General features: G+C 44.4%; 1 protein-coding gene across 3 annotated transcripts; it reads left to right on the top strand.

The window, feature by feature from the left end:
• The first annotated feature begins 5,441 nt into the window (after positions 1-5,441).
• On the top strand, positions 5,442-54,828 carry LOC126035492 (AN1-type zinc finger protein 5-like). 3 transcript variants are annotated; one of them, XR_007504948.1, is made up of 7 exons: positions 5,442-9,649; positions 10,448-10,611; positions 11,011-11,122; positions 11,939-12,036; positions 46,521-46,646; positions 46,923-48,794; positions 53,863-54,828. XR_007504948.1 is itself a non-coding variant. In XM_049794136.1 (6 exons), the coding sequence occupies exons 1-6, from the start codon at positions 9,447-9,449 to the stop codon at positions 47,069-47,071; spliced, it is 852 nt and encodes a 283-aa protein (XP_049650093.1). In that variant the 5' UTR covers positions 5,442-9,446; the 3' UTR covers positions 47,072-49,790. The 3 variants fall into 3 exon arrangements, 2 of the variants coding, with proteins under 2 accessions (XP_049650093.1, XP_049650094.1); XM_049794136.1 differs by lacking the exon at positions 53,863-54,828 and having other exon boundaries at positions 46,923-49,790; XM_049794137.1 differs by lacking the exon at positions 53,863-54,828 and having other exon boundaries at positions 10,448-10,605; positions 46,923-49,790.
• The last annotated feature ends 16,906 nt before the right edge of the window (positions 54,829-71,734 follow it).

Below are 71,734 nucleotides of genomic sequence, written 5' to 3' on the forward strand. Positions count from 1 at the left end.
GATCCACTACCCTTGTGCCTGAGTATCTTGAGGTGAACTTACCCACAGGCCAGCAGGGCAGATCGTCAGTGTCCGGGCAGTAGTGAGATGTTGGATCAGGCAAGTAGGCTAAGTCCCACCTGGGTTGCCAAACTGTCATGAAAATTTCACAACTGGCCCATGCCAATGGAGGAGAGAGGCTAGAACGCAAAGTATAGAATTGCAAGAGTAATTCCTTATTCATGCGCATGAGGTGTCCCATTCAAATTGGGGCACCCTGAATGCAGTTTTACACATGGTTCTTATACCTTTCAAGCATTCAGGTACAACATGATTTGGCCAATCACTACTTAACACACACACACTGCTATTTTGAAAAGCAACTATAAGTCTATGGTGTCATCATCCATCTGCTTCTTTCTTGATCTAGGTATCCCTGGAGTTGGTCTTGCTACAGTTACTTCTCTATGATGCCACATAATGGGAGGGTTTCACGGAAGTGTTTGGAGGGGCTAGGATGCTGGCATTATCTTGGTAGTCCAGGGATATCCTTTCTTCTTTGTGGATGGCTTTAAGATTCCGAGAAACAAAAGGTCCTTATCTTCAAGGTGTGGGCTGTCCTCTTTGCAGTGAGCTGGGGCCCTTCAGTTATGCTGACTTAACCATGTTTATACAGTATACAATGTAAAATATATATCTCTTAAAAAGCTAATACAATTTCATACTATTAGGAAAGTTCATACAATTTCATACTATAAAGACTAATTGGTACAATGGTTAGGGAATGCGATTTTCCTAACAAAGCTCTTCCTGTTGCTCTTGACATTCCTTGCAAGTCTCAACTCCAACTGAGCTTTAACTTTCTTGATACCATCCCTATATGCCTGGGCAATGTTTCTTGATTCCTCCTCTGTAGCCTGTCTCTGCTTTTATCCTCTGCATGCTGCCTTTATGTGTTGGAGCTCCATTATTAGTGCCCTATACTTCTGCAGAGCTTGCTTTCCTTCAGCACAGTATAATTCCATTTACCTGAAAGTTTTATCTATACCTGATAGAAGCTTTTGGGTCTTAGGAGACATCAGTCTGGCAAACAAGGAAAGAGATCAGCTCTAGAAGGCATATCAGGCAAAAAGAGTTTTTTCTAATGATTTCAGTGCTATACTTCCCATAAAGCCATACCTTCCAATTCTAGCTGTTTTCTTCAGATTAAATGGTTTAAAGAGGCCCATAAATATATGCCTCAATACACTGTAGCCTCCGAAAATCAATAGAATATGGTAGAAACTGCATTTAAGCAAAGTTGAATTATGTAGACCATTTATCTAAAGCAGCTTTGAATTTTACAGAAGATCTTCTATTCCTAAGATACATGTATTCATGTAAGCATGGTATGTTTATCTTCCATTTCCTAGAAATACTACCTTACAAATATTTTAATTGCCTTTAATTTGCTATGACGAAATAATCATTCTCCTATACCTACTAAACAGTGTTTTGAAACTATAAGCTACCCTGTGCTGCTCCCCCAGTGAGCAAGAAGTCTGAAATAACAAGCTTTATTCCTTCCTTTGATTTCTTTTTCCTCTTGCCATGCTCTCCAGGCTTGCATGCCCTTCTAACTCCCTATCCTGGGTTCAGTTGGGATAGAGTTAATTTTCACAGGAACCTGGGAGGGGGCACAGCTGGGACAGCTGACCTGAACCAGCCAAGGAGCTATTCCATACCATGTGACATCATGCTCAGTATATAAATGGGGAGCGGGCTGGGAGGAACGCTCTGCTCTCGGTATTGGAAGTGGTGGAGCGTCGGGTTCTGGGTGGTGAGCAGTTGCACTGTGCATCACTCGTTTTGTATATTATTTTATTAGTACCGTTGTAACTTCTGGTTTTGTGTTGTCCCAGTAAACTGTCCTTATCTCAACCCACGAGGTTGGGTTTTTTTTTTCTTCTCTCTCCTCTCCTTTCTGATTCTCCTCCCCCTCCCACCGGGGGGGGGGGGGGGGGGGCGGGAGGAGTGAGCGAGCGGCTGCGTGGTCCTTTGTTACCGGCTGGGCTGAAACCATGACGCTCCCTCTCTCCACAGCGATGTAGCCTTTCTGTCTCTCTTAACTGTTGTCTTAAATGTCAAATAAACCCTTTGTAATTGTCCTGGTTTTGGCTGGGCTAGAGTTAATTTTCTTCCTAGTAGCTGGTACAGTGTGTTTTGGATTTAGTGTGAGAATAACGTTGATAACACACTGATGTTTTAGTTGTTGCTAAGTAGCCCTTATCCTAACTTAAGGATTTTTCAGTTCCCCATGCTCTGCCAGCAAGCAGGCGTACAAGAAGCTGGGAGAGAGCATAGTCAGGACAGCTGACCTGAACTAGCCAAAGATAGAATGTCATGCTCAGTATATAAGCTGAGGGGAGTTGGCTGGGAGGGGTGGATTGCTGCTTGGGCATTGGTCAGCAGGTGGTGAGCACTGTGCATCACTTACCTTTTCTTGGGTTTTATTACTTTTTTTTTTACAATTATTATTATATTTTATGATTATTATCATTAGTGTTTTATTTTAGTTATTGAACTGTTCTTATCTCAACCCATGAGTTTTACTACCTTTTTTTTTATTCTCTCTCCTATCCCACTGGGTGGGGGGGAAGTGAGTGGTTGTGTGGTGCTCTAGTTGCTGGCTGGGGTTAAACAACGACACCTATCTAAGTCAGTGTTACATCCTCTGAACATGTAGTTTTATCAACATCTAATAGACAGAAAGTCTGATCTAAAGTTTGGACATGTAAAAATATATAAATATTTAATCTTGAGGTTCAGTGACCCACAAATTTGCAAAACTGAATGCAAGTCAAAGTTTGGATTTCAAGTTCACCCTATGTTTATAGGTGGTCACAACCAATAAAGTCTGTGAGAAAGACAGCAAACCTTCAGGTAGACCATAGAACAAAGATATCCCATATACAACAAATCCCTTCATGTCTCAATTATCTGGAAAACATGTTTCAATCTGATATCTTTGTATACTATAGAGATTCCTCTGCTTCTAGTAAATACAGTTCATAAATACCCAAAATTTAAGATTTTTAAATCAATGAAACTCACAAGAAATAGTTTATTTACACTGTAATCTCACAGAAAAAAATCCACCATCAAGCACAGAATTATCCCATTTTTTAAAAAACTGACTTATCACTGCAGACGATTCATTAAGTCAGATAACCTATTGAAACAAAAAGTTGCCAACTAGTGTCTTAATAGTTGTTTAGGTATAAAAGTGTAGGTAGACAATAGCCAATGAATCCAGAAGAGAGCTAAAAAGTGAGTGTGAGATTAAAAAACCCAAATGGCTGCTTGTGATGGATGCACCCCACTGAGTGAGTGAACAGTACTTTGGTTCAGGCATCACCGATAAGTAGGCCTGACTGAAATCAGCCTTTCTGTGCAAACCTTGAGACTTGTGCTAGGGCATACCTTCTCAGGAACTAAGGAGTCTAGGCCATGTCTTATCAGGAGCTAGCAGTGCCAGCCTGAGCTGGGACTAGACAAAACTAAAACTGCTACAGCTGTACTCCTGCACATACACCAAAGGGGGGGCTTGACTACAAGTCAATCATTTTATGCTATAAATATCTGTAGTTCCCCCCCCCCCCCCCCCCCCAGCCCTTTGAGCTTTCCTGTCTGGCAGCAGGCTGCATGGCAGTGATCTCCCCCTTGAGCAGGGACCCCTCTTAAGGTTACTCCTTGAGGTTGGGAGACCCTTTACCCAGCATCTGATATCTATTGATATAGAGAACTAACTACTAATTGCTCAATGATTGTCTCTCTATAACTTTACATACGAGACAAAGACTGGTGTTTGTAAGAAGGAACCATGAACAATCACAAAATCTTGTCGAGAAGACACAAGTAGAGGCCTTGCTTGAATAGAAAGGGCTGGCAAAGATACGAACTCCTGCCTTTGTTCTCGTAACCATATGATTCTTGTAACACTGCTTACCAAGGACTGGTGTCTGTCAAGGATTAAGCATGTCAGGGACCGGTACTCGTCAAGGACGGATGCGTTAACCAAGGAAGTGATAACAAGAACTGAAATATAGGTCTAAGATAAGGTGTATGAGAAGCAACCATAAAACTGTTATAATTGCCTAGTAAGAAGAGAGCATGCGTGAATGACTAAAGTTCATCTAAAGGACAGAAGAGGAAGATAGAACCCCTGAAGAAGTAAACGACTACCAGAGACAAATCTGAGCATGTGCAATGATGACATATACATTTTAGAATTGCTGACACAAGCCTTTTTAATTACTCCGCCTCACTTATGCATACGTATGTTTTTGTATTGAATAACCTTATGAATATGTATATTTACATTGTATAAATTTCTGGTAAATTGTGCAACAGTGTGCACGATAGGTGGAGCGATCCCCTGTGCAACCAGTGCTGTCAATAAAGAATACCTACTTAATAGTTAATCAAACTATTGAGTTAATTTCTTTGAATCACTATAATGAGATAAGCAACATTTTACATTAGGCCTAAAAGTATATTGTATGTTAGCAACATTTACATATCCAGCTACAGCTTAATTATAAGTGTAGTAAGTAGTAAAATGTTTGACCACTAAATTATCGTTTAAATAATCATTTAGATAACTGTCAATCACTTTAATTACCATTCAGTTATTTCTTAATCACCACTTGATTACCATTTAATTTTCATTCCATCGTCAACTATTATTTGATCATTGTTTAATCAGTAATAAACCCCTTTTAGTTAACCCCACAACGATGACTTCTCTTAATAATTCACCTGTGACACTGCTGCACGTGCAAGTTTAAACGGAACCGTTAATTAGGGGAGGAGGTGTCTGTTATTAGGATAAGTGGATGGGGGAAGGCTTTGTTTCCTCTATTTCCTTGCACGTAGCCAGTTGTTACTGCTCTGGATATGGTTCCTTCCGCTTCCCCACCCCCCCTGGAGGGCAAGCGATATTCTCTGACTATGTGTGGAGTCTCTGTCCATTCCTGTATAGTTCCCCCGTCTCGGGGAGGGGGAGGTTGGTGACTCTGCAGACAATCGCGGTGGTACCGTGAGCCACCTTGTGCGTGCTTCGTCCTCTCTTTCCCCTCCCTAGCCGTCTCCGCATAGGAGCGCGCAGGCCTCGGCAGCAGCCAGGAGGAGGCGGAGCTGATGCGAGCGGAGCGGCGGGTTCGGGTTCCTCCTTCCTCCACCTTTCTTCCCCAGTTCTTTCTCTTTCTTGCGCCTTCCTTTCGTCCTTCTGCGCTTCTCGTTCCGCGCGTCTCGTTCCGCGCTGCTGCCGCAGAAAGGAAGCGGTGGTAGTGCTGCCAGCTTTGTGCCTCACACCTTCTTGCCTTTCGCTCTTCCAGAAACAGTCCAGAGCCACCTGCAGCGCCTCCGACATCGGCCGCGGGGTTTCTCGCTCCCCGCCCCCAAGAGCAGGTACGCGGGCGCTGCAGGGCGGCTGAGGGGGATGCGGGCTCGGTTTCTGAGAGCTGTTAGCGCGGTGGCTGTGTGCGCTGAGGAGCGGCGCGGGGGGGCGCTTGGGCCTCCTCGCGGCGTTTCTGCCGCCTTCCGCGAGGCGAGGGGTGGTAGGGCGTCTCTCGTCTCCCCTGGCGATCTCCTTTCGCTCTCTGATGCGGTGGGTGCTGCGGAGGGAGGCCGTGGGCCGGGCTGGCGCACACCCCACTCCCCCCTTAGTGTGGTAGACAAAGGGAGCGAGATAGTGAGGCTTCCTCAGTTCTCGCTGAGAGAAGGGCGGTGAGGGGAGCCGCGCGGCAACCGGTGCCGAACAAGATTCAGGGGTTTGTGAGAGGCCCTGGAGCGGCAGGGAGTGCCCCCGGGCTCCACATTTCCGGCTTGGCACCATCTCCTGATTTTGTTTGTTTTTGTTTGGTTTTTTGGGGTGTGTGTGTTTTGTTTTCCTCCTTAGCCCGGCAGCCTCCGGGTCTTTTGTGTTCCGGTGTCCTCGGTGCTGGGGGGGGAGGGGGAGGGAGAAGGCAACTGAAACGTATCATGCTTTGAGCACTTGGTGCTGCCTTCCCTTTTGTCTGACTCATTGAGCTGGATTGTCATTGGGAAATGCCCGGTTTTGATCCGTGTTCTTCGCATTTACTACGTCTTTTTGCTTCACCTAGAACGCTGTTAGAGAGGCGTATACCTGAAACATACTTGTTTGTGTGGTTTTTTTTTTTGTGGTCCATATTCTAGCTGAGGATATTCAGATAAACAAGTATTAATTTAACCAGCCAGTTTAGCCCCATTGCTGACTCAATTCCAAGGTTTTATTATTGGTTTAAAATTAGCTTGCATTTGTATTCCCTTTATATTAAGTATTAGAATAACTTTAAGTGCATTTATTATGCACTTCACTCAGTGCATAAGTGTTAGGATTTGCTTGTAGTTTATTGGAAGTGCATTTGGTGTGCAAGAAAGAGCTTAGTTATATTGATCATTCAAATAATCTGAGTATCTGCCGTTATTAAAGTTGACTATGCTTCAGCTTAGTTGCGATTTGGAACTAAAAATGTCTTAGTTATGAGACTTTAATAATAAAGTATTTATGTTCCCCTTTAGTTTAGCTGTGTAAATTTGCTAGTAACTGTGAAGGTCAGTGATGTAAATTACTGTTTGAGTTAACATGCTGAATAAAATAGCTCCTTTTTATATTGGGAGGTCAGGGTTGAACAGGGACATCTCTGAGGGTTAAGACTTTCTCCTTTTGGGGGTAGAAGAGATCTTTATATTTTTTGCAAAGGTTTGGTTGTAACCACCCAACCAAAAGGTTAGGGAATGCATTTGTAAGGCCATGAGAGAGTAATCATCTCTTAGGTCTCTGATCATAGCCAGGTGTTTTCTGTTTTTGCTGTGAAATAGGGATGCAATTGTCTGAGATGACTACTTCATGATGCTGCATTTTCTTTATTGAATTTAAGTATTTGCACTCTTTCTCTAGAGAAGAAGCTCTAGGCGTGTTAATCAAATTTCATATTTTCTTCTTGCAGTGGCTGTATGCTCGGCCACTTCAGTTCTGTGGGATGTTGGAGTTGGCAGCCTTCAGAGATATAAATAGAAACTGATTTCAGAGGCCCCTGTTGATAAGGTTTTGTGTCTGAGCCTTTAGTTTAGCCTGTCACACTGCAACCTTGTGACAGGCAGAAGCTAATGCACTCACCCACGTGGCCCAAGTTTCTGAGAAAAGTTCAGGAAAGCAGATATGTAATGGTATTAGCTAGTTTTTCAGGGAAATAGAACTGAATTTGTAAGGCCTTAGCTAGTTAGTGATCTTAGTAGAAAAGCTCGTAGGGAAGAATTGGAGAAGTCTGTAATCTGTCTCTTCCAAAAACTACTTTCACTGTTGGTTCAAAAGATTAAATGGCATATTTTAGTGTCCTGGTTAGCAGATTAAATTCTGGAAAGTATATTATAACCTAGTCAGGTGATACTTGGACCTTAGAGTGTGAAAAAGCACAATTTCTTAAGCATTGGATAACAACTTGATGTTTCAATCAGGGGCATGTATTTCTAGTAGTGAGACTGCTGACAAAGGAGCCATGAAGACTCTTGTTTGTAATATGTTAATACCTGAAGCTAAACTTATTAAGTGGTGAAGCATGCTAATTTGAAAGTGGAGTGAGTCAATTGAGATTGATGGTGGTAGTGTATGCGATAGCACTTTTGATAGCACTTTGAGTGTACCTGCATAATAATGGCAGAAGTACAGTCTGTATTTGTATTATAATAACATAGAGCTACAATAAAGATGAGAATTTTTTTTAAGTATTGGATTTTCTGTTGTGTCCATTGACTGGTGTGTGGTTATAAAACTGCAATTTGAGAGGTATATGAGAATAAGTGTGAGTTTGCTTTGTAGTACTGAAACAAAGGTATAAATTGTTGAAGTCCCATGACTACCAGCAGGCAAACAGATTAATTTTACTCTTCTCCTGCTATTGATTTACTTTGATCCTAGAAGTTTAGATTAACTAGACAAATGCTGCTGTCAGTTACAGTTGTCATACTGTTGAGATATGTGGTTACAGCTTGTAGTGTAGCTTTTTTAAGTTATAAAAAGCCTTTTCTTTATACACTAGAGTTAATTAGCATTTGATATGTTCGAGTTCTCATGAGCTTCAGCAGACAAATATCCCTTATTGTGTCCGCCCTTAAAGAAGGCGGCAGTAATCTAGAGTTTTCACTAAAATGTCTCCAAGTGCCATAGGCAGTACTTCCACTAAATCTAATTTTTTGAAGGACAAGTGCAATATTCTTATGTGTCCTCAATTTGTAGTAGATTGCTTGATTACTATATTCCAGTTTTATTGCCATTGGGAACTAAGGATTTGGTTACTATATCAGTTCTTCTACTACCTTTGTTTTGCGGAGGTTAACTACCAGTGAAGGTGAAACATTTTTATTCCTAACTTTTGAAGTTGATGGCAGAGATGAAGGTCAGCATTATCTACCTTTAGGAGGTGCAGAAGTCTGCCTATATCTTTAAGACAAAAGGTTTAACTGGCTTTTTGGAAATATGTAGGTTGTGTAAATGAATGCGTTCAACAGTCTAAAATGGGTTTATTTTTCTTGGAAGAGTAAGAACTGGTCTAAGCTTATTTCAGAAATGCTTTTTGATCATCTGTTTTGAGGGCTTGTTGTATGCATGTTGTTGCCAGTTAATATTCAGTATTGGGCTTCATATGCAATTTAAGCAGAGTTAAAGGTCTTGTTACAGAAAATTCTCCTAAATATTAAAAAAAACCCAGAAAACCAGTTTTAAAATGACTGTTTCCCATACTTCAGTGACTTTTGTTCTCTTTAACAAATGTATTGTGAAAGTACAAACTGCTAATAATGGGATTAGCATCAGAATGATGCAAGATCAACATTATTGAAAAAGTGGAGTTCTTCTGGAGTCTGCAAAAATAAGCTATGCTAATTACCAGAGTTGTTTAGTAGACCCGAACTTGGTCTTGCTTATTCTACTCATCTAGCTGTGTGGGTTGTTTTTTTTTTTCTACCCTGTAAGTGCTCAGAGGTTGGTAATAAAGTTTCTGTTGGCAGTTGAATTCGATTTGGTTGTAACCTGCACACACAGCTCAGTCTGACAAGTATATTACTTCAGTATTACTATGTATATTGGGTTTGTGTGGCAAGGTTTTGGTAGCGGGGGGCCGCAGAGGTGGCTTCTGTGAGAATCTGGTAGAAGCTTCCCCTATGTCCAATAGAGCCAATGCCAGCTGGCTCCAAGATGGACCTGCTGCTGGCCAAGGCTGAGCCAATCGGCGACAGTGGTAGCACCTCTGTGATAACATATTTAAGAAAGGGGAAAAAACTGTGCAACAGCAGTTGGAGGAGAGGAGTGAGAATGTGAGAAAACCAACTCTGCAGACACAAAGGTCGGTGAAGAAGGAGGGGGAGGAGGTGCTCTATGTGCTGGAGCAGAGATTTTCCTGCAGCCCATGGTGAAGACCATGGTGAGGCAGGTTATCCTCCTGCAGCCCATGGAGGTTAATGGTGGAGCAGATATCCATCTGCAGCCTGTGGAGGACCCCATGGTGGAGCAGGTGGATGCACCTGAAGGAGGCTGTGACCCCCATGGGAAACCTGTGCTGGAGCAGGTTCCTGGCAGGACCTGTGGAGAGAAGAGCCCATGCTGGAGCAGGTATTCTGGCAGGACTTGTGACCCCATGGGGGACCCATGCTGGAGCAGTGTGCTCCTGAAGGATTGTACCCCATGGAAGGGACCCACACTGGAGCAGTTTGTGAAGAACTGTATAGCCTGTGGGAAGGACCCATGTTGGAGAAGTTCATGGAGGACTGTCTCCCATGGGAGGGACCCCACACTGGAGCAGGGGAAGAGTGTGAGGAGGAAGGAGCAGCAGAGACAGCATGTGATGAACTGACCGCAACTCTAATTCCCTGTGCCACTGGGGGGGGTGTGGGGAGGAGGTAGAGAAAATTGGGAATGAAGTTGTGCCTGGGAAGAAAGGAGGGGTGGGGGGAAGGTGTTTTAAGATTTGGTTTTATTTCTCACTACCCTACTCTGTTTTGATTGGTAATAAATTAGTTTCCTTGAGTAGAGTCTGTTTTGCCTGTGATGGTAATTGCTGTGTGGTCTCTCCCTGTCCTTATCTCCACTCATGAGCCTTTCATTGTATTTGTCTCCCCCTGTCCAGTTGAGGAGGGAGAGTGATAGAGCAGCTTGGTGGGCACCTGATGTCCAGTCAAGGTCAACCCACTACACTGTGATAATGCTTTTTACCTCTCAGAGGTTCATAATGATTTTACTTATCAATACAATTGAAGTATTAAATTATATATTAACATCCATATAGTCATCTTTAAAAATGCTGATACACTTTTTGTGGGCAAGGTAAGCAGACCTGCTTTAATTCTATAGCCCTGTAATTTATTTTGGTGAAATGCCAGTTCCTAATGCAGTTCTTGATTTTATTTACAGCATTGAAATGGCTCAGGAGACAAACCAGACCCCAGGGCCCATGCTGTGTAGTACAGGATGTGGATTTTATGGAAATCCTAGGACAAATGGCATGTGTTCTGTTTGCTACAAAGAGCATCTTCAGCGTCAGCAGAATAGTGGTAGAATCAGCCCAATGGGTAAAGGTTTGAGTCCTTTTTTTTTTTGGTGTGTGTGTGTGTGTCTTGAAAATATAATGTATAGGTGATGAGAGGAATTGCAGAATGTATCTCAGGAGATCTAATAGCTGCATACTAAAACTATGACTGTTGAAGGGAATAATACTTTTAAATCACAGTAAAAATGAAAATGCATTTTTGTGTAATATATTTTGGCCCACTTGGTGTTGAGCCTTAATTTGCATTTCTACTTACTCTCTGCTATGTGTTCTTATACAATCCCTGTATTTTGGTCATTAACAACGTAGTCTGTATTTAAGAAGACCCAGTAGAATGAGGAAATGGTTCATAACTGTATGCAAAACTACTTGACTAACTTGTATTTTATGCTTTGGTTAATTAACTTCTCAAATTTCTGTTATATAGGGACAGCTAGTGGTTCAAACAGTCCTACCTCAGACTCTGCATCTGTACAGAGAGCAGACACTAGCTTAAACAACTGTGAAGGTACTGCTAGTAGCACATCTGAAAAATCAAGGTAAGATTATAGAATCATTTAGGTTGGGAAAAGACCCTTAAGATTGAGTCCAACCATAAACCTAACATTGCCAAGTCCACCACTAAACTATGTCCCTAAGCACTGCATCTACAGTCTTTTAAATATCTCTAGGGATGGTGACTCCACCACTTCCCTGGGCAGCCTGTTCCAATGTTTGACAACCCTTTCAGTGAAGAAATTTTTCCTAATATCCAGTCTAAACTGCCCCTGGTGTAACTTGAGGCCGTTTCCTCTTGTTTTGTCGCTTGTTACTTGGGAGAAGAGACCAACACCTACCTCACTACAACCCCCTTTCAGGTAGTTGTAGAGAGCGATAAGGTCTCCCCTCAGCCTCCTTTTCTCCAGACTAAACAGCCCCAGTTCCCTCAGCTGCTCCTCACAAGACTTGTTCTCTAGACCCTTCACCAGATGAAGGTATTATTTTGAGGTTTGAATGAATGGTGAGTGTATAGCAAGTTAAAATAACATTGCAGTAACCTTGCCCTATTACAATGAGTTTATGCAGAGGAAAAAGGGACAGTATATCTGCCAGTACTTTATGAATCTTTATAAATGAGAGCTAATTAGTGTTTGGTGTTGGACTACTGCATTTACAAGGACATTTCTGGTTTATCTGGGGAAATGTTTGCTACAGATTGCCTAGTTTCTTCTAGGGAAGAGAGACAGAAAAAGTACACGTCAGTAATGTGTATTGGTAATAACTGATCAGGTAGTCTATTGATGGATTTTAACAGTTTAAGCTCTTATTATGAGCTCAAAACTAATGTAATTACCTATTTCACTGTACGTAAACAGAAATGTGCCTGTTGCCGCTTTGCCTGTAATGCAGCAAATGACAGAAATGAGCATTTCGAGAGAGGAAAAAGTATCACCGAAAACAGAGATGGAGCCAGGTATGTTTGCAGAGTAACACTGGGTACAACTGACTTAACAGAAGCTGACAATTTATTTACTTTCTCTTAAGTAGGCATATCCCTTTGTGGTGATAGTCTTGAGGAACTGTTAATTATGGATGCTTCTTGAGTATTGGTACTCTCAGAATTAAGAAAGATGGTTAGTGCTAGAATATAGTTTTCAGACACATGTTCAATTTCAGTATATAACTTGATGCTTGAGGAGCATTTTGGCTATCAAACCTTCATTTTTAAAAGACAAATTGCATCTGGATGCAAGGTGTTCAATTCTGAAGTCGGTGTTGATTTCTGTAAAATCTAGCAGCACAGTTCCTGCTGACTTGTAGCAATCAAAATGGTTTGTTGCATATGAAGAACAGAGTTCTTAATAAATTCTATTCTATAGAAGGATGAGAGTGGGGGCAAAGGGAATACTTGATTTAAAATACTAACAAAGATTGCTAAAGGTTCTTGGACTAATTGAGTAATCGGTAGATATAACAAAAACATTGTTCTGTGGATATAGAATACATATGGCATTAATTGCTTAGTGAGAATGTTCAATTTAAGTTTTACTCCTGTTCAGGAAGGTTGTAGCTGTAGTAGTTAAACTTTGAAGTGTAAAGTATTTCTTTGGTGGGAGGTGGGGAGGGACTGCTTTTCTACCTACTAATGAGTGATTGAATTCATGTTTTATTATGTAGCAGTTAATTCAAATGGGTATCTTAATGTATTTGTTCGATATCTATAGGTATTGATACTTGTTAATTTTAACAGTTCTGAAACAGTCTTAAAACATTAAAAGCTGATGTTTAATAGGAAAATCTCTTCACTACAGCTGAAGATAAAATGATTTTTTTTGTTTTGAAAATCTGAGTTTAAAATTCCAGAAGGTACCACTCAGCATTATATAGATGCATCTTTGTCAATAAGACTGCTGTTACAGCTGATAGTTGCTCAGTGTTTGTACACAGGTTTTTACTATTGTAATTAGGTCATGTTAAGTTAAAATTGTGACTTGAACTAAATTACAATTGCTTTTACTATATTCTTTTTTGATTATGTACAGACTAAGGAGATGTTTACATGTTGCAGTTTCTTGTAACTTATATGAAGAGACTTATTGTATGTAACTTAGAAATTTATACTTTGTTACAATATTTATAAACCCATATTGTCTTGTTATGAATAGCTACCTTAAGTGACAGGCAGGAAAGAAATATATAAAATGGTAGCAGTGGTCAAGTAATAGATGAATTTTGTCTTATTAAAACTGCCAATAGGGATTTGTCATTCTGCCCACTGTAAAGGGGCAATCTTCTGTTTCTGTTGACTCTATTAATTTTCTCACAACAAGGCAACTAAATGGTAGTGTCACACAGCACTCTATTGATTAGAACAGGGGAAAAAAAATCCCTAAAGGCAACTCAAGATAATAATCTTGCAGCTTGAAACTCAGAGTTGAAATGAGTCAAAGCTCTGCTAAAGCTTGTGTAGAGATCATTGGGAAAACTACCATGGATATTAAATATTTGGAAAAAAACTTCTATAACAAAATTGTCTTCCTTAGTACATAACCATAAATTCTTGAAACAGTCTTCAGCTGCTCTAAAACTAGAAGTTCATCAAGTTGGGGGCAGATTTTAGCACAGAATAGTGTCCTTATACATGTCCTTACATACTATTCTTAGATTGCTATTGTGATTTAAGCCTAGCCAGCAACTAGGTACCATGCAGCTGCTCGCTCCCTCCCTCCCGCACTCCCAGTGGGATGGGGAGGAGAATAGGAAAAAAACGGTAAAAATTGTGGGTTGAGATAAGAATGATTTGGTAACTAAAGTAAAATAAAATGCAATACTAACAATAATAAAATATAATAATAGTTGTAATGAAAAGGAATATAATAATTAAAATAAAACCCAAGAGAAGACAAGTGATGCACAATGAAATTGCTCACCACCCGCAGACCGATGTCTGAGTGGCAATCTGTGCCTCCTGTCCAACTCCCCCCAGCTTATATACTGAGCATGATGTTCTATTGTATGGAATATACCTTTGGCTAGTTTGGGTCAGTTGTCCTGGCTGTGTTCCCTCCCAGCTTCGTCTATGCCTGCTTGCTGGCAGAGCATGGGGAACTGAAAAATCCTTAACTTAGGATAAGGACTACTTAGCAATAACTAAAACATCAGCATGTTATCAATGTTATTCTCACACTAAATCCAAAACACACTGTACCAGCTACTAGGAAGAAAATTAATTCTAGCCCAGCTGAAACAAGGACAATATCTGCTCCTTATTCTATACCATTTACATCATGCCCAGATCCCACACTTCCTGATGTATTTCCAATTAATCACCACCACTTTTCCTGTCTTTTGATACATACACACAGATATTCCTGCAGTCTATGGGCCATCTCTATCAAATGTCTATTCAGTTCATTCAGTGCATGACTTTGGGCTACATCTGTCATAAGTCTGTCTGGGCAGGAGGGATGCTGTGAAGTCTATTCAGCTGGCAGAACAGGATCGGGCTTTGGTTTGGTGTGGTGTGGCGAGTGGGTGATGTTGGGTGCAGCAGGAGGATGGTGTGGTGTTGGATTGTTGCATGCTGAAGTCAGTCCTGGTTCCATCAACACTATGCTTTGCTTGGTTTTATCAAACTTCATTCTTGCTTGATCTAAGTGATTATTACTGTAATGCCATTGATATAGCATATAACAATTACAGTAATGATAACATACAGTGGCAGGGTGGTGTCATGGTTTCAGCCCAGCCAGTAACAAAGGACCATGTAGCTGCTTGCTCACTCCTCCTGCCCCCCTCCGCTGGGAGGGGGAGGAGAAGCAGAAAGGAGAAAAACAAAAAATGGAACCTCAAGGGCTGAGATAAGGACAATGTAGTGGGACAACACAAAAACAGAAGTTACAACAACAACGGTACTAATAAAAGAATATACAAAGTGAGTGATGCACAGTGCAACTGCTCACCACCTGGAACCTGATGTTCTGCCACTTCTGATACTGAGAGCAGAGCACTCCCCCCCCCCCCCCAGCCTGCTCCCCATTTATATACCAGGCATGATGTCACATGGTATGGAATAGCTCCTTGGCTATTTCAGGTCAGTTGTCCTGGCTGTGCCCCCCTCCCAGGTTCCTGTGAAAATTAACTCTATCCCAACTGAAGCCAGGCCATTATCCACCCCTTATTCTATACCATCTACATCATGCCCAGATCCTACATTTTCCAATTAATCACCACCACTTTCCTTGCATTATATACATATATGTACATGGACAACACCCCCCCGCCCCCAAATAGCATTCCCTTAGTCTATGGGCCATCCCTCTAATGTGTCCGTTGAGTTTATATAATCCATGACTGTGGGGCTCCATCTGTTGTAACAGTCCTTCAGGGTCAGAGAGATGGTGTGAGATGTTGGGTTGTTGTATGCTGCCTCTGGAGCTTGTGGCTGGTACATTTGGTGCAACCCCACACCCTTGGTCTGCAGGTTGAAGATGTTGATCTTGAGGAAATCGCTGGGTGCCAGTTCAAGTTCCATCACTGTTGCACTTGGCTCGGTTTCAAAGTCCATCCTGCAGTCATTTGGGTAATTCTTACTGTGATACCCTTGATATGGCATATAGACACTATAGATACAATGATATATATGGGCAGATTATTTAGCAGTTAACATCATACAGCCTAATTCACTGGCTAGTCTCTCCCAAAATCAAATCTCCTTGAGGTACACATCAAACTTCCCCATCCCTCTGCATCACCCAGCAAGTGTACCCAGGTCCTTCAGCAAAAGCAATCCTGTGGATGGGTTTGTCTCTGCTTGAGACAGGACTAACCCAGACTGTCTTCCCTAACATACTCTTCATGCGCACTACAGGGACTTTATCTCCTTCTACAGTATGTGGAAGTCTTGGTTGGGTGGGGCCAGCCTGATGGGCAGATCCTCTAGTATTAACCAACCAGGTGGCTCTTTTGCTAAATGTGTATCTCGGTGTTTGAAATTCCCACCCCCCATTGCTTGCAAGGTACTTTTCAGCAGTCCATTGTATCGTTTGATTTTTCCGGATGCCGGTGCATGATAGGGGATGTGATACACCCACTCAATGCCATGCTCTTTGGTCCAGGTGTCTATGAGGTTGTTTCAGAAATGAGTCCCGTTGTCTGACTCGATTCTTTCTGGGGTGCCGTGTTGCCATAAAATTTTCTCTTCAAGGCCCAGGATAGTGTTCTGGGTGGTGGTATGGGGCACGGGATATGTTTCCAGCCACCCAGTGCTTGCTTCCACCATTGTAAGCATATGGCGCTTGCCTTGGTGGGTTCGTGGGAGTGCAATATAGTCAATCTGCCAGGCTTCCCCGTATTTATATTTCGGCCATTGCCCTCCATACCACAGGGGCTTTAACTGCTTGGCTTGCTTAATTACAGTGTGTTTCACATTCACGGATAACTTGTGCAATAGTATCCATGCTCAAGTCCACCCCTTAATCATGAGCCCATCTATATGTTGTATCTCTTCCCTGATGGCCTGAGGTGTCATGGGCCCACAGAGCCATAAATAGCTCACCCTTATGTTGCCAGTCCAGGTCTACCTGAGACAGTTCAATCTTGGCAGCCTGTAGGGTTTAGGGATTATTCTGTGCGGGGCCCGGACGATAGAACACCAATATGATGATTAAAGTCACCACTTTATTGAGCTTAGCTGATCATTTTTATACAATTCTCTAAGTCGTTTAGAAGCTTTGATTGGCTGCTGCATGCAAGCATTTGGTGTCCACGCGCACAAGCATAAGCGGTGATTGGTTACATCGATACTGTCCACGGGTATAAACATAAGATACAGTTAGTTATACTCACTCTGTACACACGCATACACACAGGACATAATTGGCTATGTTAGTTGGAGCATGCAAAACTTGTCTCAGTCCAATTGGTCAAGATAAGCCCCTGAATTGAGGTTGTTTGTGCCCAGTTCCCTTTATCGTGGAATGTGTACCTGTGTTTTTCTAATTGGGATCTTTCTTCTTCTATCTTCTTGTTTAGTCTGTTCAAAGCCTTCTAAAGGTGTCTGGAAGAGTCTTGTAACCATGAGCTACTTTCAGGCCCGATAACCAAGTTCCATGTAATTTGAACCCTACAGCAGCCTGATACATCTGCTGGTTGTTTTGATGTTCTTCAGTGGCCCGACCCTTGGGTACGTGAGCATCTACGTGACGTACTTTTACAACTAATTTCTCTAGCCAAACAGCAATATCTTGCCACAGTGCGGCACCCAAATGGGTTTCCCTCTGCGCTGCCAGTTGCTCTGCTTCCATTGCTGTAGCCACCCGCAAAGGGCATTTGCCACCATCCATGAGTCAGTATAGAGATAGAACGCTGGCTACTTTTCTCTTTCAGCAATGTCTAAAGCTAGCTGGATGGCTTTCGCCTCTGCAAATTGACTCGATTCACCTTCTCCTTCAGCAGTCTCTGCGACTTGTCCTATAGGACTCCATACAGCAGCCTTCCACCTCCAATGTTTTCCCACAATGTGACAGGACCCATCAGTGAACAGGGCATATTGCCTCTCATTTTCTGACAATTTATTATACAGCGGGGCCTCTTCAGCCCGTGTTGCCTCCTCCCCTGGAGACGTTCCAAAATCTTTGCCTTCTGGCCAGTCCGTGATCACTTCTAAAATTCCTGGGCTACTGGGGTTTCCTATGCGAGCCCTCTGTGTGATCAGTGCGGCCCACTTACTCCACGTGGCATCAATTGCATGATGTGTAGAGGAGACCCCACCCCTTTGAACATCCAGCCCAGCACTGGCAGTTGGGGTGCTAAGAGGAGCTGTGTTTCAGTACCAACCACTTCTGAGGCGGCTTGAACTCCTTCATACGCTGCCAGTATCTCTTTTTCAGTTGGAGTATAGTGAGCCTCGGATCCTCGATATCCCCGACTCCAAAACCCCAAGTGTCGGCCTCGGGTCTCCTCAGGTGCTTTCTGCCAGAGGCTGCAGGTAGGGCCATTTTCCCCAGCTGCAGTGTAGAGCACGTTTTTAACATCTTGTCCTGCCTGGACTGGTCCAAGGGCTACTGCATGGACAATCTCCCGTTTAATTTCTTCAAAGGCTTGTTGTTGCTCAGGGCCCCATTTAAAATCGTTCTTCTGGGTCACTTGATAGAGAGGGCTTACAATCAGACTGTAATTTGGAATATGCATTCTCCAAAACCCCACGACACCTAAGAAGGCCTGTGTTTCCTTTTTATTGGTTGGTGGGGACATAGCTGCTGTGTTGTTGATCACATCCATGGGGACCTGACAACGTCCATCTTGCCATTTTATTCCTAAAATCTGGATGTCGTGTGCAGGTCCCTTGACCTTACTTTCTTTTATGGCAAAACCGGCTTTCAGAAGGATTTGGATGATTTTCTTCCCTTTCTCAAAGACTTCTTCTGCCGTGTTGCCCCATGCGATGATGTCATCAATGTATTGCAGGTGTTCCAGAGCTTCACCTTTTTCCAGTGCAGCCTGGTTTAGTCCATGGCAAATGGTGGGGCTGTGTTTCCACCCCTGGGACAGTCGATTCCAGGTGTACTGGATACCCCTCCAAGTAAAAGCCAATTGTGGATGACACTCTGCTGCTAGAGGGATTGAGAAAAACGCTTTAGCAGTGTCACCTGTGGCATATCACTTGGCTGCCTTTGATTCCAGTTCATTTTGAAGTTCTAGCATGCCCGGCATGGTAGTGCTCACCAGCGTTGTGACTTCATTCAGGCCATGATAGTCAACCTTTAGTCTCCACTCCCCATTAGACTTTTGCGCTGACCATATGGGACTATTAAAAGGTCAGTGAGTCCTACTGATCACTCCTTGGCTCTCCAGTTGATGAATCGGTGTACAGATGGGAATCAGGGAGTCTCGGTTGGTGTGATATTGGTGCCGGTGCTCTGTTGTGGTAGCAATTGGCACTTGTTGTTCTTCAACCCTCATCAGCCCCACAACTGAAGGGTCCTCAGACATGCCAGGCAAGGTGGACAGCTGTTCAATTTCCTCTGTATTCAAGGCAGTTATACCAAAGGCCCAACGGTACCCCTTTGGTCCTTAAAATAGCCTTTCCTGAGATAGTCTGTGCCAAGGATCCATGGGGCCTCTTGGCCAGTCACAATGAGTTGTTTCTGCCATTCATTCCCTGTTAGCCTTACTTCAGCCTCCAATACAGTTAACTCTTGTGATCCCCCTATCACTCTGAAAATACAGATAGCTTCTGCCCCTTTATAGCTTGATGGCACTAGCGTACGTTGTGCACCGGTGTCTACTAGAGGCTTATATTCCTTTAGGTCTATTGGACTCTGTGGATTTGACGGCCTGGCACAATAGACCCAGTTATCTCTTTCCTCCACCTGGCTGGAGGCAGTGCTCCTCTAGTCTTGGTCATAGGATTCTCCACTTGCTTTTTTTAAAAATGGATTAGAATTCATTCTCATAGGATCAGGAGTAAGATCAGCCTTTTCATTCTGTCTGGTGCACTGTTTACACTGCGCATTAGATATTGGAGCAGTAATTTTCCTGGAAGAACCCTCATCTGTGATTGTTTTTCCTTGCAACTCATGTACCCAGACATCTAGGACTGATGTAGGTTTTCCATTGTACTTCACTATATCCTTTCTGTGTTTACACCAGTAAGACCACAGGGTACCCTGTGGTGTTTACCTTTTTATCTTCTCTCTTGACCAGAGGGACGCTTATTCCTAATAGCGGAGATATTGGTCTGTACAGGTGGGAGGCAGAACTTGCCATCAAATTGCTGGAACTCTCAGGATAGTTTCTCAGCTAGCATGTCTGGTGGTTTCTCCACAGCTGTGACGAGGGAGGAAGAGACTTTCTTCATATTGCTGGAGTTGGCCAGCCAATTCATCCACTGTTGGTCCCTCTTAACCTTTCCAGTCCTTTACTGCCAATTTGTTGGCATATGATGATGGTGCACTCTGTGTAAACTGCCATGTGGGTTGCGTGCAGTGGAATTTATCTGGATCTGTGGGTAACTGCGCATTATCCAGGTCATAATAATCTCTAGCACAGCTAATTCCCTCAGGTACTGGATACCTTTCTCCATGGTGGTCCAGTTGCTTGGATGACATACAACATCTTCCTTGAAGGGATACCTTTCCCTCATGCCTGATAGAAGTTGTCTCCAGAGGCTGAGGGCTTGTGTCTCTTTTCTAATCGCTTTGTCAATGCCCCCTTCCCTAGACAAGAATATCAGCTGCTTGCCTTCCCTACCCTCTAATTCTAAGCTGCTGGTGCTGTTATCCCAGCATTGGAGCAGCCAGGTGATAATGTGCTCGCCTGGATGACAGCTGAAATCTTTTCACATATCTCACAGCTCACTCTGGGATAGGGATTGGGTGATTAACTCTGGTTCTGGCTCTTCCTCCTGTTTTTGCGATGACCTTGGTTCATCTTCATCTTCATCCCTCACTATGTGAATTGATTTTTTTTATATTTCTTCTGTATAAGGGTGACTGATACTGGCTCTGGTTGATTATCTGGTTCAGCTGCATCATCCATCACTGGGGTCTGAGTAGCTACGGTCAAGGCAGTTGGAGTAGCTGCAGTGCTTGTCCCTGGGGTCTAAGTAGCTGCAGTACCTGTCGACGGGTGTCAATCTCTGGTTGATATTTTTAAATAGTTGTTTAACCCTAAACAAGACCTGAACCACATTCAGGAACATGGTGGTTTCAACATCCCAAGGATATTCACTATTTGCAAAATTCTCAAATGCTATTGTAATTAGCCTGGCAGAGAAGGGGAAGATGTCTCCCCCCATAGGTTGGCTCCCTGAGGAGAAAAGGTAAAAAGTGTAATTATTAATAGTTTCTGCTAGATGGCTCCCGAAGTACAGAGGTGATGGCAATGCTGAGTACGAATACTGGATTAGTCCCATGACCGATAATTTTATTGTACCATAAACCAGTGTTACATAGTACAGAAAAGCAAAAACCTTAATCCACCTCACCTTATGGGTGATAAGCAGCAGCATAGTGGCTACATACTGCAAGTAAGGTGTTACATAACAGAACTCTAAAAACAAGCGCCACAACTCTAGGAGCCAATAAATCAACATTGTGACCAGTGACTATTACACTAATATAATGAATGCTTGTAACAAATTTGTTTTAACATGCTCTGGTCAGATCTATCTTAACCCTTGGAGCCTCACGTTGGGTGCCAAAACAGGACTGTCATGGTTTAAGCCCCGCCAGCAACTAGGCACCGTGCAGCTGCTCGCTCCCTCCCTCCTGCACTCCCAGTGGAATGAGGAGGAAAATAGGAAAAAAAAACCCCACAGTAAAACTCATGGGTTGAGATAAGAATGATTCAATAACTAAAGTAAAATAAAATATAATAATAGTTATAGTGAAAAGGAATATAATAAAATAATAAAAATAAAACCCAAGAGAAGTGATACACAATGCAATTGCTCACCATCTGCTGACTGATGGCCAAGCAGTGATCCGTGCCTCCTGGCCAACTCCCCCTGGCTTATATACTGAGCATGATGTTCTATGGTATGGAATATCCCTTTGGATAGTTCAGGTCAGCTGTCCTGACTATGCTCCGTCCCAGCTTATTCTACGCCTGCTTGCTGGCAGAGCATGGGGAACTGAAAAATCCTTAACTTAGGATAAGGGCTACTTAGCAACAACTAAAACATCAGTGTGTTATTGTCCTAGTTTCAGCTGGGATAGAGCTAACTGTCTTCCTAGTAGCTGGTACAGTGCTATGTTTTGAGTTCAGCATGCGAAGAATGTTGATAACTGATGTTTTCAGTTGTTGCTCAGTATTGTTTAGACTATAGTCAAGGATTTTTCAGCTTCTCATGCCCAGCCAAGGCACAAGAAGTTGGCACGGGACACAACCAAGGCACCTGACCCAAACTGGCCAACGGTGTATTCCATACCATGTGACGTCCCATCTAGTTTAGGAACTGGGAAGTGGGGGGGGGGGGCAGGGAATTGCTGCTCGGGGACTGGCGGGGTGTCGGTCGGCGGGTGGTGAGCTATTGCCCTGTGCATCATTTGTACATTCCAATGCTTTTATTACTACTGTTGTCATTTTATTAGTATTATCATTATAATTTTTTCTTTTCTGCTCTATTAAACCGTTCTTATCTCAACCCAGAAGTTTTACCTTTTCTCCCCGATTTCCTCCCCCATCCCACTGGATGGGGGAAGTGAGTGAGCGGCTGCGTGGTACTGAGTTGCTGGCTGGAGTTAAACCATGACAGTCCATTTTGGCGCCCAACATGGGGCAACCGATACTGGTCCAGGTTGGTTCTCTGGTTCAGTTGCAGTATCGCTCGCCGGGTTCTGGATAACCGCAGTATCTGTCGCCGAGGTTTGGGTAGCAGCAGTGCTCCTTGCTAGGCCTGGAGGGGCCGCAGCACCCATTGTTGAGGTTTGGGTGGCCGTGGTGGTCATCGTTTCGTTGTTAGGTCTAGAGACTTTCTCTTCTCTTTGAGGGTACTGAGTAGTGTCGAACAGGGCTCGATAGGCGTGGGCCAGGCCCCAGCATGTTGCAGTGATTTGTATCTCTCTGGAGCTGCTGGGGTGACAGCATACCTTTTCCAAATATTTTACTAGTTCTTCTGGATCCCGCACTTGTTCAGGGGTGAATTTCCAAAACATTGGAGGTGCCCACTTTTCTAGGTACTTGCCCATACTACCCCACACACCCTGCCACTCATAATTATCTAGCCTTGGGGCACATCTTTGGGTGATCTTCTTAAATAGCTGTTTAACCTTAAACGAGAGCTGAACCACATTCAGAAGTATGCTAATTCCTAGCAGTAGGGCTAGTAGTACTTGGATGGGAGACCGCCTGGGATTTTCTAAATGGACTGTTGTGGTTTAACTCCAGCCAGCAATTAAGTACCACGCAGCCTCTCACTCACTTCCCCCATCCAGTGGGATGGGGGAGGAAATCAGGGAAAAAAGGTAAAACTTCTGGGTTGAGATAAGAACGGTTTAATAGAGCAGAAAAGAAGAAACTATAATGATAATGATAACACTAATAAAATGACAACAGTAGTAATAAAAGGATTGGAATGTACAAACGATGCACAGGGCAATAGCTCACCACCCACCGACCGACACCCCGCCAGTCCCCGAGCAGCGATTCCCTGCCCCCCCCCCCCCCCACTTCCCAGTTCCTAAACTAGATGGGACATCACATGGTATGGAATACACTGTTGGCCAGTTTGGGTCAGGTGCCTTGGTTGTGTCCTGTGCCAACTTCTTGTGCCTTGGCTGGGCATGAGAAGCTGAAAAATCCTTGACTATAGTCTAAACAATACTGAGCAACAACTGAAAACATCAGTTATCAACATTCTTCGCATGCTGAACTCAAAACATAGCACTGTACCAGCTACTAGGAAGACAGTTAGCTCTATCCCAGCTGAAACCAGGACAGTTATCAATGTTATTCTCACACTAAATCCAAAACACACTGTACCAGCTACTAGGAAGAAAATTAACTCTAGCCCAGCTGAAACCAGGACAATTACAAAGGGTTTATCAGACATTTTAAGATATACCAAGTATTCTCTGTATTCACTAGTACATTGATCCTCTAAGCGTCTTGCAGTCAAGAAAAGCTGGCCTCAACTTTTTATAAATCCCTATTGTGTTTGGGATAGTTCCATATTCTTTTTTATTTTCTTTCTCTTTCCAGCAGCATCCAATATGTCTTGGCCTCTGTTGAGGAGGAGCTGAAACAATAGTAGAGTAGATAATTTGTTACCTTGTAACAAGAAAGCTAACACTTTCTATGAGATGTAATTCTCTAAGATAATGCTTGTCATGATGTTGCTAATGAAAAGACTGTTTAGTTTTATCTGTAGTCCCACCCTGGCAATTGAATTTCATAACTGTCTATCAGATGGTAAGTCAGGAACAAACTGTAGCCTTCAAGCAAAGTAGGTTTTTTTATTTTTATTTTAGTTTTTTAAGAATGTCTTCAGCACTATGAAGACTCATTCTCTTCTGTGAGCTGGAAAGTTCTAAATAGCTAGGTCTGGACAATTGTCTTTAATTCTGTGGACTAAAAGTGTACTTTCTTGCTGTTGGGATTTAAGCATCTGATTCTAGAAGGTTCTGAAGTTGACAAAAATGAAGCTTAACAGGCTTGTGTTTTCTTTTGTTTTTCCCAGGTTGAGGTTGTAACCTGGATTCTCATTCAGAACAAATCAGGTCTGAAGGCAATTAATCATATCTTAGCCTTTGAAGGAAGAAAGCCATGACAGATGTAATTGGCCTAGTTGGTTGTAATTTAGATGTCTAACATGCTATATTTTGTAACTTGTAATTTCTTAATTCAACTTTCTTGCTTGTTGTAGTTTTGTAATTGAATTGTGGCATGTGTTCAGTTGCTTATCTGATGAACTGTTCACAAGTCAGTGAAATATAAAGACCTTTATATCAAAACTCCAATTCATAATTGGGCATTAGTTATATCATGCATTTTATAGGCTTTTGATATGCTTCTACACTTTTTAATCAAAGATTGAATTCTAGTCTAGTCTTGACCAAAGTTAGAATATACCTGAAGCATTCTAGAGATATTTTTCATTTTTGTGTTTTTTTTCCATGCTAATTTAAAGGAATTAAATGCAAAAAACCCTTATCTAATGCCTTTATTTTCCTTGTGTTGATTATTACATCAGAGCAATACCATTACCAAGTTGGTGAGGCATAGTAGAGGCCTTTAAGAAACCTGTTTTGTTTTAGCAGGTTTTTAAGTGGCAATAAAAGATCCATACAAGAGAGCTGACTTGCATATCGAGCACTAAAACCAAACTGTTCTGAAAACAAATATGTTTAAATAATCATATTGTATCAAGTCATAGCATATTTCTAGGGTTTTTTTGCTTTTGTGGGTTACTACCTTTCTGAATGAGTCTCCCGTCAGGTCTGTCAATGTTTCCAGACTTAATTAGTATCAGCATGCATATCAAAAACTTTATTTTTCTTAACTCAGTAATAGCTTTGTTTTAGGGAGCAGTGTGTTGAATTATCACTCTGAAGCCACAGCTGTGGAATAGTGCTGCCTGTAAAGGAAATGAACTGGAACTTGAAATGCATATGGTCTTGTGTAAAATAAGTGTTAAAAAATCATTCCCGAATATTGTTAACTTAGTCTTATTCCATCCACATTGTAGGTTACCCTTTCTGTTCCTGAAAGTTGACATTTAATGAAATTCATGAGATGATGGTTAGCTTACTTGTCTTTTGGCTCTGTACTAAGCCGATATGATGAATTATTTTAATGTTAAACGCCACAGCTGTCATACATGCAGGTTGAGACCCTGTTATGGGTTGACCTCACTTATGTTATAGATAAAACTAGTAGCTATGATATATACAGTGTGTGTTGCAGATAATATTCTGAGTAAGATGCTGAACAGACAGCTATCTTATGAGATATTGAAGGTTCAAGATGATAAATAGATTATATTGCTTGGTTCTTGTTTTAATAACTGATTCTGATTTGTTTTCAAACATGGCTATAGTATTTAACTGTGGGTGCTATCTGTAGACAGTTCCTTTGTGGCTGTCGATAAAATCATCAGATACATGAGCTCTGTCTTGTGTTCAAAATGATTTTCCCATTTCCCATGTCTGCTGTAGCTTGAGTAGATGTCCCTGATTGAAACAATTCTGAAATGGAACTAATAATCTCTTCTAAGTCTTGAAGCTGTTTACCTTGAAAAATAAGACTGAGGACCCAACTGCTGGTCCTGTGCTTGTTGCCCATAGGATGCTATTGTATCTTTTTGAGATGTGCAACAGACATCAAGTCTTGATGATAACCAAATTAAACCATATTTCAGTGTGATACTTAAACAGGGGTATCTGTTATATTGATGTAAGAGTAAAAATATTCAGTGTGCCTGTTAGAGTTGGGCATGTGGGAGATTAGTTACATACTGCAGAATAGTTTTATCCCAGTTCTTTGGCATCAAATTAAAAATGCAGTTTATTCTTTAGCCTTTTATCATGGGCACCTAGATCAGCATAGCAATTGCAGTTTCTGAAGAATAAAATATTTATTCTCAAGCTTGATAAAGCATAATAAATACTATCAATCTTATTTTCAGTGATTCAAACTTCATATACAAGTCAGTTGTGTTAATGTGCAGTATGTGGATTATGTAATCTATAGTATAGTTTTCAGTTCTGGTACTGCAGAAGTGCAGTATGTCTTTCGGATGACTTTTGGGTGCTCTTTGTTTATTGCTTTTATTCCTTCTTCTGTTTTAATTTTCCCAGTTCTTCCATGGTGGGAGTTGGGGATTACCTTCATGTAAAAGTAGTTAGAATGTTTAAAACAATTTTTTTTTTTTTATGCTCTCAAGCATTTCACTCTTCACTGGCATGCTTACTGCTTCCTAGTGCTGTGGAAGTCAATGCAGTTTGTTAAACTGCTGGGGTCCAATTTTGGATAACTTGTTTGGGTATAGAGGAAGCTTCTAAAAACCTACTTGGTATTACTTTGGTAGCCCTTTTTGGTTGTTTTAAATATGGGGAGATGTAGTGGGTTGACCGTGGCTGACTGCCAGATGCCTACCCAGCTGTTCTCTCACTCCTCAGCAGGACAGGGGAAGAAAATAAGATGGAAAAGCTTGTGGGTTGAGATAAAGACAGGGAGATCGCTTACCAATTAGTCACAGGCAAAACAGACTCAACTGGGGGAAAATTAATTTATTGCCAATTAAAAAAAGAGTGGGATGGTAAGAAACAAAGACAAAACTAAAAATGCCTTCCCCCCACCCCCTTCTTTCCAGGCTCAACTTCAGTCCTTTATTCCAGACTCTTCTACCTCCTCTCTCTATTCTGAGTGACACAAGGGGAATGGAGGGTTGCAGTCAGTTCATAACAGTTCTCTGCTGTTCCTTCCTCCTCATACTTTTTCCCTGTTCCAGCGTGGGTCCCTCCCACAGGATACAATCCTTCATGAACTGCTCCAGCTGTATTGGTTTATGTAAGGAAAACTACTGCCAGTTCTGAAAGTCTAGTTATTACAGTGGTGGTTACTTTTTCAGAAGTCTCACAGAGTCACTGTGGCTTTAATACTTTGGGGTCAGAGTAGCATTGTTCTTCCTGTTTGTAGGACCTTCCTGTGTATAGGTTGAGCAGCTGTCATGCTGTGGCTTGTGGCTTACTTCCAATCATCAGTGACCTTGCTGTTCCCCCTCTGCTTTAAAGATGCATCTTATTTTCAGACTGAGTGAATTCCCAAATTTATAATGCAACACTTGTATTTGTGATTTTTTTTTTTTCCCAGGCACTTCTCGTACTGGGATAATGTTGGTCCTTGTCCTAGCAGAATTATGATCATATAATAGTTTGGGTTGGAAGGGACCTTTAAAGGTCATCTAGTCCAACCCCCCTGCAATGAGCAGGGACATCTTCAAATAGATCAGTTTGCTCAGAGCCCCATCCAACCCGATCTTGAATGTTTCCAGGGATGGGGCATCTACCACCTCTCTGGGCAGACCTGTTCCAGTGCTTCACCACCCTCATCCTAAAAAATGTCTTCCTTATCTAGTCTAAATCTACCCTCTTTTAGTTTAAAACTGTTGCCCCTTGTCCTGTCACTACAGGCCCTACTAAAAAGTCTGTCCCCATCTTTCTTATAAGCCCCCTTTAAGTACTGAAAGGCAGCAATAAGGTCTCCCAGGAGCCTTCTCTTCTCCAGGCTGAAAAATCCCAACTCTTTCAGCCTTTCTTCATAGGAGAGGTGTTCCAGCCCTCTGATCATTTTTGTGGCACCTCCTCTGGACCTGCTCCAACAGGTCCATGTCTTTCCTGTGCTGAGGCCTCCAGAGCTGGACTCAGTACTCACCAGAGCGGAGTAGAGGGGCAGAATAACTTCCCTCAACCTGCTGGCCACACTTCTTTTTATGCAGCCCAGGGTACAGTTGGCTTTCTGGGCTGCGAGCACATATTGCCAGATCAGGTCCAGCTTTTCATCCACCAGTACCCCCAAGTCCTTTTCCTCAGGGCTGCTCTCAATCCCTTCATCCCCTAGCCTGTATTGATACCTGGGGGTTGCTTTGACCCAGGTGCAGGACCTTGCACTTGGCCTCGTTGAACCTCATGAGGTTCACATGGGCCCACTTCTTGAGCTTGTCCAGGTCCCTCTGAATGGCATCCCCTGTGCCTGTTTTGTTATTCCTGATGGTACTGCATTTTACAATGCCTGTGGTTAACTTATTGTTGTCTTATTAATAAATTAAAAAGTCCTGCCCAGTTCTGAAAATTTCTTTTGCTCTCAAGTTCTTCAACCTTGTAGCAGGAGAACCCGTCTCATAAAATTAAACAAACCTCATCTGGTAACCTGAGCCAATGGTTGGCAAGAGAAATAACCATGGTGATGGAGGGGGCTACATGCCAGCAGGAGCTCTGTTAAGGTGATAAAACATGTTCTGGTGGTAAAAGGCTTTGCTTCAATGAATAGAGTTATTGGTACTGAGGAAGCAGGTCTGCAGGTAACAGTAACAACCACTTTCCTGCCATTGTTTCGGCTTTTGTCTAGTGATTTATTCCATGGCAATCATATGGCAATCGCTTAGAGTACTTTGCCTGATGATTAACAGAGTATGATTTTTGGCATAAAATGAATTTAATATTTTGAGGAATGACATTGTAGTTGCCCAGTTAGATTTGGCTTGTATGCTAGAGGGAGCCTTTTGTGGCAAGCAATTGTCAGGATAGTATCTGATGAATTTGGCTCCTAATGTCATGCCAGAACAACTAAAAGTTTTATATTTCATTTGAGCCACAGTTTGATGAAAAAGGGGTTTTTGTTCTGATGTGTGAGCTTTAGTTAAAGGGTGTTGTCCCTGTTCTAGCTGTTAATCAGAAGCTACGTTGAGGACTTCATTATTAAAACTCATTATTAGATCTAACTCTGCTGGCATAAAAGTGGAAGGATACCTCCTTTCTGCAAGTGTTATCTGCGTAGAGTAATACATTGAACACTTCAATTCTGATTTAGGGCGCCCTGCACCATCTCCTTGTCTTGGGACCTTTTAGTTGCCTGTTTCTGCACATTATCTGCTTTTTCCTTTTTGGAATATATTTTAGTTGTGGGGGAATCCTATAGAATCGTTTACGTTGGAAAAGACCTTTAAGATCATCGAGTCCAACTGTCAACCATGCCCACTACACCATGTCCTGAAGTGCCTTGTCTACGCGCTTTTTGAACACCTCCAGGGATGGTGACTCAACTGCTTCCCTGGGGAGACTGTTCCAATGCCTGACAACCCTCTCAGTAAAGAAATTTTTCCTAATATCCAACCTAAACCTCTCTTGCCGGAACTTGAGGCCATTTCCTTTTGTCCTATCTCCAGCCACCTGACAGAAGAGACCAGCACCTACCTCACTACAACCTCCTTTCAGGTAGTTGTAGAGAGCGATAAGGTCTCCCCTCAGCCTACTTTTCTCCAGACAAAACAGCCCCAGTTCCCTCAGCTGCTCCTCATAAGACTTGTGCTCCAGGCCCCTCACCAGCTTTGTTAACCTTCTCTGGACACGCTCCAGCACCTCAATGTCTTTCCTGTAGTGAGGGGCCCAAAAGTGAACATAGTACTCAAGGTGCGGCCTCACCCTCACCAGTGCCAAATACAGGGGAACAATTGCTTCCCTGCTCCTGCTGGCCACACTATTTCTGATGCAGGCCAGGATGCCGTTGGCCTTCTTGGCCACCTGGGCACACTGCTGGCTCATATTCAGCTGGCTGTCAACCAGCACCCCCAGGTCTTTTTCTGCCGGGCATCTTTCCAGCCACTCTTCCCCAAGCCTGTAGCACTGCATGGGGTTGTTGTGACCAAAGTGCAGGACCTGGCACTTGGTCTTGTTGAACCTCATACAATTGGCCCCGGCCCATCGATCCAGCCTGTCCAGATCCCTCTGTAGACCTTCTTACCCTCGAGCAGATCAACCCTGCCTCTCAACTTGGTGTCATCTGCAAGCTTACTGAAGGTGCACTTGATCCCCTCATCCAGATCATTGATAAAGATATTAAACAGAACTAGCCCCAAAACTGAGCCCTGGGGAACACCACTTGTGACACACTGCCAACTGGATTTCACTCCATTCCCCACAATCCTCTGGGATCGTCCATCCATCCAGTTTTTTACCCAGCGAAGAGTACACCTGCCTAAGCCACAAGATGCCAGCTTCTCAAGGAGTATGCCATGAGAGACAGCGTAAAAGGCCTTACAAAAGTCCAGGTAGACAACATCCACAGCCTTTCCCTCATCCACTAGGCGGGTCACCTGGTCATAGAAGGAGATCAGGTTGGTCAAGCAGGACCTGCCTTTCATGAACCCATGCTAGCTGGGCCTGATCCCCTGGTTGTCCTGCATATGCCTTGTGAGCACACTCAAGACGAACTGTTCCATAATCTTCCCTGGTACTGACGTCAGGCTGATAGGCCTGTAGTTCCCTGGATCCTCCCTCCAACCCTTCTTGTAAATGGGTGTCACATTGGCAAGCCTCCAGTCCTCTGGGACCTCCCCTGTTGACCAGGATTGCTGATAAATGATGGAGAGTGGCTTGGCAAGCTCCTCCGCCAGCTCCCTCAGTACTCTTGGATGGATACCATCTGGTCCCATAGACTTGTGAGTGTCCAGGCGGCGTAGCAGGTCATTAACTGCTTCCTCCTGGGTTATGGGGTGTATATTCTGCTCTCTGTCCCTGTCTTCCAGCTCAGGGGGCAGAGTACCCTGAGGATAACTGGTCTCCCTATTAAAGACTGAGGCAAAGGTGGCATTAAGTACCTCAGCCTTTTCCTCATCTCTGGTGGCAATGGTCCCTTCTCTATCCATTAAAGGACAGACATTCTCTTTTGTTGTTACCATATTTGTAAAAACATTTTTTGTTATCTCCTACAACAGTGGCCAGACTGAGTTCTAGCTAAGCTTTTGCCTTTCTAATTTTCTCTCTGCATGACGTAACAAGATCCCTGTACTCTTCCTGAGTTGCCTTCCCTTTCATCCAAAGATGGTAAACTCTCCTTTTTTTCCTGAGTCCCAGCAAAAGCTCCCCGTTCAGCCAGGCCAGCCATCTTTCCCGGTGGTTCATCTTGCAACACATGGGAACAGCCTGATCCTGAGCCATTAAGATTTCCTTCTTGAAGAATGTCCAGCCTTCCTGGACCCCTTTGCCCTTCAGGTCTGTCTCCCAAGGGACACTCTGAACCAGTGTCCTGAAGAGGCCAAAGTTTGCCCTCTGGAAGTCCATAGTGGTGGTTTTGCTGACCCCCTTCGCTATCTCACCAAGAATCGAGAATTCTATCATTTCATGGTCGCTAAGCCCGAGATGGCCTCCGACCACCACATCTCCCACCAGTCCTTCTCTGTTTGTAAACAGTAGGTCTAGCGAGGCTCCTCCTCTGTTAGGCTCACCTACTGTTATGGATGCATGACTAACCAAATCCAACAGGTGCTAAAACTCAGATTTATTCTTCAGCAAAAGTTAGTTAGAAGTCTGGTAACATTTTATAAAACCACAGGCTCAATGATGTAAAGAGAATTAATACTACATGGCTGACTTAGAATCCCCAAGATTTAAAGTGATGGCTCAAAATGTGCATATCACTTGCCTAAAAGCTGAGGGCTCTCTCCCTCGAGGAGTTACCTCGGGCGGTGCCCCGACCCGAGGGGGAGTCCCCAACTGCAGACCCGCTGCTCCGAGGAGGACTGATTCCAACATGTCCTCCAGCGGGACCCCGTTTATACCCTTGTTGAATCTGATCTGTGGTCATTTAATTCTATTAGCTAGGAGGGTCACCTCGGTGTACCTGGCACATCTTGATTGGCCAGTTCAAATTTCAACCTGCAGCCTCCAGGGTTTCCTTCCCCTTCTTCCTTCCTGGAGAAGTTTTGTTTCCTGCTGGCAGGATGGGGGGTGGGGTGGGGAATGTGCTGCCACACAATCCACCCCGTGACCACAGTCATGATTCGACTGGTTTCTTTGGAGTGTTGGTACAGTCACCTCTTGCCTCCAAAGTTAAAAGGGGGTGCAGTTCGGTGAGTTTGACGCTCATTGTGGGTCATCGTTCCCTTCTGGTCTAGAACTAAAGTTGAATATTGAACACAGGAATATCCAGTGTATGGACAGGTTTTAGGGGAGTATACTTAATCGTTAGTACAGGCTTCGCTACCAAGCGTTTGATAGAACTTATTGCAATATAGATTACAGTAATAATAACTAGAAGCATTATTAAAGATTAGAGAAGGCTGGTCGCCCACCCCATGAAAGAAAATCCAAACATATGAAAACTTTTCCCAACCAGTTGGTCCCTGGTGCAGAAGCAATTGCCTCTGGGTCTCTTGCCTTATTCTCTCATTGATTTAGTCTTGAAGCTACATTGACACATTTGGGTGAACACAGCAGTTGTCCATTGACATGTTCAAAATTTTACATATACCCTTCTCTTTCTTTGGCATCTAATCCGATACAGCCCAATTTTTGATAGTCATTTTACTGATATGTTATAACTGATTGTTTGAGTCCCTAAATTGTTAGATGTAGCATTGGCTAAGGTTGATAGCTGTAAACTCAGTTCTAGAATGCTCTATCGATGTTCCTCCAGTACAATACACAGTTGCCCCCATGGAATTTCAGGGCATAGCGTAGTACCATTCCAACTCTACCCCATGATCCCATGGGTTAGTTAGAGCATATAGTCACATCTGGTGTTTCATACTGAACTAGCATTTACTGCACCTGGTGACCAACTATAAACAACATGAGTATAACCTCCTCCCCCATCCAATCTGAACCTCCAACTATAATTGTTACATTGCTTTCATGCGAGGTCAAGGACTCGCGATATATTCATGTCCATCATTTTTGCCATGACATTATCATCCAGATCTTCACCATCCATGTGTGTCACCATCATCACTGTCAGCAAAAGGACTGGTATGACTCGTTCCTTCATGGTCCTGTAAAAAAGCACAAATTAGGCCTCAGTCTTAAAACCGGGTCACAGGGTTAGAAGTCTGGGATTATCCACCGGGCACTGATGTGGTGAGTCTTTTCACTCCCATGAGGTGGTCTCAGAAGACCAATGTAATCAACCTGCCACGTGCTCCGAAGAGCCTTGCCTTGTCTGATATGCTGGGCCAGAGCTTGGTTTGGGTGATTAGCTTTAAGCCTTATTCGGCATTGTGGTCAAGCTGTAAGAATTGCTTCACAGGTTTTCATAGACAGTGGCCAACCCTGAGATCAGCATTCATAATAGAGATCTGCTTTCCCTGAGCAGCCTCATTTGATATGCAACCATTCTGCTAGTCTATCCCAATCTTCCTTCTCACTGGTGACCATCCTGATTTGGGCCAGGTGGTCCACCTGCTGATTCCATTTCGCAGCTGGGGTTCCATCCCAAGCATGTCCCTTCACCCATCCCACCTTTAAAGGTCAGGATCTCCCTATTGCCAGGAGACATTGCCAGTCCTTTGTCCTCCACACTTTCGCATGACCTACCTCCCACTTATTAGATTCCCACTGACATATCCACTCTGTAGCACCCTTAAAGGTTGCATAAGAGTCAGTATAGACGATGGTAGCACCATTCTCTATGGCCAGTAATAAAGCCCATGGTTCTCCTACTTGTGCACTACCTTCACCCTCTTCCTCGACTGTCTTCCCAGTACCAATTTCCAATGCCACTGCTTTACATTGCCATTTTGATCCCACTCAATGGGCAGATGCATCTGTGAACCACACTCCCGGCACATCTGAGCCTGCCACAAATTCGGGTGCCTCCTCAATTGGAGAAGGTTTATATGGTTGACCCAGCAAGGCTGAGTCAGGGTTTACAGGTTGCTGTAGTTTGAAAACCTTAGTCGGACCCTCCTTTAGTGGGAGCAATTGGCTTATCCCTTCTAGGTATGCATACCATTTCCTAACTGTGGCCTTTTGGGCTACTCCCTCTGGAGGAGGTGAGCTGTCGCGGTAGAGACGGACATGACAAGTATTAGATCATGCAACATGGCTACTTTATTGTTCTAACACACCTTTTTATCCCCTTCTTCAGAGTATGTGTTCATATATGATTGGTTTAGTAACTAACAGTTCATGATTGGCGAGTCGTCAGGACGGTTCTTCTTATCATTATCTTGTTTTTGCACCGCTCTTCTCGGGACTTTCCAGACTTTAAAGGATATACTACAAGCTGCTCAAGGTCACGCTGTTCTCGCATTGTCAGGCATTCTGCAGACCTGTTGCATCCCCCGACAATTCCCCCTTTTTGTATTTGTGCTAAAAATATTGTCCCAGCTGCCGTCTGCTGGGCCCTTTGCAGAAGGCTGAAAAGACAGGGCAACATTAGGAGCATAGTTATCACAGTCAAGATCACTACCCCCACAGTCTTGAGCAGAGATATCAACCATCCAGACAGTCCCCAACCCTCAAACATCTTTGTTAGCCAATCTAATTCATCGCTTTCTGTCAGCTTCTTGACTCCCTTCTTTAATTGTTGACTACTAATGAAAATGGATTCTGAGTGATCAGATAAATTCATACAACACATCCCTTCAAACTCATCACAATCATGTCCTTGTGCTAAAAGCAAGAAATCAATTGCAGCTCTATTTTGTAGCATAGCATGTCTGACACTATCAACGTCTAACAGTAAATCAGATAATACTACACCAGTCTGTATTCAGGGACCCCAGAACTTGTGATTCCTGGGGTGGCAATGAGGGTGAATGCGTGATCCGTGAAAACCAGGCATTCCCATCTATTGAGTCCATGACCTGCTGCACAGGGGTCTCCATCAATAAGTTCTTAAACTTTGTTGATGTCAGTGGAACCCCCTATTTAAACCTGTGAAAAAGGGATTGCTTGGTGTTGCTGTACTGAGGTATAAGCAATCTTGTCCAGTCACATCAGCCAGGGTCATCCAGATGTTTTCTTTGGTTTGCGGCGGTATCCATGACTATGTCCATCCGAGGACTGTGAGGAAGATGAACCATCTGTACATTCTTATGCCGTCTTGCTCCACAAATTCAGCCCAGAAATTGGTAGGTGCCAGCTTTATGTGGGCGTCCCCACGGAGGCAACAATGGCCTTGCCGTACACCAGCCCGATGCTCTTCAGAAAATCCCAGTATTTATACATTTGCAGAGGAACGGATTTCAGCACACGTGGCCAGCAGGTGCCAAAATCCACCTCATTTGCAACCTATGACGCATGCGCTCGCTGGCCAGGCGTGCTGCACGAGTCATAGCCATCCTGTCTATTGGTTCATGGGCTTTGTGATGCGGTTGCGATGCACAGAGAATCTTGACCTGTTACGTTAGCCAAGGTGATCTACACGTTAGTTTTTGGTTGAGGTGGTATTCATATTGCCACACCATCTAGGATGTTCCAGATGATGATGGTCGTACAAATCGAGCGGGAGTCCATTGTGGGCCTGTATCTGTGGAAACACAATCATAACCTTGTTCCCAGGTTATTAATGGAAATGGACCTTCCCATTGCCCTGTTTCTAGATTCTTAACTAAAACCATGACCTTACCCCTAATTTTGGCTTTAGCTAACTTTTCTTGTGGAGAGAGATTCCCTACTCCCCCTTTTTGTTTTTGAAGCTGCCGCTTCAACGTGCCATGTGCACACAGCTCTACTACTTGTGGAGAACCATTTTGATATACTACTTTGCTGTTCCAGTTGTTGTTTTCATACCATACTACTGCTGCTTTACCTGTTTTTCCCGAACCATCTGTGAAGACAGTGGGGCCTTTCACAGGTTCTGGCTGGCTTAAATTTTTCTGACCAAATGGTATTTCTCGAGCAAATTTCAGTAGCAGGTATGATGGTAGATGACACGAGATCTGCCCTTGAAAATCCACCATAGCCGCTTGCAGCTCATAATTGTTTGCCAGACACCATTCAAAATACCAATTTTGAACAGGTAAAAAATCATAGCTGGATCACGTCCTGTTAGTTCTACACATTGTTTTCTGGCTTTTATGATTACATCAGCAATAAGTTCAAACAAGCCAGGAGCAGTCTTTCGTGGCCGGAATGATAAAAACATCCATTCTAAAATATGTAATGGGTCATCCCACTCAGAATTCCACTGCAACAAAGCACCAAATGGCAGAGTTTTGTCAGTTAGTACAAAGAATTGTACCAATTGAGGCATATCTATTCGAGAAACAAATTTCTTGTATATACATTGTTCCACCATGTGAATTACATGTAACGCTTCCTTATTTAATATTCTGGGTTCTGTTGGATCATTGGAATTTTTTAATAATTCCAATAAATGTTGTAACTGCGAATTGGTCAGTCCAAGATAGGGCCTGATCCAGTTCAAGGATCCCATTAATTTCTGTACATCATTGAGTGTCTTAACCACAAGGTTGAGTTTCACAGGTTGGGGCACAACCTGCTTGCTTGTAATTGTCATTCCCAAATATTTCCAGGGTTCTATTTTTTGCACCTTTTCAGGGGCAATAAGTAATCCATATTGTTGTAACGAATTCCTGGCCAAATTTTTCGTGTCATTCAACTGCTCCTTGTTGTCTGATGCTAACAGAATGTCATCCATATAGTGATAACAATAACTAGTAGGGAATTTTTCCCTTACAGGTGACAGAGCTTGTGCTACAAACCATTGACAAATGGTTGGTGAATTTTTCATGCCCTGCAGCAGAACACTCCACTGATATCTTTTTGCTGGTTCTGCATGATTGATAGAAGGCACAGAAAATGCAAATTTTTCTTTGTTTTGGGAAGCTAATGGAATCATAAAAAAACAATCCTTAAGGTCCATGACAATGATTTCCCAATCTTGAGGGGTCATGGCAGGTGAAGGCATGCCTGGTTGCAGAGCCCCCATCGTGGCCATGACAGCATTGACTTGCCACAGGTCATGCAAAAATCACCATTTTCCTGATTTCTTTTTTATCACAACCACTGGAGTGTTCCATGGACTCTGAGACAGTTCAATGTGTCTGGCAGCTAGTTGTTCTGCTACCAATTCTTGCAGGGCCTTTAATTTTTCAATTGGTAGGGGCCACTGATCCACCCACACAGGGTTATTTGTTAACCAAGTTAAAACAAGCATGGGTTGTCTAACACCCTGCAGCACAGTGGCCCCCTGTTAAAAATCCGTGGTAATTCTCACCCCCCATTGCGACAAGCAATCCCTCCCCCATAAATTGAGGGGAGCTGCCATCACATATGGTTTAATGACTGCTTGTTGGCCCTCAGGATTGGTAATCGGAACTGCTGCGGCTGCCGTCCTTGCTCGCGCAGATCCTCCCAGCCCCACTACTCCCATACCAGCCTCCTCTGTTGGCCAGGTGGATGGCCACAGATAATCGGCAATAATAGTCACATCAGCTCCAGTGTCCAGGAGCCCTGCAAGCCTTACTGTAGTCAGCGATCATCAGTGATTCAACAGCGTGCACGTCATATGTGGTCAGGATGATGAAACAGTCTGAGACCAGCAGACTTGAGGGGGTCCCGTAGAGCCGAAGCCTCCATCGCATCGCAGTCGCTGTTCTGCTTTTGAAATAGAACTCGAAAAAAGAATAAGTTGAGCAATGTGAGTACCTTTTGGGATTGTTACTGGTGGGTAGGGGGTTGAAACCATCGCGCAAATTTGACCTGTAAAATCAGTATCAATAACTCCCACATGCACAATTAGTCCATTTAACGTGCTACTTGATCTTCCCAGTAGCACTGCACTCAGTCCTCGTCCTATAGGACCCCTTGCATCAAGAGGGACCTTAACGATGTCTTTTGTGACTATAGTTACTGTGTCGGCGGTGGATACATCCAACCCTGCTGAGCCAGCTGTTGCGGCTGACAATTGTTCGCAGAGGGGAGTTGGCCGGCTGTCGGGAGGGGATTTGTTGTCCTCGTGCGCCCTCTCGCGCTCTTTTTGTGGTTTCCCTGTAGTGGCTGGCCATTAACATGAAATTTGGAACGACAGTGTTTTGCAAAATGTTTTGATATTCTGCATTCGTTGCAATTAATCTCCGGTGGGTTGTTCACCGGGTGTTTACCTGGTGATGTTTTGTGTGGACAAGTTACCTTGATGTGCCCTTCTCTGCCACACCCAAAGCATTTCCCTGAATTTCTCATAGCATTGGCTAGGGTGGCCACGTGCACTGTCGAGAGGACAGCCGCCGTGTGTTCCACTGTCCCATCCTTAGAACATGCAGCCACCATGTCGGGAACAGAAGGATCTCCTGGTAAAGCCTGTATTACCTTTTGACAGTCCTCATTAGCATTATCTTTTGCTAACTGTTTGCACAGCATTTGTCTCAACACCTCATCTTCTACCTGTTTTTCCAGTGCGGCAGATATTTTTTCTACAAACTGTAAAAAGGGTTCTCTGGGGCTTTGGTGGATAGCGATGTATTTTTGCTTCGGAGCTGCCATTTCCATGGTTCGCTTTAATGCCATAAGCCCTAGATTTTGTGCTTGTTCGAGAACAATCGGAGGCCACGTAGCCTGCATCTGAGGGTTACTAAACGGCCCTTCACCAAGCAAAGCATCCTCTCCAAGGCCTTATCTCGGGTCACCCTGTGGCAGTCGTAAATTATTCTGTGCTGCTGTGCGTGCCATCTGCCTCCAAGTAGATTGAAACAGTTGCAATTGTACGGGCTGAAACAGCACTTGTGCGAGATGCATAATGTCATATGGACACAGCAGATCTGTGCTGAGTATTCAAATAAGTTGCATCACCTCAGGAGAATTTATTCCAAATTTTTGTACTTTTTTCTGCAAATTCTGCACTACTTTCCAGCCAATTGGATTGTGCTCATCATGCTGGTTTGTGCCTGCAGCAGCTTTGAAAACAGGAAATGTAGCAGGAGCCTCTGCTGTGTTATCTAGAGGCTTTAGAAATGCTGTTGTTAGAGAGCACGGGCTGAGGCGTTCTACTAGATCCCGGTTGCCAGCTTCGGCAGCATATCTCTTAACTCCCTCCCAAAATTGATCAGGGGATTGTGGGAATACAGTTATTGTGGGTGGGGGGAGAGTCCATGGCAGGGGTTCTTTCATTATGGTTTTATCTGCGAGATGCAGAGATTGCATAGCGTCAATTAGAGCTTCTTCTGTCTCACTTTCATTTCGGCTCTCACTTTCCTTTTGGCCCTCACTTTCCGGCTCGGTGTTATTCACTGGATTTGCCGGATTTTCCTCCTCTGGGGGGGCTGATGGAGTCACCCCTTCCACTGCTGCACCACTAGGTGAGGAGGGCCCCTCATCGCCCAGTAAAGTATTTAATGGCGGAGGAGGAGGAGGTGGATGAGGGTGTGATCTGATTTTTCCCGTGAGGGGTTTCCTGCCTGCTACTGCTGATGCTGCAGCATCGGCTTTAGTTGTTCCTTGGTCAGAATCTTTTTCCTTCCTAACATTTTCTGGTTTCTCATCTTTCTTTTGCTCATCATTCGCATGACATTCTGCTTTCCATTCCTTCAGGGTCTCGCGTAATAGACACCATACAATCGCCAACTTACAGAGCTCTTTCTGTCCTTTAGAGATCTCATCAAACATTTTCCATCCCACTGATTGCCATGCACCCACACTGAATGCAGTAACTGTTGTGGCTGTAAAGCCTTGCATCTCACACTATATCAAAATCCTTTTCAGGCTTTGTTCTGTGGTTGTAACCCCTTTTCTTTTTAATAGGGCTTTCCAGGTAGACAAAATCGTCTCCTTTTCTTTTGTTAATTGCTGCCCCATTCTAACAGTTTAGTCCCCGGTGGCTCACCTTTTTAGGTGTCAAAGTTCAGGTCCGGACCAAGCAGATTCCCACTGCTCTCAGCTTCACCGGGCTCCGTCTCCGCAGCTCTTCTCGACGCTAGTATACTCTTCCGCAGCTCTCGTCGCCGCCGGTATACTTCTTACTAATGCTGGATTTATCGCCTTTAAATGATCTGTTCGCCCAAACGCATCGGGGTCACCATTTGTCGTGGTAGAGACGGACATGACAAGTAATAGATCATGCAAAATGGCTACTTTATTGTTCTAACACACCTTTTTATCCCCTTCTTCAGAGTATGTGTTCATATATGATTGGTTTAGTTAGTAACTAACAGTTAATGATTGGTGAGTCGTCAGGATGGTTCTTCTTATCATTATCTTGTTTTTGCACCGCTCTTCTCGGGACTTTCCAGATTTTAAAGGATACACTACAAGCTGCTCAAGGTCACGCTGTTCTCGCATTGTCAGGCATTCTGCAGACCCGTTGCATCCCCCGACAGTGACCCACTGAGGACTGAATTTAAGAGAGGGAAAGGACCCTGTACTATAACATCCCGTGAAGTACACAGCTTTTCAGCCTCTTTAACTGCTCTAGTGAGGGAAAGGACCCCCTTTTCCCAATCTGAATATCGCTGCTCCATCTCTTTAAATGCAGTGGAAGAGAATAATAAAGGCCTGGCTGGTCCCTGTGGCCCCTTTTGAAACACGCCACAGTATGAGGCATGTTCAGCAAATCCCCATTCCACCCTTAAAGGATCTCATGGGTGCAATGGACCTAGTCTCTGATAAGCCTTAAGCTCATCTTTCAGGGTGTTAAGGGCTTCCGTATGTTGCAAAGTCCAATCCCATTTTCTGTTTTTTTGGAGCAAGTCATAGAGAGGGTGGGCAATCACTGACGTAATACTTGGGGTGGCAGAAGTTAATGGTGGGATATTACTGTTCAATCTTTTATAATCAATTGTTAGTCACCACCTTCCACCTGATTTATGGACTGGCCAAACAGGAGAATGTGTGCAACTGATGATCTGATGATCTCTCTTTTCTCCAGATCATTAAGTACTTCCAAAATGCCCCATTTGGCTGCGGCTGGAAGCGGGTATTGAGGGACATGGGTTACCTTAGAGTGCGGTAGTGCAGGAGCAACCTGCAAGGTTCTCACATGAATAGCCTCTGCCTCCCTGCCCCCGAAGCTCCACAACCTACCATTGGGTAGGTCCCATTGTCTGCCTGCCAGTACATCAAATCCCAGTATATTTCCCTCATAGGTGCTTAAACCCACCTCCACAGCTGTCATTCTTTCCCTCCCCCGTAGCCAAAGTTGGGTTCGAGCTATGGGGCATTTTTCTGTCGCCCCTGTTACTCCTCTAATGTTTATGGCCTTTCTTGATGGCCTGATTCCCAGCTCACTAGCTTGTAGATCATTTAAAACACTAATTTGGGTTCCTGTATCGATTAAGAATTCTAAACTTATCTGTTTTGGGCCCACAGGAATGTGTATATAAGGCTCTTTATCAGCAGACCATTGGCAGGTAATCACCATGCGGACTGGGCGGCCTGAACCCCAAACCGCAGCTTCTAGTTTTTTAGCCCATCCAGTTCCTCTCGCAGTGCCGCGAAAGAGCTCCGTTTCTCTTCCCGAGGGGGCGGGGTTGCTGGCGCTTCCCTTTGGTCTCTGGCTTTCCCCTCCAGCAATCCCAGTCCCGGATGCCGCCAGCGGACTGCCCGTGCAGCACGGCTCGGGCTGCCCCCAGTGCTGGGGCTTTCCGCCAGAGAGCGTCCCTTCCGGGATCATAGTTCCGACCCGAGTTCGAGACCTCTCGGGGTGGGGTTTACAACCGGCTGGGCGGACCTTCCTGCTGCCCTCCGTTAACTCCGACAGTCCCTTTTCCCGGATGGTAACAGATTCTCTTCTCTCCTTGGGGTCCACACCCCCAGCCCAGTAGGCTACTTGGGACGTTATCGACTGATGACCTGCCGGCCCAGCACTCAGAAACACTCCCAGTCCCCAGTAGCCTCTCGCTTCATCATCACTCAACAGTATCCGATCCTCCCCCGTTAGAGAAACTCTCCACAAATACTCAAGTTTCGGTTTTGCCCAACTTGCATGAAAACTTAGCTTGCAGCTCGCTGAGCTCAGGTCCTGACCAAGGGGCCGTGCAAACAGCACTCCGGGGGCTCCCACCGTGCAGACCCGTGTGCCCTTCTGTTTCAATAAGGGGCTGCACATCCCTTTCCTCCAATTCCACCTTCAGATAATCTATTTCCCCTTGCCTTTTAGCAGAATCACTGTTTCGGTTCTGTGCTTGAATCAAGCAGGCACACACACTACCTTTGCCGTCTCGACTACTTCCGTGGCATAGTTATACTCTCCACGACTGCTGCTGGGTCAGACCACTTCTCCTTCGCCCATTCCAGACCTGGGGGAGAAGGGCTGCAGCTGTGCCTCCGTAATAATTCCTCCATTAACACCATCTTGCCAACTACACCAATTTAAAATGTTACGGATGCACGACTAACCAAATCCAACAGGTGTTAAAACTCAGATCTATTCTTCAGCAAAAGTTAGTTAGAAGTCCGGTAACATTTTATAAAACCACAGGCTCAATGATGTAAAGAGAATTAATACTACATGGCCGACTTAAGAATCCCCAAGATTTAAAGTGATGGCTCAAAATGCACGTATCACTCACCTAAAAGCTGAGGGCTCTCTCCCTCGAGGAGTTACCTCGGGCGGTGCCCCGACCCGAGGGGGAGTCCCCAACTGCAGACCCGCTGCTCTGAGGAGGACTGCCCAACATGTCCTCTGGCGGGACCCCATTTATACCCCTGTCAAATCTGACCTGTGGTCATTTAATTCTATTGGCCAGGAGGGTCACCTCGGTGTACCTGGCGCATCTCAACTGGCCAGTTCAAATTTCAACCTGCAGCCTCCAGGGTTTCCTTCCCCTTCTCCCTTCCTGGAGAAGTTTTGTTTCCTGCTGGCAGGATGGGGGGTGGGGTGGGGAATTTACTGCCACACCTACCAGCTGTGTCAGGAAGTTATCTTCCACACACTCCAGGAACCTCCTAGACTGCTTACTCTCTGCCGTGTTGTATTGCCAGCAGACATCCGGAAAGTTGAAGTCCCCCACGAGAACAAGGGCACACGATTGAGAGACTACTGCCAGCCGCTTTGTAGAATGTTTCATCTGTCTCTTCAACTTGCTTGGGTGGTCTATAACAGACTCCCAGCACGATATCTTCCTTGTTGGCCTTCCCTCTCATCCTTACCCATAAGCACTCAACCTTATCATCACAATCATCGAGCTCTACAAGGGGGGAAGGATTCTATTCGGCAGCTCTTTTGGGAAATGGGCCTTTGCACTTAAGATTGTTATCACTGCTTTCTAGTTCCTATGTTGCTGGTTGTGACAGTGAACACTTGCCGGTTTATATGGAGGAGAAAGTACATTTGTAGTAGTTGGTAACATTTTCCCTTAGATGGATTTGGTTTTAATCTTTCTTTTGTGATACGGAGTGATCTACTGGACTATCTCTTTGCCTTGATGGTTCATTGAGCTCAGATTGGGTCACTGCTGCACTTGCACTGCTTCTTGTGAGGTTTTTCCTCCATTGGTCTGAGTGGTTCCTGCTATAGTACTTCCTATAACATGCAACTCAAATCCCAGGTTACAACAATTTAAAGGTATATCCATTACAATCTCCACCCTTGGTTCCTCTGTACCAGGCCATAGGGTTTAACATTGCAATGAATTCCTCCCCTTGCCCCTGCTCTGACTTGGATTTATCCATGACCACAGTCCCTTAGGGGTGTACCTGCTCCAAGTGGAGTCTTATCTATGAGCCACAGTCTCTTCAGGGGTATACCTGCTGTGGCATACACTTATCCACAGCCACAGTCGCTTTGAGGTGCACCTGTTCCAGTGTGGCCTTATCCATGGGCCACAGTCCCTTCAGGAGTGTACCTGCTGTGTCGTGAACTTATCCACAGCTACAGACGCTTCGAGGTGTACCTTCTCCAGTGTGGACTTATCCTTGGGCCACAATCCCTTCAGAGGTATACCTGCTGTGGCATGGACATATCCATGGCCACAGATGCTTCAGGGTGTCCTGCTCCCGCGTGGACTTGTCCACAGGTCACAGTCCCTTTGACTTGACTTCACACAGAGTTCCAGCCTGTCCAGTACAGCAGCACAGGAACAGCAGCAATTCCCTGGCCATCTGCCAGCCCATGTGTGTGGCCATTGCTGTTATCAAAATGTTTCCAGGCACAGTAAGTAATATGATAAGCGGTACAGCAAGCAACAAAAGCAAAAAGCAGCCACTAATGAGCACTAGACTCTAATATACAGTGAGGCAAGCAAGCCCCATGGTAAGCACAGGAGCCTGCTGATTAATAGCTAAACAGCAGTAACAGCTATAAACTTGATCTAGCACATTCTAATCAAATCTGCCATCATCTCAAACCCTTTGAGTCCCTCATTGGGCGCCAAAAAGGCCTGTTGTGTTTTAACCCTGGTAGGCAGCTAAGCAGCACACAGCTGCTTGCTCGCTCCCGCAGAGTGGGATGGGGGAGAGATTCGGAAGGGTCCCTTTTTCCATCTGCCGTGGCTTGCAACTAGCATTTCTTTTTAAACAGACTGGCAGTATAACAAATCTAAAAGGAGCTTGACTATGCTTCTTGGTTTAGGAGATGTTTAGTCAAATTCTTAATGCCATAGCTAATGCCTGTCAGCTAAAGTGTGTGGTATCCAACAGGCTTACACCGTGGTGTCAGTGTTTTTTAACCTGATTTTTTTGGTCACAGGCTCTCAACTAGTTTATCTGATACTGAACAGTACTTTCCTTAGCGTTTAAAGACAAGTTTAAAGGATTATATCTATTCATCTAGAAAATATTAATTGTCAAGACAAAGGAATTGTTTTCTTTAATTTAAAAAAAAAAAGCAGCTGTGGCAACTACTCTGAAAAGTATTAATAGCAGTAATGATTGTCATGCCATATCTTTGCTTTTTACCAATAGCATGCTTAAATATGGAAAAAGTATTATATATCCAAGACTGGATGTTATTGTTATCCTCAGACTTGGCAAAATAGTGTTGACACTGAACTCTTCACACTTTCTAGAAAAATCTATAGAATATGTCAAATAAAGATAGTAAAGAGTTTGAGTTGTTCCTTAGAACTGTTACAGTTATAATACTGTATAAGAAAATACTGTTTTCCTGTATAAAACTTTTTGGGTATGAGCACTGAAAGTTCCTTGTTACCTCTGAAAGTTTGTCACTTCTGAATCTTGTTTGCAGTCTGGAATATGAACTACTGACTGGAGGCTCTCTAACGTTTACAATGAATTGTGAAATGGGGTTTGGATTTGTGAGGCTTTGTGTTAGTAGTAATAGGCATATGAACATAATACAAATAAAAATTTAAAAGAGCAAGTATTAATAGTAAAGATAATAAAAAGTTAACTATAAGGGGTTCATGATGTCTGGAAAAATCCACTTCTTACAGAATGCAATGCTTACTGATCCAAAAGGATCTCAACTAATAAAATCCTATTTGTGTGCATAAAGTTGGTTACAAATTAGTCCTTTAAGCCTATGCTCTCAATCATTAATTATAGAGTGTATTTTATAGTTTGCTCATTATCTTTTAAAACAATGGATGTAAACATACAACTGAGTGTCTAGGAAAACTGAACAAGAACAGACTTCTCGGGTTGTATGTGTTAAAGTTTGTATACAAACACTCCTCCCTTGACTTTCTCTGCACTATTTTGAGTATAAAAAGGATTTTAAAAACAACTGATGAAAAATTTAATTTTTCAAAGAAACTTAACAGATCCACAGAAGTTCACAAAATGACCCATTTTTATCCTGCAGAGAAACTTGAGTAAAATGTGACAAATTTGACCAAAAGTGTTCATGACAAAGGCAATTGAAAAATAAGTAATTTTGACTCTACCTGCTTGATCATTAAGGTTGAATATAGTACTAGGATACAGATATCCAATGTAAATATGTACTTTTCTTTCTTCTTTAAATTACTGAAAAAAGTGTCTGAAACAAGGGCTCTTTTGAGCTGTGTGGTTTGTAGTAGTATGCTTGATATATCACAGAACCAGTGGTTTGAAGCTCAAGAATGTTAGCTGTTCTGGTTGACTCTGAGGTTTTAGATCATCTGACTTGGTGAGTATAGTGGCAGGAGTAACTTGGTACTATGACAAAAAAGCATTACTGTATGTCATTTGTTTCTAAAATATGTTTCTATAGACTCTTTTCCACAAGTATCCCCTCTGTTCAACAACTTTAACTGTGACAATATTGTTATTGTTTTGGATTAATTTAAACTAGATCATACAACTTTTAATGTTGTGTGTACATGGAACTTCTGGAGTGCTTTCTAAGCCTTTACACCTATACGGGTATATACAGGTGATAATGCTAGGTATCCTGTATCTTCTAGATGATGGAACAGTGGGGAAAACTTGATTGTTTTCTGTAGAGATAAAAGGGAACTTAAGTAGAATAGGTATTCTATTAGTACTTCAGACCATAAACTTCAGGGTCTTAGTAGAGGAGAATTAACTGTTAATAAATACAAGCATGCTACCGAGTAGTTAAGTGAAGTCAATAAAAGGAAAATTTAACCTTTATTTCTTTTGCTTGCTTTAACAGTTGTTACTCAACCAAGCCCATCAGTTTCTCAACCTAGTACTTCACAGAGTGAAGAGAAAGCTTCTGAACTACCTAAACCAAAGAAGAACAGATGTTTCATGTGCAGAAAGAAGGTTGGCCTTACAGGTATGAGAGCACTTTGTCAATATTGAACAGATCTATATGATTAGTTGTCTCTTACTAGATTAAATTTGTTGAAATATCTGTAGCCATTAAACTTGCTTGCTGTTTCAAAATCCATAATATTAGATCCCTTAATAAAGCTGATATTTGGAAATATTAATTTCACTTATTCTGTTCGTTAAAGGAGATGCACGTGCCCCCTTTGTACTGACTACGCCCTTAATTTATAGATTGCTTAAGTCTGAAGCTTCCTAGTGATGTTGCTTTTCCTTTGTACAGGATTTGATTGCCGATGTGGAAACTTATTTTGTGGACTTCACCGTTATTCTGACAAGCATAACTGCCCATATGATTACAAAGCAGAAGCTGCAGCAAAAATCAGGAAAGAGAATCCAGTTGTGGTGGCTGAAAAAATCCAGAGAATATAAACTAGCTTACTTGTGAAAAGACTGACTTTTATTTGTTTTATTTTAATATACCCTAGGAAAGCATTAAAGAGCAGGTGCATGGCCATTTTCCTTTGTTCTCCAAAGTTTTAATTTTAGCCTTGTCTGTCTTAATGATATTTCAGAATGTTTGGGTGTTTGTTACAGGCAGAATTGGATAGATACAGCCCTTGAAAATGTATATGCTCTCCTCAATTGGATGATCAGAACCTGCACAGGAATACACATGCACAGAGGACAGGCTCTAGTTCACATGTGCCAAACAGATGCATACTATCTGCATGTTTACAGCAGATCTGCCTTTTTTTGATGTTCAAGGTGTATAACGCTAACCAAAGACTATGTGCCTGTTTGGGAGAAGGATATGTCAGAAAGGTTGGCAGTCTACTTCTATCATTTAAAATCTTGTTCTACTTTTAGTTTCCACACTCCATTGTTTCCCAGCAGAATGTAAGCCACGTAGAGGGCTCTCCCTTCCAGTAAGATGAGTGGTGGTGCCATATTTAAAAAAAAGTCATTTAACAAATGCAATGGGAAAAATGGAAAGAATCAGATATGTATGAGAAGAAAACTATTTTGGAACAGATTACATTAACTTTAGAATAATGAAAATAGTTTCCCAAAGGAAATGTCCTGTTAGAAACTTAAGAACTGACCTGAAACAGTTGTCTGCTTTTCCTTGCATAGCTAAAAATGTTGTGTAGCACAATATTGTGCTAAGATTGACTTACAAAACAGAAGCTACATATGTGTGGGTTTTTTGAACATAACACAGCAGCTCTATCAAGTGACATATGCGTCTGTGTAAGTTGCAGAAGTATTTGAGCAGTTTATTATTCATGTACTTCTTAAATGCAGTGTGTTCTGGGTTCAAAAGAATATTAGGAGCTTTTTTTAAATTAAAAAAAAAAAAGTAACAATTGCACATGCAACAATTGTTGGGTATGGAAAACCATACCCAACATGACTCCTGTAGACTTAAGAGGGAGCTGGAACCACTCTTGGAGGGCTGCTTTATCATTTTTTAATTGTACTTTGGTGTAGAACTGTAGTGTTCTTGGGTGTATTGCATGGGCTCCATTATCTACAGCTTTGTATAATAACTAGAAAGGGCAGTATAGTTCACTGATGCTTGTCTGGTAATATCACTTCTATGTTACAATGGAAGGGTTTTTTGTGATGTATGAAACTTGTGGGTATTTTTATATAATTAAGTCTAGTGTAGACTAGTGTTGTAGTAATGCCTCTTCTCATCTGTAAATAGTTGTGTATGTACACAAGATGCTACTTCTGACTTTTATTGCAGTGTTCAGTCTTAGTTTTTTAGTTCACTATTAAAAGCATCAAGCTTTGCTTTAACTTTGTTCTTTCAATTTAGTTATCAGATATGCAAACATGTACAGATAGTTCATACTTAGGTATTGCACATAATTGCACTATCAGGCATCTGTGCTCTATTGTATTATGTAAATAATAAAAATCATGTACAGAAGGAAATACTTTTTGTAATAGTTCATTGGTTTTAGTTATTGCTGTAACTTGAAAGTGGCCCTGTGGAGGTTGGGGTACAAAGTTAATACTAGGGTTGTATAGATGTGTTTTTGCTTAAACATGTCTGTCTAATCTCCTTATTTCTTATTTTGACATACTGACTTGTTGAAGATGGCTTGTTGAGGTCAGAGAAGCATGAACAGCTGGAATACAGGTAACTACTTGATGACCAAAGATGTTGGCAAACAACAATGTGCTTAAAGGGAATGAAGGAAATATTAGCAGTGAACTTTAAATGTTTGTGGTTGGGGTTTTTTTGTGGGTTTTGGTTTGTTGGGGGTTTTTTCCCCTTTTGGCTACAAAAGTTATTTCTAGTGGATCTGTTTTAATACAGCCAGTATACTGACTACATTGTTTTGTTCAAATCTTCGCCAGCAGGCCTGGGCAGAGTTGTCAGGGTCTGTATCCAAATATGGATGGCACATATGCCAGACTTACCCTTCCCAAGGAGAAACAAAAGTACAGAGCACATAGCACATGTTGACTTGGAACAAGCTATCTTCACTGCTGAATAATACATAAAAAATGTTTATATCAGAAATGTATAATGTGCATCTCATCAGTCAGCTAGTACTAACACTCAAGGGATACGTTATTACTGCTGCCACTATATATACTTCTGATAAGGGAACAAAGGCATGTTCTTAGGCCTTCATGTGCCAGGATGAATTTTATTTTTTTAATCGTGGAACTGTTTTAAAGCATCAAAACTATCATTTTTCTACCTTTTTGTATTAAAGTAAAATCAACTCAACTGCATCATAAAAAGCTTGTTTGGTTTGGGGTTGGGGGGGGGGGGGTTGTTGTTTTGTGAATGCACCTTGGAATTGGATATTTGAGGAGAATGTGTCCAGATTTGTGATACTGTCAGGGTGAGAGTATTTTAGGAAGGATAACCATGCTGATACTAGTACTTGGTGATTCTGATGATCTCTCTTGCATTCATTTGCTTTTTTAATCTGGACAAAGGCTTGTTTAAATAATTTATCTCAGTAGATCTGAGGAGGAAAGTATGGAATGAAAAACCCCTCATTGTTCTATAAAATCATGAACTGTATCATGTAAATTGTCCACAGGTGGGATATGAGCCTGTATTCAAAACTAAGCTTTATTCTGTTAATAATTTATATAGGGTCTATAATCATTCAGGAGCACTATTTCCATCGAGGCTCATTAAACATTCAAAGAGGGGGAAGGCTGTTTAGTAAGAGTGGGTACTGACAAAGTGTGATAAATAGATAATAGATAAATAGAAAAATTTTGGTGCAAACAGTGTGGTACATATCCCTTGGCAAAAAGAATATGAATATAGATGCAGAACACTTTGGATTTTGGTCATTTGGTCTTTTAAATTTAAAGTGACAAATGCTTACAAACAATATACCCATCTTCCAAGAAGGCAATGTGATTGCTTAACATGATACTAGTCCTTATTTAACATTTGGCTGTTAAACTGATATGTGTTTAACTTGTACATAAATATGCTGTTATAGGAAGATACACCTTGCCCCTGACAAGTTTACCAAATGATGGCGACTTCTTAGTTAGGGCATAAGAAAGAACATATAAACAAATGAGTAAACAGAAGTAGCTAGGTGACTAAGAATTACTTAACTCTTATCTCTTAAATGTCTAGCTAGGATTATGGCCCCACAATAGTGGGTTCCATCAGATTCTGTGCAAACCTGAAATTTGGAGAACAACAAGCTTCCTGTGGTGTTTTCAACCAGTTGCTCTAAGGTTGATGAACTGTCAGATGATGGGGTTGGTTGTGGTGTATAAGGACGTAATGAAGTTGAGAAGTTCTGACTACATCCTGAGACCTTGCTGGTATTTGACCCTTTGAAAATGTGTTTTTGATAATCATATATTTAAACCTAAATATTACAGCTTCACAGGCATTCTATTTCAGCTATATTATTTTTTTTATTCTAAATTATTCAGAAGCAGGTTTGGCACTTCAGACTGATATATGAAGCATATTTTACTCTGTGTCTATAGGATAATAGATGAGCTTTCTTCCAGTTCAGGTATCTCCCACCAACTGAGAATGGAAGATGTAATGTTAAACCATGTAACTGATTTAAAACTTTACTTTGTTTATGCAACTGCATGACACACAGAATTGCATGATAAAACATATATAAATTGTTATGCTCTTTTACATGCATTTCTTAAGATAAAAATCAAATTAAGATATTTAGTAATTTTAGCTTCTACATGTTGATATTGACTATTTCTATTTTTTATTTAACAGTGTATTTGACCACATACAATTCTTAACATGACTCAGAGTTAACAAGTTGATTGTCATTGATCATCCCCTTGATTATATAAATAATTGGCTCACTTAACAAATGCCATGAGGCTTTCTGTGTGTGGTATATTTAATGTACTTTTATTCATAAATCAGGCAAAAGAATTAGGATAGAGTTTCAATATAAAGTATGTGATGGCAAATACATGGCAAACTTATGGTTGTAAAGTTTTATCTTCAGTTTCATTATTTCCTTTTGCATTAAGATAATGTAACTTTTTTTATATGCTTTACTGTACAGGAAATGCTAAGGAACAGATTTAAATTTCAGGTATTATCTTTAGATTTTCTTATTTGAATTCAGACCTAAAAGCTATATCTGCTTTTTGTTTTTCTTCTTTCCATAATGGAAAAAACCCCAACAAAGTAGATGGAAAATTTTCCATGGCATGCTGTTAATTCTTACAGCCAGAGAAATGGCAGGTGAGGGATCTTGCATTGCTGAAGAAGGCCCTGTAAGGATATTGAGAAGGTGGAAGTCTGCTCCATGAATTAATAACTATTACTTAGGATAAGTATTTCAGCAAGGTGTCTCTCTCTTCCTCCCCATAGATGCCTTAATAAAAGGGTTACTTTTGATGTGGTTACAGATATGAAGTGCCTTTTCCAATGTGTTTCACATATGGAACAGGATCTCCCCATACAGTATAAACATCTTCAGAGAAGTTACCAATTTACAGTAGTACCTCTACATGAAATGCAAAAAGTAGAACTGTGTAGGGTAGAGCTTTCTCCCTTAAAGCACCATGAAGTTGGTCTAGTGTTTGGGTTTTTTTGTTTAGTCCTTTAGGAAAAAAGGACTGTGGTGGGTTAACCTTGGTTGGTTGCCAGGTGCCCACCAAGCTGCTCTCTCACTCTCCCTCCTCAGCAAGACAGGGGTAGAAAAAATGACGAAAAAGCTTGTGGGTTGAGATAAGGACAGGGAGATCACTCACCAATAACCATGGGCAAGATGGACTGGGGGAAGATTAATTAAATTTATTGCCAATTAAAAAGAGAGGATAGTGAGAAACAAACCCAAAACTAAAACCACCTTCCCCCCACCCCTTCTTCCCAGGCTCAACTTCACTCCCAACTCTTCTGCCTCTTCCCCCCTGCTCAGCAGCACTGGGGGGATGGGGAATGGGGGCTTCTGGTCAGTTCATAAAGCATTGTCTCTGCTGCTCCTTCCTCCTCACACTCTTCCCCTGCCCCAGTATGGGGTTCCTCCCATGGGACACAGTCCTTCACAAAATTCTCCAACATGGGTCCTTTCCATGGGCTACAGTTCCTGCTCGGAGCCTGCTCCTGTATGGAGCCCTCCATGGGCGGCAGGGTGGATATCTGCTCCACTGTGGACCTCCATGGGCTGTGGGGGGACAACCTGTGTCACCATGGTCTTTTCCATGGGCTGCATGGGAATCTGCTCTGGCACCTGGAGCACCTCCTCCCCCTCCTTCTTCACTGACCTTGGTGTCTGCATAGTTGCTTCTCTCACACTTTTCTCACTCTTCTCCCTCACAGCTGCTGCATCATGTTTTTTACCCTTTCTTAAATATGTTATCACAGAGGTGCTACCACTATCGCTGCTTGGCTCAGCTTTGGCCTGTGGTGGGTCTGTTTTGGAGCTGGCTGGCACTGGCTCTGTTGAGCATGGGGGCAACCTCTGGCATCTTCTCACAGAAGCCACCCCTGCAGCCCCCCCCCACTACCAAAACCTTGCCATGTAAACTCAATATATTCTACCCTTCACCTATGTGAATCACATATTTAAGAATTATCATTAAAATATACATTCATGACACAATCTTCATGGACATCAACAAAACTTGCTGGATACAGTTTGGAGAAAAGGAGGCTGAGGGGCACATTGCTCTCTACAGATTCCTGAGGAGGGGAAGTGGAGAGGGAGGTGCTGATCTCTTCTCCTTGGTATCTAGTGACAGGACGAGTGGGAATGGTTTAAAGCTGCATCAGAGGAGGTTCAGACTTGACGTTAGGAAACATTTCTTTACTGAGAGGGTGGTCAAACACTGGAACAGGCTTCCTAGAGAGGCGCTTGATGCCCTACGCCTGTCAGTGTTTAAGAGGCATTTGGTCAATGCCCTTAATACTATGCTTTAAGTTTTGGTCAGCCCTGAAGTGGTCAGTCAGTTGGACTAGATGTCTGTTGTAGGTCCCTTCCAACTGAACTATTCTATTCTAAAAAAAATTCCCCATACCAAAGTCAAAATAGCATCACAACACTGAGCAATATCAACAGTTTACACACACTCCACCCCTTGTCACTTTACAACATTACAGCAACAAAAATTCCCTGCAATAATTCTGCTTTCTGGCAATATCTGGTCCAGGTTTTGCCTGTTACCTCTTCCAATTACTGTCCTTATCTCAAATTCTTTAAGAGCCCCGTGTCAGGTGCCAATTTGACAGTCATGCACTTGTTTTCCAAAGCAACCACTATGCTTACTGAGGCCCTGCTTCCCAGGAAGTGGCTCAATATTGCCGGCTGATGGGGAGGTAGAGAATAAATCCCCTTTTTACTTTGCTTCCATGCACAGCCTTTGCTTTTCTCATTAAGCTGCCATTATCTCAACCCATGAGCTTGTCCATCTTATTTTCTCCCCCTGTGTGGTGGTGCATTTCTTCCCCTTCTCTGGGCTAATCTAAGAACTCGGGAAGTCTTGCTAGGCCTTAGCATAAGTGTAATGAGTTGGGCAGTTAAGTGTCCCTTGACTGTACCAGGAACTCTTACATGTCTAAGACAGGGAGTCATGCTGACTGCCTCAAGGACTCCTGCTGCCCAGTGGAGGTGGGGGACAGGAGTAGAGATAACTAGTTCTCTCATAACAACCTTGAGACATCCCAGTCCTCCCTGACAACCTTGGAGCATCCTGTATCTGAATCTTGACTTGTTCCCTGACAGCCTTGGAGCCTTCCTTATCTGTATCGTAACTCATGCATAACAGTACCAGCACAACTGGAATCCCAGTAATTTGCTGATGACTAAAGCCAATCATCTCCCAAACCTATAAACAGCAGTAGTATGTGAGACCCTTTGAGCTCTCCTGGACCACAGCGGGCTGTGACCAGCATCTCCCTCTGCAAGCTCTGAGGCGTCCCACTCAAACTTTTCTGTTTGTGAAGATCAGAGGTCTATCGCCAAAAGCCGACAAGAGTTGGGCTGATACTCTCTGCTCCTTGAGGCTCGACCCTTCGCCTGTCGAGAAAGATGCCGAAGCATTTGACATGAATATTTTCACTGAACTCAAGGGAAATTTTTAACAGGTACACCTCTTACTTGCTCATATGTATATCTCTCAGTGCCTTTATGCATGTGTTTGTGTACTAACCTGAATATTCTATAGCAAGTATATTACAGGTTATTGCTTTTCAAATCTATACTTAAATTACTGTCGTGAACTTTATTCAACTGTGAATGAATCTCAGGCTGTTATAATCCCTTAGATATAAACTGTTGACCAAGTCTGGGACTAGGAGTTGATCCAGCTGCACCTAGACTCCAATGGTAGTTTAGAAATCAAGGGGGTCTTCTCTGAACCTTGTGACTCAACAGGAGGGTCTTCCTTACCCTTTTTACATTCCCGATCTCTGTACAAATCACGAGAAATCAATTCTAACTCGATTTTTCTTTGTATATTTCTCTTTTTCAACCTACTGTGGTTTTGGTCTCTGTATACCTAATTTTAGTCTGATTCTAACTTAATTTTCCTGTGTACGTTTCATCCATGTACTAAGTAATAGAGTGAACCTTGCCACTGAATTCTGTGAAGTTGCACTTTTATATAAATTCCTATTAAATCATTTTTCTTTTACTAATACCATTGGAAGTGATTCTTTAAGCGGTCCAAACCACTCCATTTCGTGACACCCAGTCATGTTAGGAGGGAGAGCGAGAGAGGGACTGGGTGGGGGGTCTGGCAGTCAGCCAAGGTCAACCTACTACAGTCCTTTAAAATCAATTTTTAGTAGTGCTTGTCTGACTGAATTCTATCATATTTGTGCAGGGGATTGCTGAAATAAATTTGTTGTCAAAGTAGTTAGGTCTCATTTCAAGTTGAATGCCACATCAAAACTGAAATGCCTGTTTTTCTTCTCTCCCAAGAAGTAGGATATTTTAATTCCTATGAGAAAACAGAAGCATTTCCAGTGTTTACTGGTGTGATTAGATCACCAGTGATGCAAATTAATCTCTACAGGAAGATTCCCAAACCTACCGATGAGGTTTTACTGAAATGGGCTGCACAGGTTTGTCTGGTATGAGGCTGTATGCCAACCTTTCAGTGTAGTGTCAACATTTTCATCTTTTTAGCTACACATTTTCATTTTTAATGCCACATAATATGGGTAACACAATGTGTCTTACGTTTGACTGCTCATGCTGGACTTAATGTTTATGACTGTTTACTGTCATGGTCGAGACGGACAAACGACAAGTACGCATTCTTATAGTACAAGCAAAGAAAGTTTTTTTATTACTACAAGCCAGCAAATTTATAGCCATTATACTTCTTACCTTGTACATATGTCTGTCCCTTATTGGTCAAAAAATTGTCGGAAGTTGTTTTTCTCACCCCTCGTTGGGTGACTTTTTCAGGTTCCTTATCACAACTGCAAACAGTCAACACATTCCTTAAACTTAGTTTCCCAGGCATGCTTCTCGTTCTTTCTTGTTTTCTCACAGTAACACTGTAATCTTGTCAAGGTCAATATCCTCCCCAGGCCCCTCCGTCCAGCCAAGGTCCTCCACAGTTTACTGGGGCAAGTGATCTGTTGGAGCGGCGGAGGAATGCACATAAGTCGACCCAATATGAGTGATAGAAGTGATTCAACTTTATTTGCACGGATAGCTCATATTTATACAGTTTGCAATAATTATGCCTACTAGTCCTAATATGATTGGTACATTGCTAATGTTTATTCATTACTAAAACACACCCACTTGTGGTTGGCAGCTACGCGTGTTCAGTAACTTTCTCATGAGAACTTCTTCAAAAGTTACTTGTGAAGTTATGCCAAGGTCACACCGTTCCTGTCTTTCTCCTGATAACAGCGAGACCAGCTGTTGTTTTTCTCCCAATATCAGTAAAGCCAGCTATTTTCGGCCAAGGCCTAGTCTTGCTGCTCAAACTGACGTTCTTTCACACAGAACTCTGCTCGCACAACTTTTCCACAGGCCCATGTCCTTTTTCAGCAAGCCACTTCCCAACAATTCCCCCTTTTTCTTTTTGTGCGAGTAGAGCTTGGTGTGTCAGCTTTGAGACTCCTCTCATCATGTACCCATACACAATTCTAACTATTACACAGATTAATTTCAATATACCCAGCCATCGTAAGGCTTCCTTAATCAATGACATTAGCCATGGTGTTATCCCACCGAATATTGACTGTAACACCCCATCAAACCAACTAGTTTCTTGCTGGATCTTTGTGTATGTTTCTCCAGCCAATCTATTTGTTTGTGTATAGACTGAGGTAAAATTTTAACACCTGCTGTATTGCCCTTTGCAAAGATCTGTGAACACAATTAATTAAGCACAGTAAAAACAACATTATACCTAATAAAATACATAAGCACACAAAAAGAGGTTTGATTAATAGCTTTATCTAGTGACACCCAAACATTCTTACTGTCCCATGGCGTTAACCAATGTGGATCAATCACCAGTGTCACTGTCATGCTGCTTACTACAGTCAGTGTGTTCCATATCAATCTCAGCATAAGGTTTCAAATTTATGGGTAAATCAGGAACGTATCTGCCAGACATGGATGATGTGATTTTTTTGTCCAATTGCTGTCAAGGCTTGCCGTCCCGGTGCACTTAGTTGTCTTGTAGAAGTTAAGCTATCGCTGCCCCTCAATAAATCCAGCAGCGGCTGTAAGTCTGTATTTGTAATACCACAACAAGGTCGAATCCACTGTAGGTCTCCGTTTAAATCTTTCTCCCTCTTTTTGTTTTTGAGCAATCCAGGCTTGCTTAATCCAATGTCTTTGCCTTTCTTCTGCAGCAGCTATTACAAGCGACTCCGCATCTATCACGGGTGCGGTTGGTTTCCCCGTCTCTTTTCCGCATTTCCTTTAACAATTCTAACATTGTCTCTTTTTGTTCTATTATTAGAGTAGCCAAGTCCTTGTTTGCATTATTCGAATCAGGGTATATGCTAGGTATAATTTGTTCATGTTGAACGGTGGTATCTGAGGGCTGGTTTTTCGTAGGCAGATTTTTACTCACTCCCTGATTCTGTAGGGTTTCCTTTAATCGTATGGTTAGGGAGGCTTAGGAACTGTCAGATGTCTGATTAATATCGGCAGTCCCAGGGAGTGGAGCAGAAGTCAAGGGCACAAGAGTAGGCGAACAAGCTCCAAAAAGTCTCTCTCGCTGCATTATGTTTTTCTCCCCGCTTTTCCCTTTCGCTTGCGGTTGGAGAGAGAGAGCAGCAAAAGCAGACACAGACGCTTTACGATCTGCTTTCATTTTTTGCAGAGTTGTCTTAATCAATTTCCATAAAGTTGCAAGATCTTTAACTTCTTTAGACCTTTCACTGATTTCATCCCATAGGGAGGTTCCGATAGCATTCCAGGTACTAAGCTCAGAAGCTGTACCCACACTAATTGAAAGGTTTCTGTCCTTGCTTCATTAGTTTTTTAGCTGATTTATCATCGTCAGTTACCATATCCCATAATACGTCTCCTAATCTACGCCATTCACTCTCCTCAAATAATAAATCCGGATTCTTAAAGCATCCCTTAACACAACCTAAAGCAACTAATCCCAAAACTTGCTTAATGCAATTTACCCCCCGCTTTTCTAAAAAGCACTGTAATAATTTTAGGGCTACCTCTTGATCCATTGCCGGCCGGCTTCTTGATACTCCTGGGTGCTACCTTGATTAAGGCACCTCGGTTAAAAAGTCTTTGCAGCCTTTTTCCAGTAGCCCTCACTGACGGCGAACCCCTTTTGGACGGTCCAGGCACGAGAGTTAACACACCAACCAAGACGATCAGCGTTCGGTTAATCTTTTGCCCCCCGGTCGCTGCTACCGGTGCTTCTCAGTGTCCGTCGCTCCAATTCCCCTTTCTTCGGTCCCTGTTCGGGCGCCATTTGTTGGAGCGGCGGAGGAATGCACATAAGTCGACCCAATATGAGTGATAGAAGTGATTCAACTTTATTTGCACGGATAGCTCATATTTATACAGTTTGCGATAATTATGCCTACTAGTCCTAATATGATTGGTACATTGCTAATGTTTATTCATTACTAAAACACACCCACTTGTGGTTGGCAGCTACGCGTGTTCAGTAACTTTCTCATGAGAACTTCTTCAAAAGTTACTTGTGAAGTTATGCCAAGGTCACACCGTTCCTGTCTTTCTCCTGATAACAGCGAGACCAGCTGTTGTTTTTCTCCCAATATCAGTAAAGCCAGCTATTTTCGGCCAAGGCCTAGTCTTGCTGCTCAAACTGACGTTCTTTCACACAGAACTCTGCTCGCACAACTTTTCCACAGGCCCATGTCCTTTTTCAGCAAGCCACTTCCCAACAGTGATCATATTGGAGAATTTAAAATCTAAGATCAAGGGACACTCATTTCTCTATTTGGAAAGTTGACCCAAAGCAGACCATCCAGACTGAGCACTTCCAAATTCTAAGCATAGGTACCTATAGTGTGACTTAGCAGTTCAGTACAATGTAATGATCCAAACTTGATCAGGTTTTAGCTCTATCTTTGGATCCTGTTTAAGCTGAAATTTGCCCTCTTAAGATACCTTTATTAATACTATAGGATCCTTGCTCCAAAGTCTACATTCTTGTTGCTTGATGGTACAAAGTACTACAAATGGACTCAGTTTTTGATGTGTAATTGTGTGTTATGTGCTGATATGATATGCCATAAATTTGGGAAAGTCATTACTGGTAGCCAAAGAAGAAACAGGTTTTATGTTTATTTGCTGTGTCTGATTGAAGAAAATACTGAGACCATTTCTGTTTTATGTTGAGAGCAAATGTATCAAAGGGGCACATCAGCATGAGGAAACAGAACTGAGGACCAGATTTCTGCCTCTCAAAGAATTGAATGCAGTGGAAGAAGCAAGTGTTGGCATGTGGGATATAAAACAGGAGAACATCATCAGCCTGTAATTTAAATGAAATGAAAATAGAGGTGTAAAACTGATAAGATGGCACTATTGAAATAAAAGCAAGAATCAACACCTATGATAGCAACCCAAAACACTGTGCTTTGAGTGCTTATTTGTGTAGATACAGATCTGTATTAGTTCAAAAAAAAGTGTTGATTATTAAAATGACTGGAGTCACAGCTTCTTGAAGAAGCCGTCTCACTGTTGCCTTTTGTCCTATGTAATAAGATGTAGATGACAAAGAATTTTTTTAACGCCTGTCATGGTTTAAGCCCAGCCGGTAACAAAGCACCACAAAGCCGCTCACTCACTCCTCCCCCCCGTGGCCACGGTGGGATGAGGAGAAAATATAAAGAAAAGCTCATGGGTCGACACAAGGACACACAAGGACAGGGAGGGATCACTGACCACTTATGGTCACGGGCAAAAGACAGGCTCAACTTGGGGAAGAAAACAAAATCAATTTAATTTAGTACAAATCAAAACAAAACAAGGATATTAGGAAGTAAACCCAAACCTTAGAACACCTTCCCCCCACCCCTCCCTCCTTCCCAGCTCAACTCCACTCCCAGTTTTCTCTACCTCTTCCCCCCGAGCAGTGCAGGGGGACAGGGGTTGGGGTCAGTTCATCACACCTTGTCTCTGCCGCTCCTTCCTCCTCAGGGGGAGGACTCCTCACTCGTCCCTTGCTCCACCGTAGAGTCCCTCCCAGAGGAGACAGTCCTTCATAAACTTCTCCAACGTGAGTCCTTCCCACGGATTGCAGTCCTTCATGAACTTCCCTGGCATGGGTCCTTTCCACGGGCCGATCTTCAGTCACAGACTGCTTCAGCGTGGGTTTTCCCATGGAGTCATGGCCATCTTTGGGGGCATCCAACTGCTCTGGCGTGGGGTCCTCCACGGGCTGCAGGTGGATATCTGCTCCACCACTCACCTCCATGGGCTGCAGGGGGACAGCCTGCCATCTCACCATGGGCTGCAGGGGCATTACCTCCTCTGGTGCACCTCCTCCCCCTCCTTCTTCACTGACCTTGGTATCTGCATAGGTGTTCCTCTCACATTCCAATCTCCCTCCCCCACTGTAGGTTTCCCTTCTTAAATATGTTATCCCAGAGGTGCTACCACCGTTGCTGATTGGGTCAGCCTTGGCTAGAGGAGGGTCTGACTTGGAGCTGGGGAAGCTTCTAGCAGCTTCTCAGAAGCCACCCCTGCAGCTCCTCCCCTGCTACCAAAAACCCCACCACACAAACCTGAAACAATGCCAAATTCTTTTCAGTGCATATTTCTCTATTCCCTATGCGTTTGTGGCCAGTATTGTAGTAACACTTGTAGTTGGGTTTCTCATGCCAATGTTATTTTGGCTCAAGCTCCCTGAGTAGGATATCTTTATTAAATCTCCTTGTATCTAAGATAGAATGCAGCATTTATTCCCCAATAGCAGTAAGCCTGGTTATCACAATTAGTAGACAGAGAAAATAAAGACTAGTACAATTATATCTGTTTTCTGACTACAGGGTAGAATAAATTGTGTAATTAGTCCTTACCCAAGTCATGTCTTGTACTTACTGACCTTATAGGCACCTGAAAGAGTTCTAGAGACTCAAGTATCTCCCTCTCTGCAGGCTTTCACTGTGAGGCTGCCCACAACCTGTGCCAAAAAAAGCACTTCCATAGCCTCTCTCTTTAGTACAAATCCTGCAGAATTCCTGGATTGATATCTGGATGATTCTAATGCTAAATGACTAGCATTTCAGTGTGATGCTATTTTTAATCCATATATAGGTGACAATATTTCTGAGTTACATTACCCTGGAGTAAGTTCTTATTTTGTTTGTTTTCTGTTTGTTTTTGTAACTGGTATGCATGTATTTTTAAAAATATACATATATATGTGCATGTATGTGTGATGGTCTGACAAATTCAATGTCTCAAACAACCGCTAAAAGAGCTTTGCTGGAGAAAATGGCCTCTGTAAAAATGCTGGAGTTTTGTGAACAGGACAATGTGGCTAGAGGAGAGGGCCCCACAGAGGGTGGGAATGCACTTCTCCAAAGCCCCAATTCCTTATCTTAAGTGACCAGGAAAAAGAACACAATTTATGCCTTCCTGGAGGAAGAAGGCCCCACGGAAGTTGGGACTGTGCTTCTATCTTAAGCGGTCATGCCAGCAGGAAAAGAGGCAACTCCACAATGAACACACACCCCCCCCCCCCCAAAGCTCACTGACCGATTCCAGTAAACCCCAGGTGTGGGAACTAACACACTATATAAGAAGAGAGAACGAGTCCTCAGTGCGCGCCCTCCGGAATTGGATCTCTACGCTGGCTGGACCAACGCTGGACCCAGGACTGGTGAAACCCTTCTCTTCTCTTCTTTCTTTCTTTCTTTCTTTCTTTCTTTCTTTCTTTCTTTCTTTCTTTCTTTCTCTCTCTCTCTCTCTCCCTCTTTTCCTTCTCTCTTTTCCACAGTCCCTACACCTCATCCTTTTAAACATAAACCGTTGACCAAGTCTGAGACTAGGAGTGGATCTAGCCGCGCCTGAGCTCCTCTTTGAGAAGGAGTCCAGGTAGCAAGGGGGTCTGCTCTGAACCTTGTGACTCAACAGGAGGGCTCTCCTTCTGATACATTTCATGTTCCTTTTTCCATTTCATTTTTCTATACTTCCCTCCTCTTCTCAAACAGCACCGTGACATGCTGAGTCTCTGGGAAAGCAGAGATCCCCAGTGCTGCTGCAGCTAAAGATAGGCTGCAGAGGGATAGTGAAGACCTGCAAGAGCTTTCAGGGCTGGCAGCTTCCTTGTGGGAGAAGGAGCCGGACGTTTGCCTTTTCAGAAAAAGTTTCTGCCTAGAACGAGCACCGTGACATGCTGAGTCACTGGGAAAGCAGAGATCCCCAGTGCTGTTGTGGCTAAAGATAGGCTGCAGGGGGACGGTGAAGACCAGCAAGATATTTCAGTGCTGGCAGCTTCCGTGTGGGAGAAGGAGCCAGACGTTTGCCTTTTCAGAAAAAGTTTCTGCTGAGAACGAGCACCGTGACATGCTGAGTCTCTGGGAAAGCAGAGATCCCCAGTGCTGTTGCAGCTAAAGATAGGCTGCAGGGGGATAGTGAAGACCTGCAAGAGCTTTCAGGGCTGGCAGCTTCCTTGTGGGAGAATGAGCCGCATTTTTGCCTTTTCAGAAGAAGGCTCTGCCGAGAGCGAGCACCGTGACATGCTGAGTCTCTGGGAAAGCAGAGATTCCCAGGGCTTTTGTGTCTGTGGATAGGCTGCAGGGGGACGGTGAAGACCTGCAAGATCTTTCAGGGCTGGTACCTTCCGTGTGGGAGAAGGAGCCGGACATTTGCCTTTACAGAAAAAGTTTCTGCCGAGAACGAGCACCGTGACATGCTGATTCTCTGGGAAAGCAGAGATCCCCAGTGCTGTTGCGGCTAAATTTAGGCTGCAGAGGGATAGTGCAGACCTGCAAGAGCTCTCAGGGCTGGTACCTTCCGTGTGGGAGAAGGAGCCGGACGTTTTCCTTTTCAGAAAAATTTTCTGCCGAGAACGAGCACCGTGACATGCTGAGTCTCTGGGAAAGCATAGATCCCCAGTGCTGTTGCGGCTAAAGATAGGCTGCAGAGGGATAGTGAAGAAGTGCAAGAGCTTTCACGGTGGCAGCTTCCCTGTGGGAGAAGGAGCCAGACGTTTGCCTTTTCAGAAAAAGTTTCTGCCGAGAACGAGCACCGTGACATGCTGAGTCTCTGGGAAAGCAGAGATCCCCAGTGCTGTTGCAGCGAAAGATAGGCTGCAGGGGGATAGTGAAGACCAGCAAGATCTTTCAGGGCTGGCACCTTCCGTGTGGGAGAAGGAGCCAGACGTTTGCCTTTTCAGAAAAAGTTTGTGCCGAGAACGAGCACCGTGACATGCTGAGTCTCTGGGAAAGCAGAGATCCCCATTGCTGTTGCGGCTAAAGATAGGCTGCAGGGGGATAGTGAAGACCTGCAAGAGCTTTCAGGGCTGGCAGCTTCATTGTGGGAGAAGTAGCTGTAAGTTTGCCTTTTCAGAAAAAGGCTCTGTCGAGAGCGAGCACCGTGACATGCTGAGTCTCTGGGAAAGCAGAGATCCCCAGTGCTGTTGCGTCTTAAGATAGGCTGCGGAGGGATAGTGAAGACCTGCAAGAGCTTTCAGGGCTGGCAGCTTCCTTGTGGGAGAAGGAGCCGGACGTTTGCCTTTTCAGAAGAAGGCTCTGCCGAGAGCGAGCACCGTGACATGCTGAGTCTCTGGGAAAGCAGAGATTCCCAGTGCTGTTGCGGCTAAAGATAGGCTGCAGAGGGATAGTGAAGACCAGCAAGATCTTTCAGGGCTGGCAGCTTCCTTGTGGGAGAAGGAGCCGGACGTTTGCCTTTTCAGAAAAAGGCTCTGCCGAGAGCGAGCACGATGAGATGCTGAGTCTCTGGGAAAGCAGAGATCCCCAGTGCTGTTGTGCCTGTGGATAGGCTGCAGGGGGACGGTGAAGACCAGCAAGAGCTTTCAGTGCTGGCACCTTCCTTGTGGGAGAACTAGCCGGACGTTTGCCTTTTCAGAAAAAGTTTCTGCCGAGAACGAGCACCGTGACATGCTGAGTCTCTGGGAAAGCAGAGATCCCCACTGCTGTTGTGGCTAAATTTAGGCTGCAGAGGGATAGTGCAGACCTGCAAGAGCTCTCAGGGCTGGTACCTTCCTTGTGGGAGAAGGAGCCGGACGTTTTCCTTTTCAGAAAAAGTTTCTGCCGAGAACGAGCACCGTGACATGCGGAGTCTCTGGGAAAGTAGAGATCCCCAGTGCTGTTGCGGCTAAAGATAGGCTGCAGGGGGACGGTGAAGACCAGCAAGATCTTTCAGGGCTGGCACCTTCCTTGTGGGAGAAGGAGCCAGACGTTTGCCTTTTCAGAAAAAGTTTGTGCCGAGAACGAGCACCGTGACATGCTGAGTCTCTGGGAAAGCAGAGATCCCCAGTGCTGTTGCGGCTAAAGATAGGCTGCAGGGGGATAGTGCAGACCTGCAAGAGCTTTCAGGGCTGGCACCTTCCTTGTGGGAGAAGGAGCCAGACGTTTGCCTTTTCAGAAAAAGTTTGTGCCTAGAACGAACAACGTGACATGCTGAGTCTCTGGGAAAGCAGAGATCCCCAGTGCTGTTGTGCCTGTGGAAAGGCTGCCTATGTACGAGGAAGAGCAGCAAGATCTTTTAGGGCTGGCAGCTTCCTTGTGGGAGAAGGAGCCAGACGTTTGCCTTTTCAGAAAAAGTTTCTGCCGAGAACGAGCACCGTGACATGCTGAGTCTCTGGGAAAGCAGAGATCCCCAGTGCTGTTGCGGCTAAATTTAGGCTGCAGAGGGATAGTGCAGACCTGCAAGAGGTCTCAGGGCTGGTACCTTCCGTGTGGGAGAAGGAGCCTAATGTTTACCTTTTCAGAAAAATTTTCTGCTGAGAACAAACACCGTGACATGCTGAGTCTCTGGGAAAGCAGAGATCCCCAGTGCTGTTGCGGCTAAAGATAGGCTGCAGAGGGATAGTGCAGACCTGCAAGAGCTTTCAGGGTGGCAGCTTCCCTGTGGGAGAAGGAGCCAGACGTTTGCCTTTTCAGAAAAAGTTTCTGCCGAGAACGAGCACCGTGACATGATGAGTCTCTGGGAAAGCAGAGATCCCCTGTGCTGTTGTGGCTAAGTATAGGCTGCAGGGGGACGGTGAAGACCAGCAAGATCTTTCAGGGCTGGCACCTTCCGTGTTGGAGAAGGAGCCATACGTTTGCCTTTACAGAAAAAGTTTCTGCCAAGAACGAGCACCGTGACATGCTGAGTCTCTGGGAAAGCAGAGATCCCCAGTGCTGTTGCGGCTAAATTTAAGGTGCAGGGGGATAGTGCAGACCTGCAAGAGCTCTCAGGGCTGGTAACTTCCGTGTGGGAGAAGGAGCCGGACATTTGCCTTTACAGAAAAAGTTTCTGCCGAGAACGAGCACCGTGACATGCTGAGTCTCTGGGAAAGCAGAGATCCCCAGTGCTGTTGCGGCTAAAGATAGGCTTGCAGGGGGACGGTGAAGACCAGCAAGATCTTTCAGGGCTGGCACCTTCCGTGTGGGAGAAGGAGCCAGACGTTTACCTTTTCAGAAAAAGTTTCTGCCGAGAACGAGCATCGTGACATGCTGAGTCTCTGGGAAAGCAGAGATCCCCAGTGCTGTTGCGGCTAAATTTAGGCTGCAGAGGGATAGTGCAGACCTGCAAGAGCTCTCACGGCTGGTACCTTCCTTGTGGGAGAAGGAGCCAGACGTTTGCCTTTTCAGAAAAAGTTTCTGCCGAGAACGAGCACCGTGACATGCTGAGTCTCTGGGAAAGCAGAGATCCCCAGTGCTGTTGCGGCTAAAGATAGGCTGCAGAGGGATAGTGAAGACCTGCAAGAGCTTTCAGGGTGGCAGCTTCCTTGTGGGAGAAGGAGCCAGACGTTTGCCTTTTCAGAAAAAGTTTCTGCCGAGAACGAGCACCGTGACATGCTGAGTCTCTGGGAAAGCAGAGATCCCCAGTGCTGTTGCGGCTAAATTTAGGCTGCAGAGGGGTAGTGCAGACCTTCAAGAGCTCTCAGGGCTGGTATCTTCCGTGTGGGAGAAGGAGCCGGACGTTTGCCTTTTCAGAAAAAGTTTCTGCCGAGAACGAGCACCGTGACATGCTGAGTCTCTGGGAAAGCAGAGATCCCCAGTGCTGTTGCGGCTAAAGATAGGCTTGCAGGGGGACGGTGAAGACCTGCAGGATCTTTCAGGGCTGGTACCTTTCGTGTGGGAGAAGGAGCCGGACGTTTGCCTTTTCAGAAAAAGTTTCTGCCGAGAACGAGCACCGTGACATGCTGAGTCTCTGGGAAAGCAGATATCCCCAGAGCTGTTGTGGCTAAATTTAGGCTGCAGAGGTATAGTGCAGACCTGCAAGAGCTCTCAGGGCTGGTACCTTCCGTGTGGGAGAAGGAGCCGGACGTTTGCCTTTTCACAAAAAGTTTCTGCCGAGAACGAGCACCGTGACATGCTGAGTCTCTGGGAAAGCAGAGATCTCCAGCGCTGTTGCGGCTAAATTTAGGCTGCAGAGGGATAGTGCAGACCTGCAAGAGCTCTCAGGGCTGGTACCTTCCCTGTGGGAGAAGGAGCCAGACGTTTGCCTTTTCAGAAAAAGTTTCTGCCGAGAACGAGCACCGTGACATGCTGAGTCTCTGGGAAAGCAGAGATCCCCAGTGCTGTTGCAGCGAAAGATAGGCTGCAGGGGGATAGTGAAGACCTGCAAGAGCTTTCAGGGCTGGCACCTTCCGTGTGGGAGAAGGAGCCAGACGTTTGCCTTTTCAGAAAAAGTTTCTGCCGAGAACGAGCAACGTGACATGCTGAGTCTCTGGGAAAGCAGAGATCCCCATTGCTGTTGCGGCTAAAGATAGGCTGCAGGGGGATAGTGAAGACCTGCAAGAGCTTTCAGGGCTGGCACCTTCCGTGTGGGAGAAGGAGCCGGACATTTGCCATTACAGAAAACGTTTCTGCCGAGAACGAGCACCGTGACATGCTGAGTCTCTGGGAAAGCAGAGATCCCCAGTGCTGTTGCGTCTTAAGATAGGCTGCGGAGGGATAGTGAAGACCTGCAAGAGCTTTCAGGGCTGGCAGCTTCCTTGTGGGAGAAGGAGCCAGACGTTTGCCTTTTCAGAAGAAGGCTCTGCCGAGAGCGAGCACCGTGACATGCTGAGTCTCTGGGAAAGCAGAGATTCCCAGTGCTGTTGCGGCTAAAGATAGGCTGCAGAGGGATAGTGAAGACCAGCAAGATCTTTCAGGGCTGGCAGCTTCCTTGTGGGAGAAGGAGCCGGACGTTTGCCTTTTCAGAAAAAGGCTCTGCCGAGAGCGAGCACGATGAGATGCTGAGTCTCTGGGAAAGCAGAGATCCCCAGTGCTGTTGTGCCTGTGGATAGGCTGCAGGGGGACGGTGAAGACCAGCAAGAGCTTTCAGTGCTGGCACCTTCCTTGTGGGAGAACTAGCCGGACGTTTGCCTTTTCAGAAAAAGTTTCTGCCGAGAACGAGCACCGTGACATGCGGAGTCTCTGGGAAAGTAGAGATCCCCAGTGCTGTTGCGGCTAAAGATAGGCTGCAGGGGGACGGTGAAGACCAGCAAGATCTTTCAGGGCTGGCACCTTCCTTGTGGGAGAAGGAGCCAGACGTTTGCCTTTTCAGAAAAAGTTTGTGCCGAGAACGAGCACCGTGACATGCTGAGTCTCTGGGAAAGCAGAGATCCCCAGTGCTGTTGCGGCTAAAGATAGGCTGCAGAGGGATAGTGAAGACCTGCAAGAGCTTTCAGGGCTGGCACCTTCCTTGTGGGAGAAGGAGCCAGACGTTTGCCTTTTCAGAAAAATTTTGTGCCTAGAACGACCACCGTGACATGCTGAGTCTCTGGGAAAGCAGAGATCCCCAGTGCTGTTGTGCCTGTGGAAAGGCTGCCTATGGACGAGGAAGAGCAGCAAAATCTTTTAGGGCTGGCAGCTTCCTTGTGGGAGTAGGAGCCCGCCGTTTGCCTTTTCAGAAAAAGGCTCTGATGAGAACGAACACCGTGACATGCTGATTCTCTGGGAAAGCAGAGATCCCAGTGCTCTTGTGACTGTGGATATGCCGCAGGGGGACGGGGAAGAGCAGCAAGAGCTTTCAGGGCTGGCACCTTCCTTGTGGGAGAAGGAGCCAGACGTTTGCCTTTCCAGAAAAAGTTTCTGCCGAGAACGAGCACCGTGACATGCTGTATCTCTGGGAAAGCAGAGATCCCCAGTGCTGTTGCAGCTAAAGATAGGCTGCGGAGGGATAGTGAAGACCTGCAAGAGCTTTCAGGGCTGGCAGCTTCCTTGTGGGAGAAGGAGCCGGACGTTTGCCTTTTCAGAAAAAGGCTCAGCCGAGAGCGAGCACGATGAGATGCTGAGTCTCTGGGAAAGCAGAGATCCCCAGTGCTGTTGTGCCTGTGGATAGGCTGCAGGGGGACGATGAAGACCAGCAAGATCTTTCAGGGCTGGCACCTTCCTTGTGGGAGAAGGAGCCAGACGTTTGCCTTTTCAGAAAAAGTTTCTGCCGAGAACGAGCACCGTGACATGCTCAGTCTCTGGGAAAGCACAGATCCCCAGTGCTGTTGCGGCTAAAGATAGGCTGCAGGGGGATAGTGAAGACCTGCAAGAGCTTTCAGGGCTAGCAGCTTCATTGTGGGAGAAGTTGCTGTAAGTTTGCCTTTTCAGAAAAAGGCTCTGCCGAGATAGAGCACGGTGAGATGCTGAGTCTCTGGGAAAGCAGAGATCCCCAGTGCTGTTGCGGCTAAAGATAGGCTGCAGGGGGATAGTGAAGACCTGCAAGAGCTTTCAGGGCTGGCAGCTTCCTTGTGGGAGAAGGAGCCAGACGTTTGCCTTTACAGAAAAAGTTTCTGCCGAGAACGAGCACTGTGACATGCTGAGTCTCTGGGAAACCAGAGATCCCCAGTGCTGTTGCGGCTAAAGATAGGCTGCAGAGGGATAGTGCAGACCTGCAAGAGCTTTCAGGGTGGCAGCTTCCTTGTGGGAGAAGGAGCCAGACGTTTTCCTTTTCAGAAAAAGTTTCTGCCGAGAACGAGCACTGTGACATGCTGAGTCTCTGGGAAACCAGAGATCCCCAGTTCTGTTGTGGCTAAATTTAGGCTGCAGAGGGATAGTGCAGACCTGCAAGAGCTTTCGGGGCTGGTACCTTCCTTGTGGGAGAAGGAGCCGGACGTTTGCCTTTTCAGAAAAAGTTTCTGCCGAGAACGAGCACCGTGACATGCTGAGTCCCTGGGAAAGCAGAGATCCCCAGTGCTGTTGCGGCTAAATATAGGCTTGCAGGGGGACGGTGAACACCTGCAAGACCTTTCAGGGCTGGCACCTTCCGTGTGGGAGAAGGAGCCGGACATTTGCCTTTTCAGAAAAAGTTTCTGCCGAGAACGAGCACCGTGACATGCTGAGTCTCTGGGAAAGCAGAGATCCCCAGTGCTGTTGCGGCTAAAGATAGGCTGCAGAGGGATAGTGCAGACCTGCAAGAGCTTTCAGTGTGGCAGCTTCTTTGTGGGAGAAGGAGCCAGACGTTTGCCTTTTCAGAAAAATTTTCTGCCGAGAACGAGCACCGTGACATGCTGAGTCTCTGGGAAAGCAGAGATCCCCAGTGCTGTTGCGGCTAAAGATAGGCTGCAGAGGGATAGTGCAGAGCAGCAAGATCTTTCAGGGCTGGCAGCTTCCGTGTGGGAGAAGGAGCCAGACGTTTGCCTTTACAGAAAAAGTTTCTGCCGAGAACGAGCACCGTGACATGCTGAGTCTCTGGGAAAGCAGAGATCCCCAGTGCTGTTGCGGCTAAAGATAGGCTGCAGGGGGATAGTGCAGACCTGCAAGAGCTCTCAGGGCTGGTACCTTCCGTGTGGGAGAAGGAGCCGAACGTTTACCTTTTCAGAAAAATTTTCTGCCGAGAACAAACACCGTGACATGCTGAGTCTCTGGGAAAGCAGAGATCCCCAGTGCTGTTGCGGCTAAAGATAGGCTGCAGAGGGATAGTGCAGACCAGCAAGATCTTTCAGGGCTGGCAGCTTCCGTGTGGGAGAAGGAGCCAGGCGTTTGCCTTTACAGAAAAAGTTTCTGCCGAGAACGAGCACCGTGACATGCTGAGTCTCTGGGAAAGCAGAGATCCCCAGTGCTGTTGCGGCTAAAGATAGGCTGCAGGGGGATAGTGCAGACCTGCAAGAGCTCTCAGGGCTGGAACCTTCCGTGTGGGAGAAGGAGCCGAATGTTTACCTTTTCAGAAAAATTTTCTGCCGAGAACAAACACCGTGACATGCTGAGTCTCTGGGAAAGCAGAGATCCCCAGTGCTGTTGCGGCTAAAGATAGGCTGCAGAGGGATAATGCAGACCTGCAAGAGCTTTCAGGGTGGCAGCTTCCCTGTGGGAGAAGGAGCCAGACGTTTGCCTTTTCAGAAAAAGTTTCTGCCGAGAACGAGCACCGTGACATGCTGAGTCTCTGGGAAAGCAGAGATCCCCAGTGCTGTTGCGGCTAAAGATAGGCTTGCAGGGGGACGGTGAAGACCAGCAAGATCTTTCAGGGCTGGCACCTTCCGTGTGGGAGAAGGAGCCAGACGTTTGCCTTTTCAGAAAAAGTTTCTGCCGAGAACGAGCATCGTGACATGCTGAGTCTCTGGGAAAGCAGAGATCCCCAGTGCTGTTGCGGCTAAAGATAGGCTGCAGAGGAATAGTGCAGACCTGCAAGAGCTCTCAGGGCTGGTAACTTCCGTGTGGGAGAAGGAGCCGGACGTTTGCCTTTTCAGAAAAAGTTTCTGCCGAGAACGAGCACCGTGACATGCTGAGTCTCTGGGAAAGCAGAGATCCCCAGTGCTGTTGCGGCTAAAGATAGGCTGCAGAGGGATAGTGCAGACCTGCAAGAGCTTTCAGGGTGGCAGCTTCTTTGTGGGAGAAGGAGCCAGACGTTTGCCTTTTCAGAAAAAGTTTCTGCCGAGAACGAGCACCGTGACATGCTGAGTCTCTGGGAAAGCAGAGATCCCCAGTGCTGTTGCGGCTAAAGATAGGCTGCAGAGGGATAGTGCAGACCAGCAAGATCTTTCAGGGCTGGCAGCTTCCGTGTGGGAGAAGGAGCCAGGCGTTTGCCTTTACAGAAAAAGTTTCTGCCGAGAACGAGCACCGTGACATGCTGAGTCTCTGGGAAAGCAGAGATCCCCAGTGCTGTTGCGGCTAAAGATAGGCTGCAGGGGGATAGTGCAGACCTGCAAGAGCTCTCAGGGCTGGTACCTTCCGTGTGGGAGAAGGAGCCGAACGTTTACCTTTTCAGAAAAATTTTCTGCTGAGAACAAACACCGTGACATGCTGAGTCTCTGGGAAAGCAGAGATCCCCAGTGCTGTTGTGGCTAAGTATAGGCTGCAGCGGGACGGTGAAGACCAGCAAGATCTTTCAGGGCTGGCACCTTCCGTGTTGTAGAAGGAGCCAGACGTTTGCCTTTACAGAAAAAGTTTCTGCCGAGAACGAGCACCGTGACATGCTGAGTCTCTGGGAAAGCAGAGATCCCCAGTGCTGTTGCGGCTAAATTTAAGGTGCAGGGGGATAGTGCAGACCTGCAAGAGCTCTCAGGGCTGGTACCTTCCTTGTGGGAGAAGGAGCCGGACATTTGCCTTTACAGAAAAAGTTTCTGCCGAGAACGAGCACCGTGACATGCTGAGTCTCTGGGAAAGCAGAGATCCCCAGTGCTGTTGCGGCTAAAGATAGGCTGCAGGGGGATAGTGCAGACCTGCAAGAGCTCTCAGGGCTGGTACCTTCCGTGTGGGAGAAGGAGCCGAACGTTTACCTTTTCAGAAAAATTTTCTGCTGAGAACAAACACCGTGACATGCTGAGTCTCTGGGAAAGCAGAGATCCCCAGTGCTGTTGCGGCTAAAGATAGGCTGCAGAGGGATAGTGCAGACCAGCAAGATCTTTCAGGGCTGGCAGCTTCCGTGTGGGAGAAGGAGCCAGGCTTTTGCCTTTACAGAAAAAGTTTCTGCCGAGAACGAGCACCGTGACATGCTGAGTCTCTGGGAAAGCAGAGATCCCCAGTGCTGTTGCGGCTAAAGATAGGCTGCAGGGGGATAGTGCAGACCTGCAAGAGCTCTC

This window comes from Accipiter gentilis, chromosome W (assembly GCF_929443795.1).
Source record: "Accipiter gentilis chromosome W, bAccGen1.1, whole genome shotgun sequence".
NCBI classification, from domain to species: Eukaryota; Metazoa; Chordata; class Aves; order Accipitriformes; family Accipitridae; genus Astur; species Astur gentilis.

Excerpts from the sequence above, each read along its gene's own strand:
- LOC126035492 (XM_049794136.1), top strand. The coding sequence starts at position 9,447 with ATGGTGAAGACCATGGTGAGGCAGGTTATCCTCCTGCAGCCCATGGAG. Across the intron at positions 9,650-10,447 it reads AAGAGCCCATGCTGGAGCAG|CATTGAAATGGCTCAGGAGA; the intron begins GTATTCTGGCAG and ends TTTTATTTACAG. Across the intron at positions 10,612-11,010 it reads AATCAGCCCAATGGGTAAAG|GGACAGCTAGTGGTTCAAAC; the intron begins GTTTGAGTCCTT and ends TCTGTTATATAG.